The sequence below is a fragment of the Siphateles boraxobius genome, unplaced genomic scaffold, assembly GCF_051911475.1.
Source record: "Siphateles boraxobius isolate OS27281-9 unplaced genomic scaffold, OSU_SipBor_1 63, whole genome shotgun sequence".
Classification (NCBI taxonomy): Eukaryota; Metazoa; Chordata; class Actinopteri; order Cypriniformes; family Leuciscidae; genus Siphateles; species Siphateles boraxobius.
In genome coordinates, this window is record NW_027509190.1 from 3,087,677 (window position 1) to 3,159,007 (window position 71,331).

Consider the following 71,331-nt stretch of genomic DNA (forward strand, 5'->3'; position numbering starts at 1 on the left):
TCGATGTAACTGGACACGAACTGCAGCAGGAGGAATTAATCCTCTGGAGACTTTGAGGTAGAGGCCCTCTGACACACGTCGGAAACAAAAACTTAAAGGACTTCACAGATTTTTTTATTTGATTTATTCTTTGATTTTTTCTCTAAATCGGTCTCCTTTCAGCATAGGCGCTGCCTTAACAAGCAAAAAGGCTCAGCTAATTTGAGGCATATGCACAACTGGGGGCTCAGCAAGTCCTCACCAAGGTGGTAGAGCCCAGCGAGCCATTTCACCACTTTAAAAAAACCTTGTTTATTAGTGTAGCCTGCCTTCCAGAGGATACATATTCACACACTTTGTAATTCATTCACTGGGCTATCATGCATTCAAACTAATCAAGAGTTGTAAACTTTGATGGGTTGCTGTTGTGTATTTTCATTTAGCTGTTCTCATGATTGCTGCATTTATAGACAACTGTGCCTAGGGTCTTGAAGTTCAATCACACCACATGTATGTTTTTCCACATTTTTTTCCACTTGGCATATGTAACTCTTTAGGTATTTACAGCACCGCTGGTCACTGTATGATAAAAATGTGAAAACATCATAAGTAGAAGTTTATTTTAGCTCAAGTTTGCTCTGTGTGAATGTATTGTTCTGTTTCAGTGGTGTTCTGTGACTCAACCTTGAAGGGAAAAGATATTGCCTTTGTGGTCAAACCCTGTTCCCCAACGGCATCTGCTGAAGAAAGGGAGTGGACACACTTGTCGATGGCCCCAGAGTACAGGCATAAAAAAAAGAGTTGGCAGGAAAACTTAGAGTGCGCTATAGACATTGGAGATATTGCCTTTGTGGTCAAACCCTGTTCCTCAACGGCATCTGCTGAAGAAAGGGAGTGGACACACTCGTCGATGGCCCCAGAGTACAAGCATAAAAAAAAGAGTTGGCAGGAAAACTGAGAGTGCGCAATCAGTTTAGGAATAGGACATCTTAGAGCTTTAGGGTTCATAAATGGCCAATTCCACCATGATGTATGAGAGCATCTACTGAAAGAATGGGGTGGGCAGACTTATGGATGGTACCAAAATACAAGCTCTGAATGGGCTGTGTCCTCCAGGTTTTCGAGAAAAAATCGAGTTGGCACGAAAACGGAAAGTGCTTAGCCGTTTGCGCCACCGTTGCATGCACTCGATGTAACTGGACACGAACTGCAGCAGGAGGAATTAATCCTCTGGAGACTTTGAGGTAGAGGCCCTCTGACACACGTCGGAAACAAAACCTTAAAGGACTTCACAGATTTTTTTATTTGATTTATTCTTTGATTTTTTCTCTAAATCGGTCTCCTTTCAGCATAGGCGCTGCCTTAACAAGCAAAAAGGCTCCGATAATTTGAGGCATATGCATACCTGGGGGCCCAGCAAGTCCTCACCAAGGTGGTAGAGCCCAGCGAGCCATTTCACCACTTTAAAAAAAACTTGTTTATTAGTGTAGCCTGCCTTCCAGAGGATACATATTCACACACTTTGTAATTCATTCACTGGGCTATCATGCATTCAAACTAATCAAGAGTTGTAAACTTTGATGGGTTGCTGTTGTGTATTTTCATTTAGCTGTTCTCATGATTGCTGCATTTGTAGACAACTGTGCCTAGGGTCTTGAAGTTCAATCACACCACATGTATGTTTTTCCACATTTACACGTATTCCTACTTGGCATATGCAACTCTTTAGGTATTTACAGCACCGCTGGTCACTGTATGATAAAAATGTGAAAACATCATAACTAGAAGTTTATTTTAGCTCAAGTTTGCTCTGTGTGAATGTATTGTTCTGTTTCAGTGGTGTTCTGTGACTCACCTTGAAGGGAAAAGATATTGCCTTTGTGGTCAAACCCTGTTCCCCAACGGCATCTGCTGAAGAAAGTGAGTGGATACACTTGTCGATGGCCCCAGAGTACAAGCATAAAAAAAAGAATTGGCAGGAAAACTGAGAGTGCGCTATAGACATTGGAGATGCACCAGTTCTTGACACAAGAGAACAAGAATGAAAACAAAGAGTGGCAGGAGGGGATGAATCAAGTCCAGTGAAGCAGGCTTTGATCACAGCTGCAAAAATATGGAGCGCTTCACGGATTTGCGTGCAATGTTCTCTGGATGACGGCCAATCAGCAGCTCGGATTGTCGAGCCTTTGTCGAGCGTTTTCGGTTTTGGGCCAATCAGCAGCTCGGATTGTCGAGCGTTTGTCGAGCGTTTTCGGTTTTTAGCCAATCAGCAGCTCGTATTGTCGAGCGTTTGTCGAGCGTTTTGGGCCAATCAACGGTTAGTATACTCAAGCGTTTGTCGAGCGTTTTGGGCCAATCAGCGGTTAGTATAATCAAGCGTTTGTCATAGCAACCACCAAAGCAACTGACAACGAGTCAACGAGTGAGTCAGTGAGTAAAACAAAAATAAATAGAATATTACGAATGTACTGACATAACATTGTCTTCCCAGAGTACTTTTACAATGTACTGACATGGAATTTGTCGATGTATTATGCTGTCAATCGCTGGTTTTGATAACGTTATTTAAAGATACGTTAACGTACGTCAGGCGTCCGGTTAACACATTTAAACCATATTTACACTTTGAATTTCGACTCCAAACTGTAGTAACTACATCTACGTGGTCTAATGAAGATAACCAGGTAGTCTGATCAAAGATTAAATACATTTTGAGAGATCGCTAGCATGTAATGTAATGTAATGTAATCCATTGCATTGGAAATGAACGGGACAACATGTGACGATCTCTGAAAACAAAATTAAATGATGAAAAGACCATACAGTTAGTATCTTTAGACCCTTAAGATTATAATATCACCACGTGAAATCAAAATATAAAGTTTAAGTGTATTTTTTATGCATTAACAATATGCCTGTTTGTTTACCTGTCATTATTTACCTGTTGTGTCAAGTTATGTTCATTTTTTAACGTTAATATTTCAATAGTGAATGTGTAGTACTAGTATATCATTAATCTTATGTGTGATATTCCTGTTAATATGGCAATTAACATGTAGTTTAACCTGTAATGCTCCCTTAACGCTGTGCTATGTCATTGTAGAGATGGTTTTTGCAAAATTTAAATTGACGGCCTCGCAGCAGCTTGTCCTGCGGGCCTCTGATGAGGCGGCGGCCTTCATCGCCGCCAAGGGGCCACGCGGGACCGCCACTGCTGCGAGGGCCAAGAAGCCAGAGGAGGTGGAGAAGGAGGCCCAAGCCCACGTCGTCTCCAAGGGCGGTGACCCTGGTAACCCCATGCTGGTGCTGGGCTGCCACAGCATCCAGTTTGGCAAGTACCAGGGTCAAACTTTCCGTTGGCTCCTGGAGAACGACGTGGGCTACACCACGCAGTTGGTTGCCAGCCACCAGCGGGAGCGGGAGAAAAGTGCCTCCGACAGCCCCCTTATGGCCAACAAGGACGCACTCGCCCGGTACTCGTGCGCCCACCCTGCTTTTGCTGAGCAGCTGCGTTACCACCGGGTGCACGAGGAGGCCCGGGCTCGCGCCACTCAGCCCGGGTGTGAGGGCGAGGCGCTTGTTGGCTTTGGGGACTACAAGGAGGCCACCCTGAAGGACCTGTACGACTCCAAGGAGAAGCAGCACCAGAAGTAAGTCCTGTTGTGGTGAAGGGCAGTGAACTGTCGACAGGGTGCTGTGACTTGTTGATATGCGTGTTAATCTTTGATCATTGTCTTGCAGCTTTGTCAAGTGGCTACGGCGGAAGACACCGCAGCCTGGGACCTCGATGGACGCCGCCAGGAAGTACATCCTGGGCCGAGACAAGGAGCGGTCGGCAGAGGTGGCTGCTACCCCCCCACCTCCCACCAGCAGCAGCAGCAGCAGCAGCAGCAGCAGCAGCACCCCCACCACCAGCAGTGGCCCCAGCAAGGCCGCTGCTTCCACCGCGCTGCCGCCGCGCAAGCCGATCGCTCCCATGTTCTCGGCCCTACTGGGAAGGCGTCCAATGGCCCCAGGTGAGCTGCAGGCCAAGGTCAGGAAGCTGATGACCACACCAGCACGGCCTGCAGTTCCAGGTAGATCTCTTTCTTTCTCTTTAACACAACAGTGGTTCAGTGTACAGGATTAACTAACCATTGCCCTCCCACCCCACAGCGGTGTCTACATCCGTCAGAGACCAGTGCCCCTCGGTTCCGCCACCGCCCCCCCCCCACAGAGGTGACGGACGAGGATCTGGTCCAGATGGCCACTGACTTAGAAACGGGTAACTGGCACCACACTGGACACGTCACACTGTAACATTTGCCCTCAATATATATTCTTCTGGCGGTATTTTTGTATTAACTGTAATGGTTTCATTTACTGGTCTCTACAGCTGATGCTTGAAGACCAAAGGTAGGTTTGGCAGGTAATGTAGCCGTCTTTGTCGGTGGTAGATGTGTAGAACATAGTGGCAATGTAGATTTGCTTAACCACCTTCACATGTCTACTTCCCTTGGCCCTGCTGCATCTCTTGACATTCACCTTGTAGCACTAAACCATCTGCCCCATCACTGGCATGCTGTACGTCATCTAATTACTTGCATTCTGCACGTCATCTAATCACTGGCATGCTGCACGTGATTAACACTCAGACTCACTTAGTCTTGCCTGCCTGTGTGTTGCCCCATGACTATCATTGTGCTGATGCCATTTTGTTGTGTGTGAATGTGTCTGAAGCTCACGTACAGGTCCTTCAGACTCTCCCGCTGGTGGTGAGGCCTCCATGTCCACCTCCTCCGGCGTTGTCCTCCATCCCTCCCCCACCGCCACCACCTCGAGTTGCGGCTGCTCCACCTACGCTCGCGGTTCCGGCTCGGGCTCCGGCGTTGACCAGGGAGGAGCCCCGTCGCGTCTCCGTGGAGGAGACGCCATCTGGGGAGGCCACCCTGGCACCAGCGCCGGCGAAGAGGAAGAGGAAGGAGAGGAAAGTGGAGCAGCCCGCAACGCCCACTCCTGCTTCGGCTGAGGTACAAACACAAACACAGACACACACACACACACACACACACACCGTGCCCGTACTCATGGACGGCACAACTCAGTGAAGTTGACTGTCAAACTGCATGTAGCACCTCCTCTCAGCCTCCTTACAGTGTGTTTGTTTGTGTTGTTTTTTTCCCTCACAGTCCCGGTTGCCTGAGAGCTGGCGGACAGCTCTCACCGTGGAAGAGCAGGAGTGGATCGGCCGGGAGCTGTTCAAGACAGACAGCGAGGGGAGGACCAAACTCACCACAGACCTCAAGCTGTGGTGGGACCCCCCTCAGCCCCGGCCGAGTTACACTCAGCCACCCGCCTCACCAGCTGCCTTCTTCGCGTGTCGGCTGTTCCTCTGGACGCCCCTGCGTCTGTGGGGCGTCCGGCCGACATGCTGTAATAGGGCCCTCACCAAGTGTGGGCTCTACAGGACCATCCGGAGGGTCCTGGACATCGACGGCTGGTACTTGATGGCCACCGAGTACCTGGAGTGCCGTCGGTGTAAGAGGAAGGTAGCTGCCTGGTCGCAGGAGGTCGTGGGTCAGCTGGGAGAGGGGCATCGCGCCCTCTTCCCGGCAATCCTCACCTACAAGTAAGTAGCTGTCTGAACACTGTCACAGTATGTCTGTTTGTGGCGCCCTCTTCCCGGCAATCCTCACCTACAAGTAAGTAGCTGTCTGACCACTGTCACAGTGTGTCTGTGTGTTGCGCCCTCTTGCCGGCAATCCTCACCTACAAGTAAGTACCTGTCTGAACACTGTCACAGTGTGTCTGTGTGTGGCTCTTCTGTAACACATGATGTGCTCCTCTCTGTAGGCTCGCCTGCGACCGGCGGGTAATCATCCAGCTGCGTGAGCGTACTCGGGGGAACAGCGCCACGCAGCTGTACAAAAAACTCTGTGAGGCACACACAGAGGCCTGGATGCGGCGGTCCATACACTACCTCAGCGTCATGGAGCCCTTCACGTCGCGAGGTGTCGTGCGCATGTGCACCCCACCACCAAAACCGCCACCCGTGCCCCAGTACGCGTGGCTGTTAATGGTGTACTGCCACGACATCCTCTCCCGCCTGGAGGACGTGAAGGCCCGGGTCACCTCCGTCTTCGGAACGGTCTTGAAGATGGATTCGACCAAGAAGGTAAATGTGGTGCTATGTATGTATAAATATATATGTATATAAATGTGGTGCGGAGTATCACGCTCTGGCTATGTGCGTGCAGCCTTACTGAGATGCTTTATTCTTTCAAACAGGTGACCCGGAAGCTCGCCGGTGCTGCCGCCCAGACCGCAGCGTGGGCAACGAACGTCGGCAACGAGCACGGACAGGTGCTCATGTCCGTGCTCACGGACGCCGAGGGTGCCGGCCTGTTGTCCATGGCTGCGGGGTTAATGCGGCGGTATCGGGACGCTGGGGTGGAGCCGCCTCAGCTCCTCTACGTCGACCGGGACTGTTGTTCGTCCCACGGGGGATCCAAGACAGCTGACATGTTCGGGAAGTGGGACAAGCTGGTGGTCCGGCTGGACATCTGGCACCTGATGCGGCGGTTCGCGTCAGGTGCGTTGTGGCAAAAACAATAATTAAACAAACAGCATCACAGTAAGAGACATCATTGGGTCCATAACTTGATGTAACATGCATTTTTCCATAACAGGTGTCACCACCGAGAGCCACCAGCTGTATAAACCCTTCCTGCAGCAGCTGTCTTCGTGCATCTTCCTGTGGGACCCAGAGGACGCAGCCCGGTTGCTCAAGGCGAAGAAGAGGATGCTTGAGGCGCAGGGGATGACCTTCTCGTCCGACGCCGGAGTGTGGAGGCACGTCAGCCGCAAGAATATGGCTCTCCATTGCCGTCGCCGCACGCGTGGAGCGGCGGAGACGGAGCGGCTGATCGGTGACCTCCTGGAAACCTTCGGCGGTGCCAACGGACGAGACACCATGGGGATTTCCCTGCTGGACCAAGACCGCATCCAGAAGATCTGGACGGAGCAGCGGCGCCACCTCCATTGCATCCAGGACCCGCCGGGCGTGGAGCTGTACACTGAGACCGGCAGGGTGACCAAGGGGGGGATCAGCCTGCCGGTGTACCGTTGTGCACGAGGCTCCACGTCCCTGGAGTCGTTCCACCTGCATCTCAACCGCTTCATTCCAGGTATGTTTCACATGCTTCACTGTCATGTCAATCTTTCACTGTCATCGACTCGCTGTCATTCACATTGTGTGCACTGAATAAACTGCTAAACAGATCTGTGTTCCTCCTCAGGAGAAAGTGCCAATCCCTGGCACTTCCAGGCATTTCTCCTGGAGGGGTTGACGCGGTGGAACGCCGACAGGGCGGCGTCCGTGGCACAGGAGGGACGGCCGCTGCTCCGCTCCTACAATGGCCCCCTGCAGCACTCCCTTGACCAGCTCAGCCAAAGGGTGCTTGGCACGAGTGTGGTCAAGGATTACACCAAGCCCAGGGAGTACACGGGTAAGAACACTCAAGCCACCGCGCTTACACGTGTCCACACTGAATGATATTTGTACCAGACTGACTGATGCGATTTGTGTTGTTGTACTTCAGGGGAACTCATCGGCATCGAGTACCTGTACTCCCAGACGGGCAGAGTGCTGCAGGACGTCAGCTTGGACCCTGACATTCCGGACGCGGGGGGGGACGTTCCCCAACTCGTCGAGGATGACGAGCTCGCCGACGGCCCGCAGGAGGTGGAGGACCTCACCCTGCACGTGCCTGGCGAGTTCCCAGCTCCTCAGACGGACCCGCGGTCAGGGCGACCGGCTGACGCACCCGCGCCCGAGCCATCCAGTCCGACCGGTGCCCCCGAGCCCGCACCCCACTCCCCCGGCCGGTCCTCGCCAGAGCCTCAGCAGGCTGCTGAGGTAAGCACGCCACCTCTTTGTGGTCTGCGACTGCAGTGCATCTCGCATCACCAAAAACTGCGCTCGCTCTGTTCCATCCACCTGACTTATTGTTTTCCATCTCTTCTTGTGTGTCTGCAGGACTACAGAGGACCGGATGACCAGCCGGGGTACCTGGCCGTGGTCCAGTTGGCCACGGCCTTGGTGGGGTTGCGTCACGACCCGGCCTTGTCAGAGGGGAGGGTAGACGAGCTTATCAGGCTCTACGAGGCCCTGTCACCGTACGACAGGGCCCGAGTAGTTTACCCTCCCCGCTACAGGGACAGGCCAGCTCAGGGGCGCTTCATGGCAGCCAAGCCAAGCCGCACCAGTATACCTGGTGTGGAAAGCTTGAGACGGTAAGGCTACGCTTCCATCATACATTTCCCTGGTGTACAAACAAGCTGCTTTATGTAATGTTGCCCATTATCATGCTCATATCTGTCATTGTTTTTGTCCATTGTCCACAGCTGCCTGGTCGGAGAGACCTCTGGACCTGCCAGCAGTCCCAGCGCAAGCCGGCTGGTAGAGGCAGTATGCACCCAGCTCTGCCGCTTGATCCCCTCGGGCAGCCGTGCGCGCGGTGCCCGGAGGTCGCGGTGGGACAGCATACTGCTTCGGTACCAGCACATCCGGGACCTTGTGCTGGGCCACCAGAGGCTGATGGCTCGGGCGCCCATACAGCTCTTTGAGCTGAACGCCAGGACCCTCTCGCTGTGGTATGTTTGATGCTTTTGATGTTATGGTAATGACATGCTTGAATGGCATGCTCTCAAAATTGTACATGTAACTAAAACACTACGTTGAAATCCGTTTTCAGGTTCACCAGGATGCAGCGGGAGAAGGAGAGGACTGTGCTAGCTTCAGGCGTTGCAGCAGAGGGACGACCACCAGCGGCAGCGGCAGCGGGTTCGGCGCCGTGCCCAGCAACAGCGGTGGATCGTTCTCCGGCAGCAGCAACAGGCCAGGCGAGGACAGCAGCGCCAAGGGCGGCGGGACCTCTGGCAGCAGCACCGGCCGTGGCAGCACCGGTGCCTGTTCTGCCAGCGCCAGTGCGCCCACTGGCGCCTTTACCGCCTGCCCCCTCAGCTGTTGTCCTGGCCATACCACCGGCTGCTGCAGCTGCAACAGGACCTTTTCCGGCAACACAGCCTCTCTTTCTGGACCTCTCACTGCCCCAGCAGAGTGTGAGGGTGCTCCCCATCCCAACGCTCCCTCGGACAACGCCAGCCCCACACGTCCTCCCTCTGCCGCTGGCCGCCGCACATCACGCCGGCCCTCGGCTGCCTGCACCACCTCCTGCTCCTCCTCCTCAGCCTCGCTCTGCGTACAAAACTGAATGGCTGAGGAGGAAGAGGGCTGAGCAGAGGGCAGCGGCAGGAACAGTCGTCGCTGCCCGGGCCGGCGTGCCACAAGAACAAAAGTGCAGGAGATGCGGCCAGCCAAAGCGGAGGGAGACCGGACACACCCGCTACGGCAATGTACATTTTTGCTCTGCCGCCGCAGCGGGTAAGAGTGTGGAGGACTGGCTGAGGGAGATGAAGGACCAGGGTCGAGCCCCGGACTGATTTCGCATTCTCGCTGGGGCAGGTGTATATAGTTGTTTCAGTGTTTGTTTGTTTGTTTTTTAAAGACATTGACTTTACCCTCCACAAGGACCGGGACCTTGCCGCGGTGTGGAGGCTTCCTACAAACACCGGTCCACACCTGCCACAACTTTTCTACAGCAAAAAAAACATTGTGTATCCCATTCACACCTGTATAACATTGCCATGCCTTTGTACTATTCTGATTCTTTGCACTGACAAGTTATATAGGCCTATACTGTGTGTGTATGCTGCCTATCATATGGCTTAAGAAAAAGAAAAGAAAACATTGTCTGTCCCATTCACACCTGTATAACACATTCACACCTGTATAACACATTGTCATGCATTTGTGCTGTTCTGATTTTATGCGCTGACAAGTTATATAGGCATTTTGGACATGTGGGTATGGTCAATAATGTGGTCACTGTCTTTGGAGTTACGTCCAGTTGCCACTGGCTCTGTTGCCGCCGCGTTGGTACTTCACACTGTATGCTGCTGCATTATTTATCCATGCATGTCTGTAATGAGCCCTTATACTATGCGTCTGTCTGCTGTGATTGATGTGGTTTAAAATAAGAGGAATGAAGCCTTGTGCCACTGTTCTGCATCAATACCACTGTTCTGCATCTCGCCCCAGAACATTTATGCCATGTGTCTGCTCTGATGCTCTATTTTTTTTATTATTATGATCATCATCATCATCATCATCATCATCATCATCATCAAAATCATCATGTTTTATTGTATTGTAGTTTGAAATAAATAATCTATTTCACACTGTAGTCTACTGCTGCTGTGTTTGGTGTTTTCTGCATCTATACATCATCATCATCATCAACAACAACTACAACAACAACAATAATACACGGCATGTAACTTTTATTTATACATTGAAATAAAATTATTGACATAATATAAATGTAATATAATGTTTAACATAACAAATTTTTATATATATGCAGAAAAAGGTGAAACAATATAAATACAATATATCTATGCAGAAAAGGGTGAAACAATATAAAAAGTGGAAACAATATGAATACAGTATATTATTTAACATAAACAATATAAATACAATATAATGTTTAACACAACAGATTTTAATATCTATGCAGAAAAAGGTGAAACAAATAATGCACGGCATGTTACTTTTATGTATACACATGAAATAGGCATAATAAGAATATAATAGTGTGTAATATAATGTTTAATATTTGTGCTTCGGTCGGGATTCGATCCTACGCTTTGATGGTGTCTCGTTTGTACCGCGTTTGTGCGACTGGGCATGCGCGAAGGCACTAATGCGCATGCGCGAAAACAGAGAAGAACGATGGCGAAGCTTTGCGCAGGGGCCATGCTAATCTTCTCTGTATCGATCCAATTTTAGTATATGTGCTGCCTTAGCAAGCACAGGTTTGGTGCCCAGCTCAAGGCATATCTACACCTTGGGTTCCAGCGAGCTATCACCAAGGTGGTAGGGCCCAGCGAGTCATCTCGCCTCTGCATACCTTTGCTTGACACAATGATTGATGCAAAAGCTCAATGAGTTTAGGAATAGGACATCTTAGAGCTTTAGGGTTCACAAATGGCCAATTCCACCATGATGTATGAGAGCATCTACTGAAAGAATGGGGTGGGCAGACTTATGGATGGTACCAAAATACAAGCTCTGAATGGGCTGTGTCCTCCAGATTTTCGAGAAAAAATCGAGTTGGCAGAAAAACGGAAAGTGCTTAGCCGTTTGCGCCACCGTTGCATGCACTTCGATGTAACTGGACACGAACTGCAGCAGGAGGAATTAATCCTCTGGAGACTTTGAGGTAGAGGCCCTCTGACACAACGTCGGAAACAAAAACTTAAAGGACTTCACAGATTTTTTTATTTGATTTATTCTTTGATTTTTTCTCTAAATCGGTCTCCTTTCAGCATAGGCGCTGCCTTAACAAGCAAAAAGGCTCAGCTAATTTGAGGCATATGCACACCTGGGGGCCCAGCAAGTCCTCACCAATGTGGTAGAGCCCAGCGAGCCATTTCACCACTTTAAAAAAAACTTGTTTATTAGTGTAGCCTGCCTTCCAGAGGATACATATTCACACACTTTGTAATTCATTCACTGGGCTATCATGCATTCAAACTAATCAAGAGTTGTAAACTTTGATGGGTTGCTGTTGTGTATTTTCATTTAGCTGTTCTCATGATTGCTGCATTTATAGACAACTGTGCCTAGGGTCTTGAAGTTCAATCACACCACATGTATGTTTTTCCACATTTACACGTATTCCTACTTGGCATATGTAACTCTTTAGGTATTTACAGCACCGCTGGTCACTGTATGATAAAAATGTGAAAACATCATAACTAGAAGTTTATTTTAGCTCAAGTTTGCTCTGTGTGAATGTATTGTTCTGTTTCAGTGGTGTTCTGTGACTCACCTTGAAGGGAAAAGATATTGCCTTTGTGGTCAAACCCTGTTCCCCAACGGCATCTGCTGAAGAAAGTGAGTGGATACACTTGTCGATGGCCCCAGAGTACAAGCATAAAAAAAAGAATTGGCAGGAAAACTGAGAGTGCGCTATAGACATTGGAGATGCACCAGTTCTTGACACAAGAGAACAAGAATGAAAACAAAGAGTGGCAGGAGGGGATGAATCAAGTCCAGTGAAGCAGGCTTTGATCACAGCTGCAAAAATATGGAGCGCTTCACGGATTTGCGTGTCATCCTTTCGCAGGGGCCATGCTAATCTTCTCTGTATCGATCCAATTTTAGTATATGTGCTGCCTTAGCAAACACAGGTTTGGTGCCCAGCTCAAGGCATATATGCACCTTGGATTCCAGCGAGCTATCACCAAGGTGGTAGGGCCCAGCGAGTCATCTCGCCTCTGCATACCTTTGCTTGACACAATGATTGATGCAAAAGCTCAATGAGTTTAGGAATAGGACATCTTAGAGCTTTAGGGTTCACAAATGGCCAATTCCACCATGATGTATGAGAGCATCTACTGAAAGAATGGGGTGGGCAGACTTATGGATGGTACCAAAATACAAGCTCTGAATGGGCTGTGTCCTCCAGATTTTCGAGAAAAAATCGAGTTGGCAGAAAAACGGAAAGTGCTTAGCCGTTTGCGCCACCGTTGCATGCACTTCGATGTAACTGGACACGAACTGCAGCAGGAGGAATTAATCCTCTGGAGACTTTGAGGTAGAGGCCCTCTGACACACGTCGGAAACAAAAACTTAAAGGACTTCACAGATTTTTTTATTTGATTTATTCTTTGATTTTTTCTCTAAATCGGTCTCCTTTCAGCATAGGCGCTGCCTTAACAAGCAAAAAGGCTCAGCTAATTTGAGGCATATGCACACCTGGGGGCCCAGCAAGTCCTCACCAAGGTGGTAGAGCCCAGCGAGCCATTTCACCACTTTAAAAAAAACTTGTTTATTAGTGTAGCCTGCCTTCCAGAGGATACATATTCACACACTTTGTAATTCATTCACTGGGCTATCATGCATTCAAACTAATCAAGAGTTGTAAACTTTGATGGGTTGCTGTTGTGTATTTTCATTTAGCTGTTCTCATGATTGCTGCATTTATAGACAACTGTGCCTAGGGTCTTGAAGTTCAATCACACCACATGTATGTTTTTCCACATTTTTTTCCACTTGGCATATGTAACTCTTTAGGTATTTACAGCACCGCTGGTCACTGTATGATAAAAATGTGAAAACATCATAAGTAGAAGTTTATTTTAGCTCAAGTTTGCTCTGTGTGAATGTATTGTTCTGTTTCAGTGGTGTTCTGTGACTCAACCTTGAAGGGAAAAGATATTGCCTTTGTGGTCAAACCCTGTTCCCCAACGGCATCTGCTGAAGAAAGGGAGTGGACACACTTGTCGATGGCCCCAGAGTACAAGCATAAAAAAAAGAGTTGGCAGGAAAACTTAGAGTGCGCTATAGACATTGGAGATATTGCCTTTGTGGTCAAACCCTGTTCCTCAACGGCATCTGCTGAAGAAAGGGAGTGGACACACTCGTCGATGGCCCCAGAGTACAAGCATAAAAAAAAGAGTTGGCAGGAAAACTGAGAGTGCGCAATCAGTTTAGGAATAGGACATCTTAGAGCTTTAGGGTTCATAAATTGCCAATTCCACCATGATGTATGAGAGCATCTACTGAAAGAATGGGGTGGGCAGAATTATGGATGGTACCAAAATACAAGCTCTGAATGGGCTGTGTCCTCCAGGTTTTCGAGAAAAAATCGAGTTGGCAGAAAAACGGAAAGTGCTTAGCCGTTTGCGCCACCGTTGCATGCACTCGATGTAACTGGACACGAACTGCAGCAGGAGGAATTAATCCTCTGGAGACTTTGAGGTAGAGGCCCTCTGACACACGTCGGAAACAAAACCTTAAAGGACTTCACAGATTTTTTTATTTGATTTATTCTTTGATTTTTTCTCTAAATCGGTCTCCTTTCAGCATATAGGCGCTGCCTTAACAAGCAAAAAGGCTCCGATAATTTGAGGCATATGCAGACCTGGGGGCCCAGCAAGTCCTCACCAAGGTGGTAGAGCCCAGCGAGCCATTTCACCACTTTAAAAAAAACTTGTTTATTAGTGTAGCCTGCCTTCCAGAGGATACATATTCACACACTTTGTAATTCATTCACTGGGCTATCATGCATTCAAACTAATCAAGAGTTGTAAACTTTGATGGGTACCTGTTGTGTATTTTCATTTAGCTGTTCTCATGATTGCTGCATTTATAGACAACTGTGCCTAGGGTCTTGAAGTTCAATCACACCACATGTATGTTTTTCCACATTTTTTTCCACTTGGCATATGTAACTCTTTAGGTATTTACAGCACCGCTGGTCACTGTATGATAAAAATGTGAAAACATCATAAGTAGAAGTTTATTTTAGCTCAAGTTTGCTCTGTGTGAATGTATTGTTCTGTTTCAGTGGTGTTCTGTGACTCAACCTTGAAGGGAAAAGATATTGCCTTTGTGGTCAAACCCTGTTCCCCAACGGCATCTGCTGAAGAAAGGGAGTGGACACACTTGTCGATGGCCCCAGAGTACAAGCATAAAAAAAAGAGTTGGCAGGAAAACTTAGAGTGCGCTATAGACATTGGAGATATTGCCTTTGTGGTCAAACCCTGTTCCTCAACGGCATCTGCTGAAGAAAGGGAGTGGACACACTCGTCGATGGCCCCAGAGTACAAGCATAAAAAAAAGAGTTGGCAGGAAAACTGAGAGTGCGCAATCAGTTTAGGAATAGGACATCTTAGAGCTTTAGGGTTCATAAATTGCCAATTCCACCATGATGTATGGGAGCATCTACTGAAAGAATGGGGTGGGCAGAATTATGGATGTACCAAAATACAAGCTCTGAATGGGCTGTGTCCTCCAGGTTTTCGAGAAAAAATCGAGTTGGCAGAAAAACGGAAAGTGCTTAGCCGTTTGCGCCACCGTTGCATGCACTCGATGTAACTGGACACGAACTGCAGCAGGAGGAATTAATCCTCTGGAGACTTTGAGGTAGAGGCCCTCTGACACACGTCGGAAACAAAACCTTAAAGGACTTCACAGATTTTTTTATTTGATTTATTCTTTGATTTTTTCTCTAAATCGGTCTCCTTTCAGCATAGGCGCTGCCTTAACAAGCAAAAAGGCTCCGATAATTTGAGGCATATGCAGACCTGGGGGCCCAGCAAGTCCTCACCAAGGTGGTAGAGCCCAGCGAGCCATTTCACCACTTTAAAAAAAACTTGTTTATTAGTGTAGCCTGCCTTCCAGAGGATACATATTCACACACTTTGTAATTCATTCACTGGGCTATCATGCATTCAAACTAATCAAGAGTTGTAAACTTTGATGGGTTGCTGTTGTGTATTTTCATTTAGCTGTTCTCATGATTGCTGCATTTATAGACAACTGTGCCTAGGGTCTTGAAGTTCAATCACACCACATGTATGTTTTTCCACATTTACACGTATTCCTACTTGGCATATGTAACTCTTTAGGTATTTACAGCACCGCTGGTCACTGTATGATAAAAATGTGAAAACATCATAACTAGAAGTTTATTTTAGCTCAAGTTTGCTCTGTGTGAATGTATTGTTCTGTTTCAGTGGTGTTCTGTGACTCACCTTGAAGGGAAAAGATATTGCCTTTGTGGTCAAACCCTGTTCCCCAACGGCATCTGCTGAAGAAAGTGAGTGGATACACTTGTCGATGGCCCCAGAGTACAAGCATAAAAAAAAGAATTGGCAGGAAAACTGAGAGTGCGCTATAGACATTGGAGATGCACCAGTTCTTGACACAAGAGAACAAGAATGAAAACAAAGAGTGGCAGGAGGGGATGAATCAAGTCCAGTGAAGCAGGCTTTGATCACAGCTGCAAAAATATGGAGCGCTTCACGGATTTGCGTGTCATCCTTTCGCAGGGGCCATGCTAATCTTCTCTGTATCGATCCAATTTTAGTATATGTGCTGCCTTAGCAAGCACAGGTTTGGTGCCCAGCTCAAGGCATATATGCACCTTGGGTTCCAGCGAGCTATCACCAAGGTGGTAGGGCCCAGCGAGTCATCTCGCCTCTGCATACCTTTGCTTGACACAATGATTGATGCAAAAGCTCAATGAGTTTAGGAATAGGACATCTTAGAGCTTTAGGGTTCACAAATGGCCAATTCCACCATGATGTATGAGAGCATCTACTGAAAGAATGGGGTGGGCAGACTTATGGATGGTACCAAAATACAAGCTCTGAATGGGCTGTGTCCTCCAGATTTTCGAGAAAAAATCGAGTTGGCAGAAAAACGGAAAGTGCTTAGCCGTTTGCGCCACCGTTGCATGCACTTCGATGTAACTGGATACGAACTGCAGCAGGAGGAATTAATCCTCTGGAGACTTTGAGGTAGAGGCCCTCTGACACACGTCGGAAACAAAAACTTAAAGGACTTCACAGATTTTTTTATTTGATTTATTCTTTGATTTTTTCTCTAAATCGGTCTCCTTTCAGCATAGGCGCTGCCTTAACAAGCAAAAAGGCTCAGCTAATTTGAGGCATATGCACACCTGGGGGCCCAGCAAGTCCTCACCAAGGTGGTAGAGCCCAGCGAGCCATTTCACCACTTTAAAAAAAACTTGTTTATTAGTGTAGCCTGCCTTCCAGAGGATACATATTCACACACTTTGTAATTCATTCACTGGGCTATCATGCATTCAAACTAATCAAGAGTTGTAAACTTTGATGGGTTGCTGTTGTGTATTTTCATTTAGCTGTTCTCATGATTGCTGCATTTATAGACAACTGTGCCTAGGGTCTTGAAGTTCAATCACACCACATGTATGTTTTTCCACATTTACACGTATTCCTACTTGGCATATGTAACTCTTTAGGTATTTACAGCACCGCTGGTCACTGTATGATAAAAATGTGAAAACATCATAACTAGAAGTTTATTTTAGCTCAAGTTTGCTCTGTGTGAATGTATTGTTCTGTTTCAGTGGTGTTCTGTGACTCACCTTGAAGGGAAAAGATATTGCCTTTGTGGTCAAACCCTGTTCCCCAACGGCATCTGCTGAAGAAAGTGAGTGGATACACTTGTCGATGGCCCCAGAGTACAAGCATAAAAAAAAGAATTGGCAGGAAAACTGAGAGTGCGCTATAGACATTGGAGATGCACCAGTTCTTGACACAAGAGAACAAGAATGAAAACAAAGAGTGGCAGGAGGGGATGAATCAAGTCCAGTGAAGCAGGCTTTGATCACAGCTGCAAAAATATGGAGCGCTTCACGGATTTGCGTGTCATCCTTTCGCAGGGGCCATGCTAATCTTCTCTGTATCGATCCAATTTTAGTATATGTGCTGCCTTAGCAAGCACAGGTTTGGTGCCCAGCTCAAGGCATATATGGACCTTGGGTTCCAGCGAGCTATCACCAAGGTGGTAGGGCCCAGCGAGTCATCTCGCCTCTGCATACCTTTGCTTGACACAATGATTGATGCAAAAGCTCAATGAGTTTAGGAATAGGACATCTTAGAGCTTTAGGGTTCACAAATGGCCAATTCCACCATGATGTATGAGAGCATCTACTGAAAGAATGGGGTGGGCAGACTTATGGATGGTACCAAAATACAAGCTCTGAATGGGCTGTGTCCTCCAGATTTTCGAGAAAAAATCGAGTTGGCAGAAAAACGGAAAGTGCTTAGCCGTTTGCGCCACCGTTGCATGCACTCGATGTAACTGGACACGAACTGCAGCAGGAGGAATTAATCCTCTGGAGACTTTGAGGTAGAGGCCCTCTGACACACGTCGGAAACAAAAACTTAAAGGACTTCACAGATTTTTTTATTTGATTTATTCTTTGATTTTTTCTCTAAATCGGTCTCCTTTCAGCATAGGCGCTGCCTTAACAAGCAAAAAGGCTCAGCTAATTTGAGGCATATGCACAACTGGGGGCTCAGCAAGTCCTCACCAAGGTGGTAGAGCCCAGCGAGCCATTTCACCACTTTAAAAAAACCTTGTTTATTAGTGTAGCCTGCCTTCCAGAGGATACATATTCACACACTTTGTAATTCATTCACTGGGCTATCATGCATTCAAACTAATCAAGAGTTGTAAACTTTGATGGGTTGCTGTTGTGTATTTTCATTTAGCTGTTCTCATGATTGCTGCATTTATAGACAACTGTGCCTAGGGTCTTGAAGTTCAATCACACCACATGTATGTTTTTCCACATTTTTTTCCACTTGGCATATGTAACTCTTTAGGTATTTACAGCACCGCTGGTCACTGTATGATAAAAATGTGAAAACATCATAAGTAGAAGTTTATTTTAGCTCAAGTTTGCTCTGTGTGAATGTATTGTTCTGTTTCAGTGGTGTTCTGTGACTCAACCTTGAAGGGAAAAGATATTGCCTTTGTGGTCAAACCCTGTTCCCCAACGGCATCTGCTGAAGAAAGGGAGTGGACACACTTGTCGATGGCCCCAGAGTACAGGCATAAAAAAAAGAGTTGGCAGGAAAACTTAGAGTGCGCTATAGACATTGGAGATATTGCCTTTGTGGTCAAACCCTGTTCCTCAACGGCATCTGCTGAAGAAAGGGAGTGGACACACTCGTCGATGGCCCCAGAGTACAAGCATAAAAAAAAGAGTTGGCAGGAAAACTGAGAGTGCGCAATCAGTTTAGGAATAGGACATCTTAGAGCTTTAGGGTTCATAAATGGCCAATTCCACCATGATGTATGAGAGCATCTACTGAAAGAATGGGGTGGGCAGACTTATGGATGGTACCAAAATACAAGCTCTGAATGGGCTGTGTCCTCCAGGTTTTCGAGAAAAAATCGAGTTGGCACGAAAACGGAAAGTGCTTAGCCGTTTGCGCCACCGTTGCATGCACTCGATGTAACTGGACACGAACTGCAGCAGGAGGAATTAATCCTCTGGAGACTTTGAGGTAGAGGCCCTCTGACACACGTCGGAAACAAAACCTTAAAGGACTTCACAGATTTTTTTATTTGATTTATTCTTTGATTTTTTCTCTAAATCGGTCTCCTTTCAGCATAGGCGCTGCCTTAACAAGCAAAAAGGCTCAGCTAATTTGAGGCATATGCACACCTGGGGGCCCAGCAAGTCCTCACCAAGGTGGTAGAGCCCAGCGAGCCATTTCACCACTTTAAAAAAAACCTTGTTTATTAGTGTAGCCTGCCTTCCAGAGGATACATATTCACACACTTTGTAATTCATTCACTGGGCTATCATGCATTCAAACTAATCAAGAGTTGTAAACTTTGATGGGTTGCTGTTGTGTATTTTCATTTAGCTGTTCTCATGATTGCTGCATTTATAGACAACTGTGCCTAGGGTCTTGAAGTTCAATCACACCACATGTATGTTTTTCCACATTTTTTTCCACTTGGCATATGTAACTCTTTAGGTATTTACAGCACCGCTGGTCACTGTATGATAAAAATGTGAAAACATCATAAGTAGAAGTTTATTTTAGCTCAAGTTTGCTCTGTGTGAATGTATTGTTCTGTTTCAGTGGTGTTCTGTGACTCAACCTTGAAGGGAAAAGATATTGCCTTTGTGGTCAAACCCTGTTCCCCAACGGCATCTGCTGAAGAAAGGGAGTGGACACACTTGTCGATGGCCCCAGAGTACAGGCATAAAAAAAAGAGTTGGCAGGAAAACTTAGAGTGCGCTATAGACATTGGAGATATTGCCTTTGTGGTCAAACCCTGTTCCTCAACGGCATCTGCTGAAGAAAGGGAGTGGACACACTCGTCGATGGCCCCAGAGTACAAGCATAAAAAAAAGAGTTGGCAGGAAAACTGAGAGTGCGCAATCAGTTTAGGAATAGGACATCTTAGAGCTTTAGGGTTCATAAATGGCCAATTCCACCATGATGTATGAGAGCATCTACTGAAAGAATGGGGTGGGCAGACTTATGGATGGTACCAAAATACAAGCTCTGAATGGGCTGTGTCCTCCAGGTTTTCGAGAAAAAATCGAGTTGGCACGAAAACGGAAAGTGCTTAGCCGTTTGCGCCACCGTTGCATGCACTCGATGTAACTGGACACGAACTGCAGCAGGAGGAATTAATCCTCTGGAGACTTTGAGGTAGAGGCCCTCTGACACACGTCGGAAACAAAACCTTAAAGGACTTCACAGATTTTTTTATTTGATTTATTCTTTGATTTTTTCTCTAAATCGGTCTCCTTTCAGCATAGGCGCTGCCTTAACAAGCAAAAAGGCTCCGTTAATTTGAGGCATATGCATACCTGGGGGCCCAGCAAGTCCTCACCAAGGTGGTAGAGCCCAGCGAGCCATTTCACCACTTTAAAAAAAACTTGTTTATTAGTGTAGCCTGCCTTCCAGAGGATACATATTCACACACTTTGTAATTCATTCACTGGGCTATCATGCATTCAAACTAATCAAGAGTTGTAAACTTTGATGGGTTGCTGTTGTGTATTTTCATTTAGCTGTTCTCATGATTGCTGCATTTATAGACAACTGTGCCTAGGGTCTTGAAGTTCAATCACACCACATGTATGTTTTTCCACATTTACACGTATTCCTACTTGGCATATGCAACTCTTTAGGTATTTACAGCACCGCTGGTCACTGTATGATAAAAATGTGAAAACATCATAACTAGAAGTTTATTTTAGCTCAAGTTTGCTCTGTGTGAATGTATTGTTCTGTTTCAGTGGTGTTCTGTGACTCACCTTGAAGGGAAAAGATATTGCCTTTGTGGTCAAACCCTGTTCCCCAACGGCATCTGCTGAAGAAAGTGAGTGGATACACTTGTCGATGGCCCCAGAGTACAAGCATAAAAAAAAGAATTGGCAGGAAAACTGAGAGTGCGCTATAGACATTGGAGATGCACCAGTTCTTGACACAAGAGAACAAGAATGAAAACAAAGAGTGGCAGGAGGGGATGAATCAAGTCCAGTGAAGCAGGCTTTGATCACAGCTGCAAAAATATGGAGCGCTTCACGGATTTGCGTGTCATCCTTTCGCAGGGGCCATGCTAATCTTCTCTGTATCGATCCAATTTTAGTATATGTGCTGCCTTAGCAAGCACAGGTTTGGTGCCCAGCTCAAGGCATATATACACCTTGGGTTCCAGCGAGCTATCACCAAGGTGGTAGGGCCCAGTGAGTCATCTCGCCTCTGCATACCTTTGCTTGACACAATGATTGATGCAAAAGCTCAATGAGTTTAGGAATAGGACATCTTAGAGCTTTAGGGTTCACAAATGGCCAATTCCACCATGATGTATGAGAGCATCTACTGAAAGAATGGGGTGAGCAGACTTATGGATAGTTCCAAAATACAAGCTCTGAATGGGCTGTGTCCTCCAGATTTTCGAGAAAAAATCGAGTTGGCAGAAAAACGGAAAGTGCTTAGCCGTTTGCGCCACCGTTGCATGCACTCGATGTAACTGGACACGAACTGCAGCAGGAGGAATTAATCCTCTGGAGACTTTGAGGTAGAGGCCCTCTGAGACACGTCGGAAACAAAAACTTAAAGGACTTCACAGATTTTTTTATTTGATTTATTCTTTGATTTTTTCTCTAAATCGGTCTCCTTTCAGCATAGGCGCTGCCTTAACAAGCAAAAAGGCTCAGCTAATTTGAGGCATATGCACACCTGGGGGCCCAGCAAGTCCTCACCAAGGTGGTAGAGCCCAGCGAGCCATTTCACCACTTTAAAAAAAACTTGTTTATTAGTGTAGCCTGCCTTCCAGAGGATACATATTCACACACTTTGTAATTCATTCACTGGGCTATCATGCATTCAAACTAATCAAGAGTTGTAAACTTTGATGGGTTGCTGTTGTGTATTTTCATTTAGCTGTTCTCATGATTGCTGCATTTATAGACAACTGTGCCTAGGGTCTTGAAGTTCAATCACACCACATGTATGTTTTTCCACATTTACACGTATTCCTACTTGGCATATGCAACTCTTTAGGTATTTACAGCACCGCTGGTCACTGTATGATAAAAATGTGAAAACATCATAACTAGAAGTTTATTTTAGGTCAAGTTTGCTCTGTGTGAATGTATTGTTCTGTTTCAGTGGTGTTCTGTGACTCACCTTGAAGGGAAAAGATATTGCCTTTGTGGTCAAACCCTGTTCCCCAACGGCATCTGCTGAAGAAAGTGAGTGGATACACTTGTCGATGGCCCCAGAGTACAAGCATAAAAAAAAGAATTGGCAGGAAAACTGAGAGTGCGCTATAGACATTGGAGATGCACCAGTTCTTGACACAAGAGAACAAGAATGAAAACAAAGAGTGGCAGGAGGGGATGAATCAAGTCCAGTGAAGCAGGCTTTGATCACAGCTGCAAAAATATGGAGCGCTTCACGGATTTGCGTGTCATCCTTTCGCAGGGGCCATGCTAATCTTCTCTGTATCGATCCAATTTTAGTATATGTGCTGCCTTAGCAAGCACAGGTTTGGTGCCCAGCTCAAGGCATATATGGACCTTGGGTTCCAGCGAGCTATCACCAAGGTGGTAGGGCCCAGCGAGTCATCTCGCCTCTGCATACCTTTGCTTGACACAATGATTGATGCAAAAGCTCAATGAGTTTAGGAATAGGACATCTTAGAGCTTTAGGGTTCACAAATGGCCAATTCCACCATGATGTATGAGAGCATCTACTGAAAGAATGGGGTGGGCAGACTTATGGATGGTACCAAAATACAAGCTCTGAATGGGCTGTGTCCTCCAGATTTTCGAGAAAAAATCGAGTTGGCAGAAAAACGGAAAGTGCTTAGCCGTTTGCGCCACCGTTGCATGCACTCGATGTAACTGGACACGAACTGCAGCAGGAGGAATTAATCCTCTGGAGACTTTGAGGTAGAGGCCCTCTGACACACGTCGGAAACAAAAACTTAAAGGACTTCACAGATTTTTTTATTTGATTTATTCTTTGATTTTTTCTCTAAATCGGTCTCCTTTCAGCATAGGCGCTGCCTTAACAAGCAAAAAGGCTCAGCTAATTTGAGGCATATGCACAACTGGGGGCTCAGCAAGTCCTCACCAAGGTGGTAGAGCCCAGCGAGCCATTTCACCACTTTAAAAAAACCTTGTTTATTAGTGTAGCCTGCCTTCCAGAGGATACATATTCACACACTTTGTAATTCATTCACTGGGCTATCATGCATTCAAACTAATCAAGAGTTGTAAACTTTGATGGGTTGCTGTTGTGTATTTTCATTTAGCTGTTCTCATGATTGCTGCATTTATAGACAACTGTGCCTAGGGTCTTGAAGTTCAATCACACCACATGTATGTTTTTCCACATTTTTTTCCACTTGGCATATGTAACTCTTTAGGTATTTACAGCACCGCTGGTCACTGTATGATAAAAATGTGAAAACATCATAAGTAGAAGTTTATTTTAGCTCAAGTTTGCTCTGTGTGAATGTATTGTTCTGTTTCAGTGGTGTTCTGTGACTCAACCTTGAAGGGAAAAGATATTGCCTTTGTGGTCAAACCCTGTTCCCCAACGGCATCTGCTGAAGAAAGGGAGTGGACACACTTGTCGATGGCCCCAGAGTACAGGCATAAAAAAAAGAGTTGGCAGGAAAACTTAGAGTGCGCTATAGACATTGGAGATATTGCCTTTGTGGTCAAACCCTGTTCCTCAACGGCATCTGCTGAAGAAAGGGAGTGGACACACTCGTCGATGGCCCCAGAGTACAAGCATAAAAAAAAGAGTTGGCAGGAAAACTGAGAGTGCGCAATCAGTTTAGGAATAGGACATCTTAGAGCTTTAGGGTTCATAAATGGCCAATTCCACCATGATGTATGAGAGCATCTACTGAAAGAATGGGGTGGGCAGACTTATGGATGGTACCAAAATACAAGCTCTGAATGGGCTGTGTCCTCCAGGTTTTCGAGAAAAAATCGAGTTGGCACGAAAACGGAAAGTGCTTAGCCGTTTGCGCCACCGTTGCATGCACTCGATGTAACTGGACACGAACTGCAGCAGGAGGAATTAATCCTCTGGAGACTTTGAGGTAGAGGCCCTCTGACACACGTCGGAAACAAAACCTTAAAGGACTTCACAGATTTTTTTATTTGATTTATTCTTTGATTTTTTCTCTAAATCGGTCTCCTTTCAGCATAGGCGCTGCCTTAACAAGCAAAAAGGCTCCGATAATTTGAGGCATATGCATACCTGGGGGCCCAGCAAGTCCTCACCAAGGTGGTAGAGCCCAGCGAGCCATTTCACCACTTTAAAAAAAACTTGTTTATTAGTGTAGCCTGCCTTCCAGAGGATACATATTCACACACTTTGTAATTCATTCACTGGGCTATCATGCATTCAAACTAATCAAGAGTTGTAAACTTTGATGGGTTGCTGTTGTGTATTTTCATTTAGCTGTTCTCATGATTGCTGCATTTGTAGACAACTGTGCCTAGGGTCTTGAAGTTCAATCACACCACATGTATGTTTTTCCACATTTACACGTATTCCTACTTGGCATATGCAACTCTTTAGGTATTTACAGCACCGCTGGTCACTGTATGATAAAAATGTGAAAACATCATAACTAGAAGTTTATTTTAGCTCAAGTTTGCTCTGTGTGAATGTATTGTTCTGTTTCAGTGGTGTTCTGTGACTCACCTTGAAGGGAAAAGATATTGCCTTTGTGGTCAAACCCTGTTCCCCAACGGCATCTGCTGAAGAAAGTGAGTGGATACACTTGTCGATGGCCCCAGAGTACAAGCATAAAAAAAAGAATTGGCAGGAAAACTGAGAGTGCGCTATAGACATTGGAGATGCACCAGTTCTTGACACAAGAGAACAAGAATGAAAACAAAGAGTGGCAGGAGGGGATGAATCAAGTCCAGTGAAGCAGGCTTTGATCACAGCTGCAAAAATATGGAGCGCTTCACGGATTTGCGTGCAATGTTCTCTGGATGACGGCCAATCAGCAGCTCGGATTGTCGAGCCTTTGTCGAGCGTTTTCGGTTTTGGGCCAATCAGCAGCTCGGATTGTCGAGCGTTTGTCGAGCGTTTTCGGTTTTTAGCCAATCAGCAGCTCGTATTGTCGAGCGTTTGTCGAGCGTTTTGGGCCAATCAACGGTTAGTATACTCAAGCGTTTGTCGAGCGTTTTGGGCCAATCAGCGGTTAGTATAATCAAGCGTTTGTCATAGCAACCACCAAAGCAACTGACAACGAGTCAACGAGTGAGTCAGTGAGTAAAACAAAAATAAATAGAATATTACGAATGTACTGACATAACATTGTCTTCCCAGAGTACTTTTACAATGTACTGACATGGAATTTGTTGATGTATTATGCTGTCAATCGCTGGTTTTGATAACGTTATTTAAAGATACGTTAACGTACGTCAGGCGTCCGGTTAACACATTTAAACCATATTTACACTTTGAATTTCGACTCCAAACTGTAGTAACTACATCTACGTGGTCTAATGAAGATAACCAGGTAGTCTGATCAAAGATTAAATACATTTTGAGAGATCGCTAGCATGTAATGTAATGTAATGTAATCCATTGCATTGGAAATGAACGGGACAACATGTGACGATCTCTGAAAACAAAATTAAATGATGAAAAGACCATACAGTTAGTATCTTTAGACCCTTAAGATTATAATATCACCACGTGAAATCAAAATATAAAGTTTAAGTGTATTTTTTATGCATTAACAATATGCCTGTTTGTTTACCTGTCATTATTTACCTGTTGTGTCAAGTTATGTTCATTTTTTAACGTTAATATTTCAATAGTGAATGTGTAGTACTAGTATATCATTAATCTTATGTGTGATATTCCTGTTAATATGGCAATTAACATGTAGTTTAACCTGTAATGCTCCCTTAACGCTGTGCTATGTCATTGTAGAGATGGTTTTTGCAAAATTTAAATTGACGGCCTCGCAGCAGCTTGTCCTGCGGGCCTCTGATGAGGCGGCGGCCTTCATCGCCGCCAAGGGGCCACGCGGGACCGCCACTGCTGCGAGGGCCAAGAAGCCAGAGGAGGTGGAGAAGGAGGCCCAAGCCCACGTCGTCTCCAAGGGCGGTGACCCTGGTAACCCCATGCTGGTGCTGGGCTGCCACAGCATCCAGTTTGGCAAGTACCAGGGTCAAACTTTCCGTTGGCTCCTGGAGAACGACGTGGGCTACACCACGCAGTTGGTTGCCAGCCACCAGCGGGAGCGGGAGAAAAGTGCCTCCGACAGCCCCCTTATGGCCAACAAGGACGCACTCGCCCGGTACTCGTGCGCCCACCCTGCTTTTGCTGAGCAGCTGCGTTACCACCGGGTGCACGAGGAGGCCCGGGCTCGCGCCACTCAGCCCGGGTGTGAGGGCGAGGCGCTTGTTGGCTTTGGGGACTACAAGGAGGCCACCCTGAAGGACCTGTACGACTCCAAGGAGAAGCAGCACCAGAAGTAAGTCCTGTTGTGGTGAAGGGCAGTGAACTGTCGACAGGGTGCTGTGACTTGTTGATATGCGTGTTAATCTTTGATCATTGTCTTGCAGCTTTGTCAAGTGGCTACGGCGGAAGACACCGCAGCCTGGGACCTCGATGGACGCCGCCAGGAAGTACATCCTGGGCCGAGACAAGGAGCGGTCGGCAGAGGTGGCTGCTACCCCCCCACCTCCCACCAGCAGCAGCAGCAGCAGCAGCAGCAGCAGCAGCAGCACCCCCACCACCAGCAGTGGCCCCAGCAAGGCCGCTGCTTCCACCGCGCTGCCGCCGCGCAAGCCGATCGCTCCCATGTTCTCGGCCCTACTGGGAAGGCGTCCAATGGCCCCAGGTGAGCTGCAGGCCAAGGTCAGGAAGCTGATGACCACACCAGCACGGCCTGCAGTTCCAGGTAGATCTCTTTCTTTCTCTTTAACACAACAGTGGTTCAGTGTACAGGATTAACTAACCATTGCCCTCCCACCCCACAGCGGTGTCTACATCCGTCAGAGACCAGTGCCCCTCGGTTCCGCCACCGCCCCCCCCCACAGAGGTGACGGACGAGGATCTGGTCCAGATGGCCACTGACTTAGAAACGGGTAACTGGCACCACACTGGACACGTCACACTGTAACATTTGCCCTCAATATATATTCTTCTGGCGGTATTTTTGTATTAACTGTAATGGTTTCATTTACTGGTCTCTACAGCTGATGCTTGAAGACCAAAGGTAGGTTTGGCAGGTAATGTAGCCGTCTTTGTCGGTGGTAGATGTGTAGAACATAGTGGCAATGTAGATTTGCTTAACCACCTTCACATGTCTACTTCCCTTGGCCCTGCTGCATCTCTTGACATTCACCTTGTAGCACTAAACCATCTGCCCCATCACTGGCATGCTGTACGTCATCTAATTACTTGCATTCTGCACGTCATCTAATCACTGGCATGCTGCACGTCATTAACACTCAGACTCACTTAGTCTTGCCTGCCTGTGTGTTGCCCCATGACTATCATTGTGCTGATGCCATTTTGTTGTGTGTGAATGTGTCTGAAGCTCACGTACAGGTCCTTCAGACTCTCCCGCTGGTGGTGAGGCCTCCATGTCCACCTCCTCCGGCGTTGTCCTCCATCCCTCCCCCACCGCCACCACCTCGAGTTGCGGCTGCTCCACCTACGCTCGCAGTTCCGGCTCGGGCTCCGGCGTTGACCAGGGAGGAGCCCCGTCGCGTCTCCGTGGAGGAGACGCCATCTGGGGAGGCCACCCTGGCACCAGCGCCGGCGAAGAGGAAGAGGAAGGAGAGGAAAGTGGAGCAGCCCGCAACGCCCACTCCTGCTTCGGCTGAGGTACAAACACAAACACAGACACACACACACACACACACACACACCGTGCCCGTACTCATGGACGGCACAACTCAGTGAAGTTGACTGTCAAACTGCATGTAGCACCTCCTCTCAGCCTCCTTACAGTGTGTTTGTTTGTGTTGTTTTTTTCCCTCACAGTCCCGGTTGCCTGAGAGCTGGCGGACAGCTCTCACCGTGGAAGAGCAGGAGTGGATCGGCCGGGAGCTGTTCAAGACAGACAGCGAGGGGAGGACCAAACTCACCACAGACCTCAAGCTGTGGTGGGACCCCCCTCAGCCCCGGCCGAGTTACACTCAGCCACCCGCCTCACCAGCTGCCTTCTTCGCGTGTCGGCTGTTCCTCTGGACGCCCCTGCGTCTGTGGGGCGTCCGGCCGACATGCTGTAATAGGGCCCTCACCAAGTGTGGGCTCTACAGGACCATCCGGAGGGTCCTGGACATCGACGGCTGGTACTTGATGGCCACCGAGTACCTGGAGTGCCGTCGGTGTAAGAGGAAGGTAGCTGCCTGGTCGCAGGAGGTCGTGGGTCAGCTGGGAGAGGGGCATCGCGCCCTCTTCCCGGCAATCCTCACCTACAAGTAAGTAGCTGTCTGAACACTGTCACAGTATGTCTGTTTGTGGCGCCCTCTTCCCGGCAATCCTCACCTACAAGTAAGTAGCTGTCTGACCACTGTCACAGTGTGTCTGTGTGTTGCGCCCTCTTGCCGGCAATCCTCACCTACAAGTAAGTACCTGTCTGAACACTGTCACAGTGTGTCTGTGTGTGGCTCTTCTGTAACACATGATGTGCTCCTCTCTGTAGGCTCGCCTGCGACCGGCGGGTAATCATCCAGCTGCGTGAGCGTACTCGGGGGAACAGCGCCACGCAGCTGTACAAAAAACTCTGTGAGGCACACACAGAGGCCTGGATGCGGCGGTCCATACACTACCTCAGCGTCATGGAGCCCTTCACGTCGCGAGGTGTCGTGCGCATGTGCACCCCACCACCAAAACCGCCACCCGTGCCCCAGTACGCGTGGCTGTTAATGGTGTACTGCCACGACATCCTCTCCCGCCTGGAGGACGTGAAGGCCCGGGTCACCTCCGTCTTCGGAACGGTCTTGAAGATGGATTCGACCAAGAAGGTAAATGTGGTGCTATGTATGTATAAATATATATGTATATAAATGTGGTGCGGAGTATCACGCTCTGGCTATGTGCGTGCAGCCTTACTGAGATGCTTTATTCTTTCAAACAGGTGACCCGGAAGCTCGCCGGTGCTGCCGCCCAGACCGCAGCGTGGGCAACGAACGTCGGCAACGAGCACGGACAGGTGCTCATGTCCGTGCTCACGGACGCCGAGGGTGCCGGCCTGTTGTCCATGGCTGCGGGGTTAATGCGGCGGTATCGGGACGCTGGGGTGGAGCCGCCTCAGCTCCTCTACGTCGACCGGGACTGTTGTTCGTCCCACGGGGGATCCAAGACAGCTGACATGTTCGGGAAGTGGGACAAGCTGGTGGTCCGGCTGGACATCTGGCACCTGATGCGGCGGTTCGCGTCAGGTGCGTTGTGGCAAAAACAATAATTAAACAAACAGCATCACAGTAAGAGACATCATTGGGTCCATAACTTGATGTAACATGCATTTTTCCATAACAGGTGTCACCACCGAGAGCCACCAGCTGTATAAACCCTTCCTGCAGCAGCTGTCTTCGTGCATCTTCCTGTGGGACCCAGAGGACGCAGCCCGGTTGCTCAAGGCGAAGAAGAGGATGCTTGAGGCGCAGGGGATGACCTTCTCGTCCGACGCCGGAGTGTGGAGGCACGTCAGCCGCAAGAATATGGCTCTCCATTGCCGTCGCCGCACGCGTGGAGCGGCGGAGACGGAGCGGCTGATCGGTGACCTCCTGGAAACCTTCGGCGGTGCCAACGGACGAGACACCATGGGGATTTCCCTGCTGGACCAAGACCGCATCCAGAAGATCTGGACGGAGCAGCGGCGCCACCTCCATTGCATCCAGGACCCGCCGGGCGTGGAGCTGTACACTGAGACCGGCAGGGTGACCAAGGGGGGGATCAGCCTGCCGGTGTACCGTTGTGCACGAGGCTCCACGTCCCTGGAGTCGTTCCACCTGCATCTCAACCGCTTCATTCCAGGTATGTTTCACATGCTTCACTGTCATGTCAATCTTTCACTGTCATCGACTCGCTGTCATTCACATTGTGTGCACTGAATAAACTGCTAAACAGATCTGTGTTCCTCCTCAGGAGAAAGTGCCAATCCCTGGCACTTCCAGGCATTTCTCCTGGAGGGGTTGACGCGGTGGAACGCCGACAGGGCGGCGTCCGTGGCACAGGAGGGACGGCCGCTGCTCCGCTCCTACAATGGCCCCCTGCAGCACTCCCTTGACCAGCTCAGCCAAAGGGTGCTTGGCACGAGTGTGGTCAAGGATTACACCAAGCCCAGGGAGTACACGGGTAAGAACACTCAAGCCACCGCGCTTACACGTGTCCACACTGAATGATATTTGTACCAGACTGACTGATGCGATTTGTGTTGTTGTACTTCAGGGGAACTCATCGGCATCGAGTACCTGTACTCCCAGACGGGCAGAGTGCTGCAGGACGTCAGCTTGGACCCTGACATTCCGGACGCGGGGGGGGACGTTCCCCAACTCGTCGAGGATGACGAGCTCGCCGACGGCCCGCAGGAGGTGGAGGACCTCACCCTGCACGTGCCTGGCGAGTTCCCAGCTCCTCAGACGGACCCGCGGTCAGGGCGACCGGCTGACGCACCCGCGCCCGAGCCATCCAGTCCGACCGGTGCCCCCGAGCCCGCACCCCACTCCCCCGGCCGGTCCTCGCCAGAGCCTCAGCAGGCTGCTGAGGTAAGCACGCCACCTCTTTGTGGTCTGCGACTGCAGTGCATCTCGCATCACCAAAAACTGCGCTCGCTCTGTTCCATCCACCTGACTTATTGTTTTCCATCTCTTCTTGTGTGTCTGCAGGACTACAGAGGACCGGATGACCAGCCGGGGTACCTGGCCGTGGTCCAGTTGGCCACGGCCTTGGTGGGGTTGCGTCACGACCCGGCCTTGTCAGAGGGGAGGGTAGACGAGCTTATCAGGCTCTACGAGGCCCTGTCACCGTACGACAGGGCCCGAGTAGTTTACCCTCCCCGCTACAGGGACAGGCCAGCTCAGGGGCGCTTCATGGCAGCCAAGCCAAGCCGCACCAGTATACCTGGTGTGGAAAGCTTGAGACGGTAAGGCTACGCTTCCATCATACATTTCCCTGGTGTACAAACAAGCTGCTTTATGTAATGTTGCCCATTATCATGCTCATATCTGTCATTGTTTTTGTCCATTGTCCACAGCTGCCTGGTCGGAGAGACCTCTGGACCTGCCAGCAGTCCCAGCGCAAGCCGGCTGGTAGAGGCAGTATGCACCCAGCTCTGCCGCTTGATCCCCTCGGGCAGCCGTGCGCGCGGTGCCCGGAGGTCGCGGTGGGACAGCATACTGCTTCGGTACCAGCACATCCGGGACCTTGTGCTGGGCCACCAGAGGCTGATGGCTCGGGCGCCCATACAGCTCTTTGAGCTGAACGCCAGGACCCTCTCGCTGTGGTATGTTTGATGCTTTTGATGTTATGGTAATGACATGCTTGAATGGCATGCTCTCAAAATTGTACATGTAACTAAAACACTACGTTGAAATCCGTTTTCAGGTTCACCAGGATGCAGCGGGAGAAGGAGAGGACTGTGCTAGCTTCAGGCGTTGCAGCAGAGGGACGACCACCAGCGGCAGCGGCAGCGGGTTCGGCGCCGTGCCCAGCAACAGCGGTGGATCGTTCTCCGGCAGCAGCAACAGGCCAGGCGAGGACAGCAGCGCCAAGGGCGGCGGGACCTCTGGCAGCAGCACCGGCCGTGGCAGCACCGGTGCCTGTTCTGCCAGCGCCAGTGCGCCCACTGGCGCCTTTACCGCCTGCCCCCTCAGCTGTTGTCCTGGCCATACCACCGGCTGCTGCAGCTGCAACAGGACCTTTTCCGGCAACACAGCCTCTCTTTCTGGACCTCTCACTGCCCCAGCAGAGTGTGAGGGTGCTCCCCATCCCAACGCTCCCTCGGACAACGCCAGCCCCACACGTCCTCCCTCTGCCGCTGGCCGCCGCACATCACGCCGGCCCTCGGCTGCCTGCACCACCTCCTGCTCCTCCTCCTCAGCCTCGCTCTGCGTACAAAACTGAATGGCTGAGGAGGAAGAGGGCTGAGCAGAGGGCAGCGGCAGGAACAGTCGTCGCTGCCCGGGCCGGCGTGCCACAAGAACAAAAGTGCAGGAGATGCGGCCAGCCAAAGCGGAGGGAGACCGGACACACCCGCTACGGCAATGTACATTTTTGCTCTGCCGCCGCAGCGGGTAAGAGTGTGGAGGACTGGCTGAGGGAGATGAAGGACCAGGGTCGAGCCCCGGACTGATTTCGCATTCTCGCTGGGGCAGGTGTATATAGTTGTTTCAGTGTTTGTTTGTTTGTTTTTTAAAGACATTGACTTTACCCTCCACAATGACCGGGACCTTGCCGCGGTGTGGAGGCTTCCTACAAACACCGGTCCACACCTGCCACAACTTTTCTACAGCAAAAAAAACATTGTGTATCCCATTCACACCTGTATAACATTGCCATGCCTTTGTACTATTCTGATTCTTTGCACTGACAAGTTATATAGGCCTATACTGTGTGTGTATGCTGCCTATCATATGGCTTAAGAAAAAGAAAAGAAAACATTGTCTGTCCCATTCACACCTGTATAACACATTCACACCTGTATAACACATTGTCATGCATTTGTGCTGTTCTGATTTTATGCGCTGACAAGTTATATAGGCATTTTGGACATGTGGGTATGGTCAATAATGTGGTCACTGTCTTTGGAGTTACGTCCAGTTGCCACTGGCTCTGTTGCCGCCGCGTTGGTACTTCACACTGTATGCTGCTGCATTATTTATCCATGCATGTCTGTAATGAGCCCTTATACTATGCGTCTGTCTGCTGTGATTGATGTGGTTTAAAATAAGAGGAATGAAGCCTTGTGCCACTGTTCTGCATCAATACCACTGTTCTGCATCTCGCCCCAGAACATTTATGCCATGTGTCTGCTCTGATGCTCTATTTTTTTTATTATTATGATCATCATCATCATCATCATCATCATCAAAATCATCATGTTTTATTGTATTGTAGTTTGAAATAAATAATCTATTTCACACTGTAGTCTACTGCTGCTGTGTTTGGTGTTTTCTGCATCTATACATCATCATCATCATCAACAACAACTACAACAACAACAATAATACACGGCATGTAACTTTTATTTATACATTGAAATAAAATTATTGACATAATATAAATGTAATATAATGTTTAACATAACAAATTTTTATATATATGCAGAAAAAGGTGAAACAATATAAATACAATATATCTATGCAGAAAAGGGTGAAACAATATAAAAAGTGGAAACAATATGAATACAGTATATTATTTAACATAAACAATATAAATACAATATAATGTTTAACACAACAGATTTTAATATCTATGCAGAAAAAGGTGAAACAAATAATGCACGGCATGTTACTTTTATGTATACACATGAAATAGGCATAATAAGAATATAATAGTGTGTAATATAATGTTTAATATTTGTGCTTCGGTCGGGATTCGATCCTACGCTTTGATGGTGTCTCGTTTGTACCGCGTTTGTGCGACTGGGCATGCGCGAAGGCACTAATGCGCATGCGCGAAAACAGAGAAGAACGATGGCGAAGCTTTTCGCAGGGGCCATGCTAATCTTCTCTGTATCGATCCAATTTTAGTATATGTGCTGCCTTAGCAAGCACAGGTTTGGTGCCCAGCTCAAGGCATATATACACCTTGGGTTCCAGCGAGCTATCACCAAGGTGGTAGGGCCCAGTGAGTCATCTCGCCTCTGCATACCTTTGCTTGACACAATGATTGATGCAAAAGCTCAATGAGTTTAGGAATAGGACATCTTAGAGCTTTAGGGTTCACAAATGGCCAATTCCACCATGATGTATGAGAGCATCTACTGAAAGAATGGGGTGAGCAGACTTATGGATGGTACCAAAATACAAGCTCTGAATGGGCTGTGTCCTCCAGATTTTCGAGAAAAAATCGAGTTGGCAGAAAAACGGAAAGTGCTTAGCCGTTTGCGCCACCGTTGCATGCACTCGATGTAACTGGACACGAACTGCAGCAGGAGGAATTAATCCTCTGGAGACTTTGAGGTAGAGGCCCTCTGAGACACGTCGGAAACAAAAACTTAAAGGACTTCACAGATTTTTTTATTTGATTTATTCTTTGATTTTTTCTCTAAATCGGTCTCCTTTCAGCATAGGCGCTGCCTTAACAAGCAAAAAGGCTCAGCTAATTTGAGGCATATGCACACCTGGGGGCCCAGCAAGTCCTCACCAAGGTGGTAGAGCCCAGCGAGCCATTTCACCACTTTAAAAAAAACCTTGTTTATTAGTGTAGCCTGCCTTCCAGAGGATACATATTCACACACTTTGTAATTCATTCACTGGGCTATCATGCATTCAAACTAATCAAGAGTTGTAAACTTTGATGGGTTGCTGTTGTGTATTTTCATTTAGCTGTTCTCATGATTGCTGCATTTATAGACAACTGTGCCTAGGGTCTTGAAGTTCAATCACACCACATGTATGTTTTTCCACATTTTTTTCCACTTGGCATATGTAACTCTTTAGGTATTTACAGCACCGCTGGTCACTGTATGATAAAAATGTGAAAACATCATAAGTAGAAGTTTATTTTAGCTCAAGTTTGCTCTGTGTGAATGTATTGTTCTGTTTCAGTGGTGTTCTGTGACTCAACCTTGAAGGGAAAAGATATTGCCTTTGTGGTCAAACCCTGTTCCCCAACGGCATCTGCTGAAGAAAGGGAGTGGACACACTTGTCGATGGCCCCAGAGTACAGGCATAAAAAAAAAGAGTTGGCAGGAAAACTTAGAGTGCGCTATAGACATTGGAGATATTGCCTTTGTGGTCAAACCCTGTTCCTCAACGGCATCTGCTGAAGAAAGGGAGTGGACACACTCGTCGATGGCCCCAGAGTACAAGCATAAAAAAAAGAGTTGGCAGGAAAACTGAGAGTGCGCAATCAGTTTAGGAATAGGACATCTTAGAGCTTTAGGGTTCATAAATGGCCAATTCCACCATGATGTATGAGAGCATCTACTGAAAGAATGGGGTGGGCAGACTTATGGATGGTACCAAAATACAAGCTCTGAATGGGCTGTGTCCTCCAGGTTTTCGAGAAAAAATCGAGTTGGCACGAAAACGGAAAGTGCTTAGCCGTTTGCGCCACCGTTGCATGCACTCGATGTAACTGGACACGAACTGCAGCAGGAGGAATTAATCCTCTGGAGACTTTGAGGTAGAGGCCCTCTGACACACGTCGGAAACAAAACCTTAAAGGACTTCACAGATTTTTTTATTTGATTTATTCTTTGATTTTTTCTCTAAATCGGTCTCCTTTCAGCATAGGCGCTGCCTTAACAAGCAAAAAGGCTCCGATAATTTGAGGCATATGCATACCTGGGGGCCCAGCAAGTCCTCACCAAGGTGGTAGAGCCCAGCGAGCCATTTCACCACTTTAAAAAAAACTTGTTTATTAGTGTAGCCTGCCTTCCAGAGGATACATATTCACACACTTTGTAATTCATTCACTGGGCTATCATGCATTCAAACTAATCAAGAGTTGTAAACTTTGATGGGTTGCTGTTGTGTATTTTCATTTAGCTGTTCTCATGATTGCTGCATTTATAGACAACTGTGCCTAGGGTCTTGAAGTTCAATCACACCACATGTATGTTTTTCCACATTTACACGTATTCCTACTTGGCATATGCAACTCTTTAGGTATTTACAGCACCGCTGGTCACTGTATGATAAAAATGTGAAAACATCATAACTAGAAGTTTATTTTAGCTCAAGTTTGCTCTGTGTGAATGTATTGTTCTGTTTCAGTGGTGTTCTGTGACTCACCTTGAAGGGAAAAGATATTGCCTTTGTGGTCAAACCCTGTTCCCCAACGGCATCTGCTGAAGAAAGTGAGTGGATACACTTGTCGATGGCCCCAGAGTACAAGCATAAAAAAAAGAATTGGCAGGAAAACTGAGAGTGCGCTATAGACATTGGAGATGCACCAGTTCTTGACACAAGAGAACAAGAATGAAAACAAAGAGTGGCAGGAGGGGATGAATCAAGTCCAGTGAAGCAGGCTTTGATCACAGCTGCAAAAATATGGAGCGCTTCACGGATTTGCGTGCAATGTTCTCTGGATGACGGCCAATCAGCAGCTCGGATTGTCGAGCCTTTGTCGAGCGTTTTCGGTTTTGGGCCAATCAGCAGCTCGGATTGTCGAGCGTTTGTCGAGCGTTTTCGGTTTTTAGCCAATCAGCAGCTCGTATTGTCGAGCGTTTGTCGAGCGTTTTGGGCCAATCAACGGTTAGTATACTCAAGCGTTTGTCGAGCGTTTTGGGCCAATCAGCGGTTAGTATAATCAAGCGTTTGTCATAGCAACCACCAAAGCAACTGACAACGAGTCAACGAGTGAGTCAGTGAGTAAAACAAAAATAAATAGAATATTACGAATGTACTGACATAACATTGTCTTCCCAGAGTACTTTTACAATGTACTGACATGGAATTTGTCGATGTATTATGCTGTCAATCGCTGGTTTTGATAACGTTATTTAAAGATACGTTAACGTACGTCAGGCGTCCGGTTAACACATTTAAACCATATTTACACTTTGAATTTCGACTCCAAACTGTAGTAACTACATCTACGTGGTCTAATGAAGATAACCAGGTAGTCTGATCAAAGATTAAATACATTTTGAGAGATCGCTAGCATGTAATGTAATGTAATGTAATCCATTGCATTGGAAATGAACGGGACAACATGTGACGATCTCTGAAAACAAAATTAAATGATGAAAAGACCATACAGTTAGTATCTTTAGACCCTTAAGATTATAATATCACCACGTGAAATCAAAATATAAAGTTTAAGTGTATTTTTTATGCATTAACAATATGCCTGTTTGTTTACCTGTCATTATTTACCTGTTGTGTCAAGTTATGTTCATTTTTTAACGTTAATATTTCAATAGTGAATGTGTAGTACTAGTATATCATTAATCTTATGTGTGATATTCCTGTTAATATGGCAATTAACATGTAGTTTAACCTGTAATGCTCCCTTAACGCTGTGCTATGTCATTGTAGAGATGGTTTTTGCAAAATTTAAATTGACGGCCTCGCAGCAGCTTGTCCTGCGGGCCTCTGATGAGGCGGCGGCCTTCATCGCCGCCAAGGGGCCACGCGGGACCGCCACTGCTGCGAGGGCCAAGAAGCCAGAGGAGGTGGAGAAGGAGGCCCAAGCCCACGTCGTCTCCAAGGGCGGTGACCCTGGTAACCCCATGCTGGTGCTGGGCTGCCACAGCATCCAGTTTGGCAAGTACCAGGGTCAAACTTTCCGTTGGCTCCTGGAGAACGACGTGGGCTACACCACGCAGTTGGTTGCCAGCCACCAGCGGGAGCGGGAGAAAAGTGCCTCCGACAGCCCCCTTATGGCCAACAAGGACGCACTCGCCCGGTACTCGTGCGCCCACCCTGCTTTTGCTGAGCAGCTGCGTTACCACCGGGTGCACGAGGAGGCCCGGGCTCGCGCCACTCAGCCCGGGTGTGAGGGCGAGGCGCTTGTTGGCTTTGGGGACTACAAGGAGGCCACCCTGAAGGACCTGTACGACTCCAAGGAGAAGCAGCACCAGAAGTAAGTCCTGTTGTGGTGAAGGGCAGTGAACTGTCGACAGGGTGCTGTGACTTGTTGATATGCGTGTTAATCTTTGATCATTGTCTTGCAGCTTTGTCAAGTGGCTACGGCGGAAGACACCGCAGCCTGGGACCTCGATGGACGCCGCCAGGAAGTACATCCTGGGCCGAGACAAGGAGCGGTCGGCAGAGGTGGCTGCTACCCCCCCACCTCCCACCAGCAGCAGCAGCAGCAGCAGCAGCAGCAGCAGCAGCACCCCCACCACCAGCAGTGGCCCCAGCAAGGCCGCTGCTTCCACCGCGCTGCCGCCGCGCAAGCCGATCGCTCCCATGTTCTCGGCCCTACTGGGAAGGCGTCCAATGGCCCCAGGTGAGCTGCAGGCCAAGGTCAGGAAGCTGATGACCACACCAGCACGGCCTGCAGTTCCAGGTAGATCTCTTTCTTTCTCTTTAACACAACAGTGGTTCAGTGTACAGGATTAACTAACCATTGCCCTCCCACCCCACAGCGGTGTCTACATCCGTCAGAGACCAGTGCCCCTCGGTTCCGCCACCGCCCCCCCCCACAGAGGTGACGGACGAGGATCTGGTCCAGATGGCCACTGACTTAGAAACGGGTAACTGGCACCACACTGGACACGTCACACTGTAACATTTGCCCTCAATATATATTCTTCTGGCGGTATTTTTGTATTAACTGTAATGGTTTCATTTACTGGTCTCTACAGCTGATGCTTGAAGACCAAAGGTAGGTTTGGCAGGTAATGTAGCCGTCTTTGTCGGTGGTAGATGTGTAGAACATAGTGGCAATGTAGATTTGCTTAACCACCTTCACATGTCTACTTCCCTTGGCCCTGCTGCATCTCTTGACATTCACCTTGTAGCACTAAACCATCTGCCCCATCACTGGCATGCTGTACGTCATCTAATTACTTGCATTCTGCACGTCATCTAATCACTGGCATGCTGCACGTCATTAACACTCAGACTCACTTAGTCTTGCCTGCCTGTGTGTTGCCCCATGACTATCATTGTGCTGATGCCATTTTGTTGTGTGTGAATGTGTCTGAAGCTCACGTACAGGTCCTTCAGACTCTCCCGCTGGTGGTGAGGCCTCCATGTCCACCTCCTCCGGCGTTGTCCTCCATCCCTCCCCCACCGCCACCACCTCGAGTTGCGGCTGCTCCACCTACGCTCGCGGTTCCGGCTCGGGCTCCGGCGTTGACCAGGGAGGAGCCCCGTCGCGTCTCCGTGGAGGAGACGCCATCTGGGGAGGCCACCCTGGCACCAGCGCCGGCGAAGAGGAAGAGGAAGGAGAGGAAAGTGGAGCAGCCCGCAACGCCCACTCCTGCTTCGGCTGAGGTACAAACACAAACACAGACACACACACACACACACACACACACCGTGCCCGTACTCATGGACGGCACAACTCAGTGAAGTTGACTGTCAAACTGCATGTAGCACCTCCTCTCAGCCTCCTTACAGTGTGTTTGTTTGTGTTGTTTTTTTCCCTCACAGTCCCGGTTGCCTGAGAGCTGGCGGACAGCTCTCACCGTGGAAGAGCAGGAGTGGATCGGCCGGGAGCTGTTCAAGACAGACAGCGAGGGGAGGACCAAACTCACCACAGACCTCAAGCTGTGGTGGGACCCCCCTCAGCCCCGGCCGAGTTACACTCAGCCACCCGCCTCACCAGCTGCCTTCTTCGCGTGTCGGCTGTTCCTCTGGACGCCCCTGCGTCTGTGGGGCGTCCGGCCGACATGCTGTAATAGGGCCCTCACCAAGTGTGGGCTCTACAGGACCATCCGGAGGGTCCTGGACATCGACGGCTGGTACTTGATGGCCACCGAGTACCTGGAGTGCCGTCGGTGTAAGAGGAAGGTAGCTGCCTGGTCGCAGGAGGTCGTGGGTCAGCTGGGAGAGGGGCATCGCGCCCTCTTCCCGGCAATCCTCACCTACAAGTAAGTAGCTGTCTGAACACTGTCACAGTATGTCTGTTTGTGGCGCCCTCTTCCCGGCAATCCTCACCTACAAGTAAGTAGCTGTCTGACCACTGTCACAGTGTGTCTGTGTGTTGCGCCCTCTTGCCGGCAATCCTCACCTACAAGTAAGTACCTGTCTGAACACTGTCACAGTGTGTCTGTGTGTGGCTCTTCTGTAACACATGATGTGCTCCTCTCTGTAGGCTCGCCTGCGACCGGCGGGTAATCATCCAGCTGCGTGAGCGTACTCGGGGGAACAGCGCCACGCAGCTGTACAAAAAACTCTGTGAGGCACACACAGAGGCCTGGATGCGGCGGTCCATACACTACCTCAGCGTCATGGAGCCCTTCACGTCGCGAGGTGTCGTGCGCATGTGCACCCCACCACCAAAACCGCCACCCGTGCCCCAGTACGCGTGGCTGTTAATGGTGTACTGCCACGACATCCTCTCCCGCCTGGAGGACGTGAAGGCCCGGGTCACCTCCGTCTTCGGAACGGTCTTGAAGATGGATTCGACCAAGAAGGTAAATGTGGTGCTATGTATGTATAAATATATATGTATATAAATGTGGTGCGGAGTATCACGCTCTGGCTATGTGCGTGCAGCCTTACTGAGATGCTTTATTCTTTCAAACAGGTGACCCGGAAGCTCGCCGGTGCTGCCGCCCAGACCGCAGCGTGGGCAACGAACGTCGGCAACGAGCACGGACAGGTGCTCATGTCCGTGCTCACGGACGCCGAGGGTGCCGGCCTGTTGTCCATGGCTGCGGGGTTAATGCGGCGGTATCGGGACGCTGGGGTGGAGCCGCCTCAGCTCCTCTACGTCGACCGGGACTGTTGTTCGTCCCACGGGGGATCCAAGACAGCTGACATGTTCGGGAAGTGGGACAAGCTGGTGGTCCGGCTGGACATCTGGCACCTGATGCGGCGGTTCGCGTCAGGTGCGTTGTGGCAAAAACAATAATTAAACAAACAGCATCACAGTAAGAGACATCATTGGGTCCATAACTTGATGTAACATGCATTTTTCCATAACAGGTGTCACCACCGAGAGCCACCAGCTGTATAAACCCTTCCTGCAGCAGCTGTCTTCGTGCATCTTCCTGTGGGACCCAGAGGACGCAGCCCGGTTGCTCAAGGCGAAGAAGAGGATGCTTGAGGCGCAGGGGATGACCTTCTCGTCCGACGCCGGAGTGTGGAGGCACGTCAGCCGCAAGAATATGGCTCTCCATTGCCGTCGCCGCACGCGTGGAGCGGCGGAGACGGAGCGGCTGATCGGTGACCTCCTGGAAACCTTCGGCGGTGCCAACGGACGAGACACCATGGGGATTTCCCTGCTGGACCAAGACCGCATCCAGAAGATCTGGACGGAGCAGCGGCGCCACCTCCATTGCATCCAGGACCCGCCGGGCGTGGAGCTGTACACTGAGACCGGCAGGGTGACCAAGGGGGGGATCAGCCTGCCGGTGTACCGTTGTGCACGAGGCTCCACGTCCCTGGAGTCGTTCCACCTGCATCTCAACCGCTTCATTCCAGGTATGTTTCACATGCTTCACTGTCATGTCAATCTTTCACTGTCATCGACTCGCTGTCATTCACATTGTGTGCACTGAATAAACTGCTAAACAGATCTGTGTTCCTCCTCAGGAGAAAGTGCCAATCCCTGGCACTTCCAGGCATTTCTCCTGGAGGGGTTGACGCGGTGGAACGCCGACAGGGCGGCGTCCGTGGCACAGGAGGGACGGCCGCTGCTCCGCTCCTACAATGGCCCCCTGCAGCACTCCCTTGACCAGCTCAGCCAAAGGGTGCTTGGCACGAGTGTGGTCAAGGATTACACCAAGCCCAGGGAGTACACGGGTAAGAACACTCAAGCCACCGCGCTTACACGTGTCCACACTGAATGATATTTGTACCAGACTGACTGATGCGATTTGTGTTGTTGTACTTCAGGGGAACTCATCGGCATCGAGTACCTGTACTCCCAGACGGGCAGAGTGCTGCAGGACGTCAGCTTGGACCCTGACATTCCGGACGCGGGGGGGGACGTTCCCCAACTCGTCGAGGATGACGAGCTCGCCGACGGCCCGCAGGAGGTGGAGGACCTCACCCTGCACGTGCCTGGCGAGTTCCCAGCTCCTCAGACGGACCCGCGGTCAGGGCGACCGGCTGACGCACCCGCGCCCGAGCCATCCAGTCCGACCGGTGCCCCCGAGCCCGCACCCCACTCCCCCGGCCGGTCCTCGCCAGAGCCTCAGCAGGCTGCTGAGGTAAGCACGCCACCTCTTTGTGGTCTGCGACTGCAGTGCATCTCGCATCACCAAAAACTGCGCTCGCTCTGTTCCATCCACCTGACTTATTGTTTTCCATCTCTTCTTGTGTGTCTGCAGGACTACAGAGGACCGGATGACCAGCCGGGGTACCTGGCCGTGGTCCAGTTGGCCACGGCCTTGGTGGGGTTGCGTCACGACCCGGCCTTGTCAGAGGGGAGGGTAGACGAGCTTATCAGGCTCTACGAGGCCCTGTCACCGTACGACAGGGCCCGAGTAGTTTACCCTCCCCGCTACAGGGACAGGCCAGCTCAGGGGCGCTTCATGGCAGCCAAGCCAAGCCGCACCAGTATACCTGGTGTGGAAAGCTTGAGACGGTAAGGCTACGCTTCCATCATACATTTCCCTGGTGTACAAACAAGCTGCTTTATGTAATGTTGCCCATTATCATGCTCATATCTGTCATTGTTTTTGTCCATTGTCCACAGCTGCCTGGTCGGAGAGACCTCTGGACCTGCCAGCAGTCCCAGCGCAAGCCGGCTGGTAGAGGCAGTATGCACCCAGCTCTGCCGCTTGATCCCCTCGGGCAGCCGTGCGCGCGGTGCCCGGAGGTCGCGGTGGGACAGCATACTGCTTCGGTACCAGCACATCCGGGACCTTGTGCTGGGCCACCAGAGGCTGATGGCTCGGGCGCCCATACAGCTCTTTGAGCTGAACGCCAGGACCCTCTCGCTGTGGTATGTTTGATGCTTTTGATGTTATGGTAATGACATGCTTGAATGGCATGCTCTCAAAATTGTACATGTAACTAAAACACTACGTTGAAATCCGTTTTCAGGTTCACCAGGATGCAGCGGGAGAAGGAGAGGACTGTGCTAGCTTCAGGCGTTGCAGCAGAGGGACGACCACCAGCGGCAGCGGCAGCGGGTTCGGCGCCGTGCCCAGCAACAGCGGTGGATCGTTCTCCGGCAGCAGCAACAGGCCAGGCGAGGACAGCAGCGCCAAGGGCGGCGGGACCTCTGGCAGCAGCACCGGCCGTGGCAGCACCGGTGCCTGTTCTGCCAGCGCCAGTGCGCCCACTGGCGCCTTTACCGCCTGCCCCCTCAGCTGTTGTCCTGGCCATACCACCGGCTGCTGCAGCTGCAACAGGACCTTTTCCGGCAACACAGCCTCTCTTTCTGGACCTCTCACTGCCCCAGCAGAGTGTGAGGGTGCTCCCCATCCCAACGCTCCCTCGGACAACGCCAGCCCCACACGTCCTCCCTCTGCCGCTGGCCGCCGCACATCACGCCGGCCCTCGGCTGCCTGCACCACCTCCTGCTCCTCCTCCTCAGCCTCGCTCTGCGTACAAAACTGAATGGCTGAGGAGGAAGAGGGCTGAGCAGAGGGCAGCGGCAGGAACAGTCGTCGCTGCCCGGGCCGGCGTGCCACAAGAACAAAAGTGCAGGAGATGCGGCCAGCCAAAGCGGAGGGAGACCGGACACACCCGCTACGGCAATGTACATTTTTGCTCTGCCGCCGCAGCGGGTAAGAGTGTGGAGGACTGGCTGAGGGAGATGAAGGACCAGGGTCGAGCCCCGGACTGATTTCGCATTCTCGCTGGGGCAGGTGTATATAGTTGTTTCAGTGTTTGTTTGTTTGTTTTTTAAAGACATTGACTTTACCCTCCACAAGGACCGGGACCTTGCCGCGGTGTGGAGGCTTCCTACAAACACCGGTCCACACCTGCCACAACTTTTCTACAGCAAAAAAAACATTGTGTATCCCATTCACACCTGTATAACATTGCCATGCCTTTGTACTATTCTGATTCTTTGCACTGACAAGTTATATAGGCCTATACTGTGTGTGTATGCTGCCTATCATATGGCTTAAGAAAAAGAAAAGAAAACATTGTCTGTCCCATTCACACCTGTATAACACATTCACACCTGTATAACACATTGTCATGCATTTGTGCTGTTCTGATTTTATGCGCTGACAAGTTATATAGGCATTTTGGACATGTGGGTATGGTCAATAATGTGGTCACTGTCTTTGGAGTTACGTCCAGTTGCCACTGGCTCTGTTGCCGCCGCGTTGGTACTTCACACTGTATGCTGCTGCATTATTTATCCATGCATGTCTGTAATGAGCCCTTATACTATGCGTCTGTCTGCTGTGATTGATGTGGTTTAAAATAAGAGGAATGAAGCCTTGTGCCACTGTTCTGCATCAATACCACTGTTCTGCATCTCGCCCCAGAACATTTATGCCATGTGTCTGCTCTGATGCTCTATTTTTTTTATTATTATGATCATCATCATCATCATCATCATCATCATCATCAAAATCATCATGTTTTATTGTATTGTAGTTTGAAATAAATAATCTATTTCACACTGTAGTCTACTGCTGCTGTGTTTGGTGTTTTCTGCATCTATACATCATCATCATCATCATCAACAACAACTACAACAACAACAATAATACACGGCATGTAACTTTTATTTATACATTGAAATAAAATTATTGACATAATATAAATGTAATATAATGTTTAACATAACAAATTTTTATATATATGCAGAAAAAGGTGAAACAATATAAATACAATATATCTATGCAGAAAAGGGTGAAACAATATAAAAAGTGGAAACAATATGAATACAGTATATTATTTAACATAAACAATATAAATACAATATAATGTTTAACACAACAGATTTTAATATCTATGCAGAAAAAGGTGAAACAAATAATGCACGGCATGTTACTTTTATGTATACACATGAAATAGGCATAATAAGAATATAATAGTGTGTAATATAATGTTTAATATTTGTGCTTCGGTCGGGATTCGATCCTACGCTTTGATGGTGTCTCGTTTGTACCGCGTTTGTGCGACTGGGCATGCGCGAAGGCACTAATGCGCATGCGCGAAAACAGAGAAGAACGATGGCGAAGCTTTTCGCAGGGGCCATGCTAATCTTCTCTGTATCGATCCAATTTTAGTATATGTGCTGCCTTAGCAAGCACAGGTTTGGTGCCCAGCTCAAGGCATATATACACCTTGGGTTCCAGCGAGCTATCACCAAGGTGGTAGGGCCCAGTGAGTCATCTCGCCTCTGCATACCTTTGCTTGACACAATGATTGATGCAAAAGCTCAATGAGTTTAGGAATAGGACATCTTAGAGCTTTAGGGTTCACAAATGGCCAATTCCACCATGATGTATGAGAGCATCTACTGAAAGAATGGGGTGAGCAGACTTATGGATGGTACCAAAATACAAGCTCTGAATGGGCTGTGTCCTCCAGATTTTCGAGAAAAAATCGAGTTGGCAGAAAAACGGAAAGTGCTTAGCCGTTTGCGCCACCGTTGCATGCACTCGATGTAACTGGACACGAACTGCAGCAGGAGGAATTAATCCTCTGGAGACTTTGAGGTAGAGGCCCTCTGAGACACGTCGGAAACAAAAACTTAAAGGACTTCACAGATTTTTTTATTTGATTTATTCTTTGATTTTTTCTCTAAATCGGTCTCCTTTCAGCATAGGCGCTGCCTTAACAAGCAAAAAGGCTCAGCTAATTTGAGGCATATGCACACCTGGGGGCCCAGCAAGTCCTCACCAAGGTGGTAGAGCCCAGCGAGCCATTTCACCACTTTAAAAAAAACCTTGTTTATTAGTGTAGCCTGCCTTCCAGAGGATACATATTCACACACTTTGTAATTCATTCACTGGGCTATCATGCATTCAAACTAATCAAGAGTTGTAAACTTTGATGGGTTGCTGTTGTGTATTTTCATTTAGCTGTTCTCATGATTGCTGCATTTATAGACAACTGTGCCTAGGGTCTTGAAGTTCAATCACACCACATGTATGTTTTTCCACATTTTTTTCCACTTGGCATATGTAACTCTTTAGGTATTTACAGCACCGCTGGTCACTGTATGATAAAAATGTGAAAACATCATAAGTAGAAGTTTATTTTAGCTCAAGTTTGCTCTGTGTGAATGTATTGTTCTGTTTCAGTGGTGTTCTGTGACTCAACCTTGAAGGGAAAAGATATTGCCTTTGTGGTCAAACCCTGTTCCTCAACGGCATCTGCTGAAGAAAGGGAGTGGACACACTCGTCGATGGCCCCAGAGTACAAGCATAAAAAAAAGAGTTGGCAGGAAAACTGAGAGTGCGCAATCAGTTTAGGAATAGGACATCTTAGAGCTTTAGGGTTCATAAATTGCCAATTCCACCATGATGTATGAGAGCATCTACTGAAAGAATGGGGTGGGCAGAATTATGGATGGTACCAAAATACAAGCTCTGAATGGGCTGTGTCCTCCAGGTTTTCGAGAAAAAATCGAGTTGGCAGAAAAACGGAAAGTGCTTAGCCGTTTGCGCCACCGTTGCATGCACTCGATGTAACTGGACACGAACTGCAGCAGGAGGAATTAATCCTCTGGAGACTTTGAGGTAGAGGCCCTCTGACACACGTCGGAAACAAAACCTTAAAGGACTTCACAGATTTTTTTATTTGATTTATTCTTTGATTTTTTCTCTAAATCGGTCTCCTTTCAGCATAGGCGCTGCCTTAACAAGCAAAAAGGCTCCGATAATTTGAGGCATATGCAGACCTGGGGGCCCAGCAAGTCCTCACCAAGGTGGTAGAGCCCAGCGAGCCATTTCACCACTTTAAAAAAAACTTGTTTATTAGTGTAGCCTGCCTTCCAGAGGATACATATTCACACACTTTGTAATTCATTCACTGGGCTATCATGCATTCAAACTAATCAAGAGTTGTAAACTTTGATGGGTACCTGTTGTGTATTTTCATTTAGCTGTTCTCATGATTGCTGCATTTATAGACAACTGTGCCTAGGGTCTTGAAGTTCAATCACACCACATGTATGTTTTTCCACATTTACACGTATTCCTACTTGGCATATGTAACTCTTTAGGTATTTACAGCACCGCTGGTCACTGTATGATAAAAATGTGAAAACATCATAACTAGAAGTTTATTTTAGCTCAAGTTTGCTCTGTGTGAATGTATTGTTCTGTTTCAGTGGTGTTCTGTGACTCACCTTGAAGGGAAAAGATATTGCCTTTGTGGTCAAACCCTGTTCCCCAACGGCATCTGCTGAAGAAAGTGAGTGGATACACTTGTCGATGGCCCCAGAGTACAAGCATAAAAAAAAGAATTGGCAGGAAAACTGAGAGTGCGCTATAGACATTGGAGATGCACCAGTTCTTGACACAAGAGAACAAGAATGAAAACAAAGAGTGGCAGGAGGGGATGAATCAAGTCCAGTGAAGCAGGCTTTGATCACAGCTGCAAAAATATGGAGCGCTTCACGGATTTGCGTGTCATCCTTTCGCAGGGGCCATGCTAATCTTCTCTGTATCGATCCAATTTTAGTATATGTGCTGCCTTAGCAAGCACAGGTTTGGTGCCCAGCTCAAGGCATATATGCACCTTAGGTTCCAGCGAGCTATCACCAAGGTGGTAGGGCCCAGCGAGTCATCTCGCCTCTGCATACCTTTGCTTGACACAATGATTGATGCAAAAGCTCAATGAGTTTAGGAATAGGACATCTTAGAGCTTTAGGGTTCACAAATGGCCAATTCCACCATGATGTATGAGAGCATCTACTGAAAGAATGGGGTGAGCAGACTTATGGATGGTACCAAAATACAAGCTCTGAATGGGCTGTGTCCTCCAGATTTTCGAGAAAAAATCGAGTTGGCAGAAAAACGGAAAGTGCTTAGCCGTTTGCGCCACCGTTGCATGCACTCGATGTAACTGGACACGAACTGCAGCAGGAGGAATTAATCCTCTGGAGACTTTGAGGTAGAGGCCCTCTGAGACACGTCGGAAACAAAAACTTAAAGGACTTCACAGATTTTTTTATTTGATTTATTCTTTGATTTTTTCTCTAAATCGGTCTCCTTTCAGCATAGGCGCTGCCTTAACAAGCAAAAAGGCTCAGCTAATTTGAGGCATATGCACACCTGGGGGCCCAGCAAGTCCTCACCAAGGTGGTAGAGCCCAGCGAGCCATTTCACCACTTTAAAAAAACCTTGTTTATTAGTGTAGCCTGCCTTCCAGAGGATACATATTCACACACTTTGTAATTCATTCACTGGGCTATCATGCATTCAAACTAATCAAGAGTTGTAAACTTTGATGGGTTGCTGTTGTGTATTTTCATTTAGCTGTTCTCATGATTGCTGCATTTATAGACAACTGTGCCTAGGGTCTTGAAGTTCAATCACACCACATGTATGTTTTTCCACATTTTTTTCCACTTGGCATATGTAACTCTTTAGGTATTTACAGCACCGCTGGTCACTGTATGATAAAAATGTGAAAACATCATAAGTAGAAGTTTATTTTAGCTCAAGTTTGCTCTGTGTGAATGTATTGTTCTGTTTCAGTGGTGTTCTGTGACTCAACCTTGAAGGGAAAAGATATTGCCTTTGTGGTCAAACCCTGTTCCCCAACGGCATCTGCTGAAGAAAGGGAGTGGACACACTTGTCGATGGCCCCAGAGTACAAGCATAAAAAAAAGAGTTGGCAGGAAAACTTAGAGTGCGCTATAGACATTGGAGATATTGCCTTTGTGGTCAAACCCTGTTCCTCAACGGCATCTGCTGAAGAAAGGGAGTGGACACACTCGTCGATGGCCCCAGAGTACAAGCATAAAAAAAAGAGTTGGCAGGAAAACTGAGAGTGCGCAATCAGTTTAGGAATAGGACATCTTAGAGCTTTAGGGTTCATAAATTGCCAATTCCACCATGATGTATGGGAGCATCTACTGAAAGAATGGGGTGGGCAGAATTATGGATGTACCAAAATACAAGCTCTGAATGGGCTGTGTCCTCCAGGTTTTCGAGAAAAAATCGAGTTGGCAGAAAAACGGAAAGTGCTTAGCCGTTTGCGCCACCGTTGCATGCACTCGATGTAACTGGACACGAACTGCAGCAGGAGGAATTAATCCTCTGGAGACTTTGAGGTAGAGGCCCTCTGACACACGTCGGAAACAAAACCTTAAAGGACTTCACAGATTTTTTTATTTGATTTATTCTTTGATTTTTTCTCTAAATCGGTCTCCTTTCAGCATAGGCGCTGCCTTAACAAGCAAAAAGGCTCCGATAATTTGAGGCATATGCAGACTTGGGGGCCCAGCAAGTCCTCACCAAGGTGGTAGAGCCCAGCGAGCCATTTCACCACTTTAAAAAAAACTTGTTTATTAGTGTAGCCTGCCTTCCAGAGGATACATATTCACACACTTTGTAATTCATTCACTGGGCTATCATGCATTCAAACTAATCAAGAGTTGTAAACTTTGATGGGTTGCTGTTGTGTATTTTCATTTAGCTGTTCTCATGATTGCTGCATTTATAGACAACTGTGCCTAGGGTCTTGAAGTTCAATCACACCACATGTATGTTTTTCCACATTTACACGTATTCCTACTTGGCATATGTAACTCTTTAGGTATTTACAGCACCGCTGGTCACTGTATGATAAAAATGTGAAAACATCATAACTAGAAGTTTATTTTAGCTCAAGTTTGCTCTGTGTGAATGTATTGTTCTGTTTCAGTGGTGTTCTGTGACTCACCTTGAAGGGAAAAGATATTGCCTTTGTGGTCAAACCCTGTTCCCCAACGGCATCTGCTGAAGAAAGTGAGTGGATACACTTGTCGATGGCCCCAGAGTACAAGCATAAAAAAAAGAATTGGCAGGAAAACTGAGAGTGCGCTATAGACATTGGAGATGCACCAGTTCTTGACACAAGAGAACAAGAATGAAAACAAAGAGTGGCAGGAGGGGATGAATCAAGTCCAGTGAAGCAGGCTTTGATCACAGCTGCAAAAATATGGAGCGCTTCACGGATTTGCGTGTCATCCTTTCGCAGGGGCCATGCTAATCTTCTCTGTATCGATCCAATTTTAGTATATGTGCTGCCTTAGCAAGCACAGGTTTGGTGCCCAGCTCAAGGCATATATGCACCTTGGGTTCCAGCGAGCTATCACCAAGGTGGTAGGGCCCAGCGAGTCATCTCGCCTCTGCATACCTTTGCTTGACACAATGATTGATGCAAAAGCTCAATGAGTTTAGGAATAGGACATCTTAGAGCTTTAGGGTTCACAAATGGCCAATTCCACCATGATGTATGAGAGCATCTACTGAAAGAATGGGGTGGGCAGACTTATGGATGGTACCAAAATACAAGCTCTGAATGGGCTGTGTCCTCCAGATTTTCGAGAAAAAATCGAGTTGGCAGAAAAACGGAAAGTGCTTAGCCGTTTGCGCCACCGTTGCATGCACTTCGATGTAACTGGACACGAACTGCAGCAGGAGGAATTAATCCTCTGGAGACTTTGAGGTAGAGGCCCTCTGACACACGTCGGAAACAAAAACTTAAAGGACTTCACAGATTTTTTTATTTGATTTATTCTTTGATTTTTTCTCTAAATCGGTCTCCTTTCAGCATAGGCGCTGCCTTAACAAGCAAAAAGGCTCAGCTAATTTGAGGCATATGCACACCTGGGGGCCCAGCAAGTCCTCACCAAGGTGGTAGAGCCCAGCGAGCCATTTCACCACTTTAAAAAAAACTTGTTTATTAGTGTAGCCTGCCTTCCAGAGGATACATATTCACACACTTTGTAATTCATTCACTGGGCTATCATGCATTCAAACTAATCAAGAGTTGTAAACTTTGATGGGTTGCTGTTGTGTATTTTCATTTAGCTGTTCTCATGATTGCTGCATTTATAGACAACTGTGCCTAGGGTCTTGAAGTTCAATCACACCACATGTATGTTTTTCCACATTTACACGTATTCCTACTTGGCATATGTAACTCTTTAGGTATTTACAGCACCGCTGGTCACTGTATGATAAAAATGTGAAAACATCATAACTAGAAGTTTATTTTAGCTCAAGTTTGCTCTGTGTGAATGTATTGTTCTGTTTCAGTGGTGTTCTGTGACTCACCTTGAAGGGAAAAGATATTGCCTTTGTGGTCAAACCCTGTTCCCCAACGGCATCTGCTGAAGAAAGTGAGTGGATACACTTGTCGATGGCCCCAGAGTACAAGCATAAAAAAAAGAATTGGCAGGAAAACTGAGAGTGCGCTATAGACATTGGAGATGCACCAGTTCTTGACACAAGAGAACAAGAATGAAAACAAAGAGTGGCAGGAGGGGATGAATCAAGTCCAGTGAAGCAGGCTTTGATCACAGCTGCAAAAATATGGAGCGCTTCACGGATTTGCGTGTCATCCTTTCGCAGGGGCCATGCTAATCTTCTCTGTATCGATCCAATTTTAGTATATGTGCTGCCTTAGCAAACACAGGTTTGGTGCCCAGCTCAAGGCATATATGCACCTTGGATTCCAGCGAGCTATCACCAAGGTGGTAGGGCCCAGCGAGTCATCTCGCCTCTGCACACCTTTGCTTGACACAATGATTGATGCAAAAGCTCAATGAGTTTAGGAATAGGACATCTTAGAGCTTTAGGGTTCACAAATGGCCAATTCCACCATGATGTATGAGAGCATCTACTGAAAGAATGGGGTGGGCAGACTTATGGATGGTACCAAAATACAAGCTCTGAATGGGCTGTGTCCTCCAGATTTTCGAGAAAAAATCGAGTTGGCAGAAAAACGGAAAGTGCTTAGCCGTTTGCGCCACCGTTGCATGCACTTCGATGTAACTGGACACGAACTGCAGCAGGAGGAATTAATCCTCTGGAGACTTTGAGGTAGAGGCCCTCTGACACACGTCGGAAACAAAAACTTAAAGGACTTCACAGATTTTTTTATTTGATTTATTCTTTGATTTTTTCTCTAAATCGGTCTCCTTTCAGCATAGGCGCTGCCTTAACAAGCAAAAAGGCTCAGCTAATTTGAGGCATATGCACACCTGGGGGCCCAGCAAGTCCTCACCAAGGTGGTAGAGCCCAGCGAGCCATTTCACCACTTTAAAAAAAACTTGTTTATTAGTGTAGCCTGCCTTCCAGAGGATACATATTCACACACTTTGTAATTCATTCACTGGGCTATCATGCATTCAAACTAATCAAGAGTTGTAAACTTTGATGGGTTGCTGTTGTGTATTTTCATTTAGCTGTTCTCATGATTGCTGCATTTATAGACAACTGTGCCTAGGGTCTTGAAGTTCAATCACACCACATGTATGTTTTTCCACATTTTTTTCCACTTGGCATATGTAACTCTTTAGGTATTTACAGCACCGCTGGTCACTGTATGATACAAATGTGAAAACATCATAAGTAGAAGTTTATTTTAGCTCAAGTTTGCTCTGTGTGAATGTATTGTTCTGTTTCAGTGGTGTTCTGTGACTCAACCTTGAAGGGAAAAGATATTGCCTTTGTGGTCAAACCCTGTTCCCCAACGGCATCTGCTGAAGAAAGGGAGTGGACACACTTGTCGATGGCCCCAGAGTACAAGCATAAAAAAAAGAGTTGGCAGGAAAACTTAGAGTGCGCTATAGACATTGGAGATATTGCCTTTGTGGTCAAACCCTGTTCCTCAACGGCATCTGCTGAAGAAAGGGAGTGGACACACTCGTCGATGGCCCCAGAGTACAAGCATAAAAAAAAGAGTTGGCAGGAAAACTGAGAGTGCGCAATCAGTTTAGGAATAGGACATCTTAGAGCTTTAGGGTTCATAAATTGCCAATTCCACCATGATGTATGAGAGCATCTACTGAAAGAATGGGGTGGGCAGAATTATGGATGGTACCAAAATACAAGCTCTGAATGGGCTGTGTCCTCCAGGTTTTCGAGAAAAAATCGAGTTGGCAGAAAAACGGAAAGTGCTTAGCCGTTTGCGCCACCGTTGCATGCACTCGATGTAACTGGACACGAACTGCAGCAGGAGGAATTAATCCTCTGGAGACTTTGAGGTAGAGGCCCTCTGACACACGTCGGAAACAAAACCTTAAAGGACTTCACAGATTTTTTTATTTGATTTATTCTTTGATTTTTTCTCTAAATCGGTCTCCTTTCAGCATATAGGCGCTGCCTTAACAAGCAAAAAGGCTCCGATAATTTGAGGCATATGCAGACCTGGGGGCCCAGCAAGTCCTCACCAAGGTGGTAGAGCCCAGCGAGCCATTTCACCACTTTAAAAAAAACTTGTTTATTAGTGTAGCCTGCCTTCCAGAGGATACATATTCACACACTTTGTAATTCATTCACTGGGCTATCATGCATTCAAACTAATCAAGAGTTGTAAACTTTGATGGGTACCTGTTGTGTATTTTCATTTAGCTGTTCTCATGATTGCTGCATTTATAGACAACTGTGCCTAGGGTCTTGAAGTTCAATCACACCACATGTATGTTTTTCCACATTTACACGTATTCCTACTTGGCATATGTAACTCTTTAGGTATTTACAGCACCGCTGGTCACTGTATGATAAAAATGTGAAAACATCATAACTAGAAGTTTATTTTAGCTCAAGTTTGCTCTGTGTGAATGTATTGTTCTGTTTCAGTGGTGTTCTGTGACTCACCTTGAAGGGAAAAGATATTGCCTTTGTGGTCAAACCCTGTTCCCCAACGGCATCTGCTGAAGAAAGTGAGTGGATACACTTGTCGATGGCCCCAGAGTACAAGCATAAAAAAAAGAATTGGCAGGAAAACTGAGAGTGCGCTGTAGACATTGGAGATGCACCAGTTCTTGACACAAGAGAACAAGAATGAAAACAAAGAGTGGCAGGAGGGGATGAATCAAGTCCAGTGAAGCAGGCTTTGATCACAGCTGCAAAAATATGGAGCGCTTCACGGATTTGCGTGTCATCCTTTCGCTCTGTGCCCAGCAATGTTCTCTGGATGACGGCCAATCAGCAGCTCGGATTGTCGAGCCTTTGTCGAGCGTTTTCGGTTTTGGGCCAATCAGCAGCTCGGATTGTCGAGCGTTTGTCGAGCGTTTTCGGTTTTTAGCCAATCAGCAGCTCGTATTGTCGAGCGTTTGTCGAGCGTTTTGGGCCAATCAACGGTTAGTATACTCAAGCGTTTGTCGAGCGTTTTGGGCCAATCAGCGGTTAGTATAATCCAGCGTTTGTCATAGCAACCACCAAAGCAACTGACAACGAGTCAACGAGTGAGTCAGTGAGTAAAACAAAAATAAATAGAATATTACGAATGTACTGACATAACATTGTCTTCCCAGAGTACTTTTACAATGTACTGACATGGAATTTGTCGATGTATTATGCTGTCAATCGCTGGTTTTGATAACGTTATTTAAAGATACGTTAACGTACGTCAGGCGTCCGGTTAACACATTTAAACCATATTTACACTTTGAATTTCGACTCCAAACTGTAGTAACTACATCTACGTGGTCTAATGAAGATAACCAGGTAGTCTGATCAAAGATTAAATACATTTTGAGAGATCGCTAGCATGTAATGTAATGTAATGTAATCCATTGCATTGGAAATGAACGGGACAACATGTGACGATCTCTGAAAACAAAATTAAATGATGAAAAGACCATACAGTTAGTATCTTTAGACCCTTAAGATTATAATATCACCACGTGAAATCAAAATATAAAGTTTAAGTGTATTTTTTATGCATTAACAATATGCCTGTTTGTTTACCTGTCATTATTTACCTGTTGTGTCAAGTTATGTTCATTTTTTAACGTTAATATTTCAATAGTGAATGTGTAGTACTAGTATATCATTAATCTTATGTGTGATATTCCTGTTAATATGGCAATTAACATGTAGTTTAACCTGTAATGCTCCCTTAACGCTGTGCTATGTCATTGTAGAGATGGTTTTTGCAAAATTTAAATTGACGGCCTCGCAGCAGCTTGTCCTGCGGGCCTCTGATGAGGCGGCGGCCTTCATCGCCGCCAAGGGGCCACGCGGGACCGCCACTGCTGCGAGGGCCAAGAAGCCAGAGGAGGTGGAGAAGGAGGCCCAAGCCCACGTCGTCTCCAAGGGCGGTGACCCTGGTAACCCCATGCTGGTGCTGGGCTGCCACAGCATCCAGTTTGGCAAGTACCAGGGTCAAACTTTCCGTTGGCTCCTGGAGAACGACGTGGGCTACACCACGCAGTTGGTTGCCAGCCACCAGCGGGAGCGGGAGAAAAGTGCCTCCGACAGCCCCCTTATGGCCAACAAGGACGCACTCGCCCGGTACTCGTGCGCCCACCCTGCTTTTGCTGAGCAGCTGCGTTACCACCGGGTGCACGAGGAGGCCCGGGCTCGCGCCACTCAGCCCGGGTGTGAGGGCGAGGCGCTTGTTGGCTTTGGGGACTACAAGGAGGCCACCCTGAAGGACCTGTACGACTCCAAGGAGAAGCAGCACCAGAAGTAAGTCCTGTTGTGGTGAAGGGCAGTGAACTGTCGACAGGGTGCTGTGACTTGTTGATATGCGTGTTAATCTTTGATCATTGTCTTGCAGCTTTGTCAAGTGGCTACGGCGGAAGACACCGCAGCCTGGGACCTCGATGGACGCCGCCAGGAAGTACATCCTGGGCCGAGACAAGGAGCGGTCGGCAGAGGTGGCTGCTACCCCCCCACCTCCCACCAGCAGCAGCAGCAGCAGCAGCAGCAGCAGCAGCAGCAGCAGCACCCCCACCACCAGCAGTGGCCCCAGCAAGGCCGCTGCTTCCACCGCGCTGCCGCCGCGCAAGCCGATCGCTCCCATGTTCTCGGCCCTACTGGGAAGGCGTCCAATGGCCCCAGGTGAGCTGCAGGCCAAGGTCAGGAAGCTGATGACCACACCAGCACGGCCTGCAGTTCCAGGTAGATCTCTTTCTTTCTCTTTAACACAACAGTGGTTCAGTGTACAGGATTAACTAACCATTGCCCTCCCACCCCACAGCGGTGTCTACATCCGTCAGAGACCAGTGCCCCTCGGTTCCGCCACCGCCCCCCCCCACAGAGGTGACGGACGAGGATCTGGTCCAGATGGCCACTGACTTAGAAACGGGTAACTGGCACCACACTGGACACGTCACACTGTAACATTTGCCCTCAATATATATTCTTCTGGCGGTATTTTTGTATTAACTGTAATGGTTTCATTTACTGGTCTCTACAGCTGATGCTTGAAGACCAAAGGTAGGTTTGGCAGGTAATGTAGCCGTCTTTGTCGGTGGTAGATGTGTAGAACGTAGTGGCAATGTAGATTTGCTTAACCACCTTCACATGTCTACTTCCCTTGGCCCTGCTGCATCTCTTGACATTCACCTTGTAGCACTAAACCATCTGCCCCATCACTGGCATGCTGTACGTCATCTAATTACTTGCATTCTGCACGTCATCTAATCACTGGCATGCTGCACGTCATTAACACTCAGACTCACTTAGTCTTGCCTGCCTGTGTGTTGCCCCATGACTATCATTGTGCTGATGCCATTTTGTTGTGTGTGAATGTGTCTGAAGCTCACGTACAGGTCCTTCAGACTCTCCCGCTGGTGGTGAGGCCTCCATGTCCACCTCCTCCGGCGTTGTCCTCCATCCCTCCCCCACCGCCACCACCTCGAGTTGCGGCTGCTCCACCTACGCTCGCGGTTCCGGCTCGGGCTCCGGCGTTGACCAGGGAGGAGCCCCGTCGCGTCTCCGTGGAGGAGACGCCATCTGGGGAGGCCACCCTGGCACCAGCGCCGGCGAAGAGGAAGAGGAAGGAGAGGAAAGTGGAGCAGCCCGCAACGCCCACTCCTGCTTCGGCTGAGGTACAAACACAAACACAGACACACACACACACACACACACACACCGTGCCCGTACTCATGGACGGCACAACTCAGTGAAGTTGACTGTCAAACTGCATGTAGCACCTCCTCTCAGCCTCCTTACAGTGTGTTTGTTTGTGTTGTTTTTTTCCCTCACAGTCCCGGTTGCCTGAGAGCTGGCGGACAGCTCTCACCGTGGAAGAGCAGGAGTGGATCGGCCGGGAGCTGTTCAAGACAGACAGCGAGGGGAGGACCAAACTCACCACAGACCTCAAGCTGTGGTGGGACCCCCCTCAGCCCCGGCCGAGTTACACTCAGCCACCCGCCTCACCAGCTGCCTTCTTCGCGTGTCGGCTGTTCCTCTGGACGCCCCTGCGTCTGTGGGGCGTCCGGCCGACATGCTGTAATAGGGCCCTCACCAAGTGTGGGCTCTACAGGACCATCCGGAGGGTCCTGGACATCGACGGCTGGTACTTGATGGCCACCGAGTACCTGGAGTGCCGTCGGTGTAAGAGGAAGGTAGCTGCCTGGTCGCAGGAGGTCGTGGGTCAGCTGGGAGAGGGGCATCGCGCCCTCTTCCCGGCAATCCTCACCTACAAGTAAGTAGCTGTCTGAACACTGTCACAGTATGTCTGTTTGTGGCGCCCTCTTCCCGGCAATCCTCACCTACAAGTAAGTAGCTGTCTGACCACTGTCACAGTGTGTCTGTGTGTTGCGCCCTCTTGCCGGCAATCCTCACCTACAAGTAAGTACCTGTCTGAACACTGTCACAGTGTGTCTGTGTGTGGCTCTTCTGTAACACATGATGTGCTCCTCTCTGTAGGCTCGCCTGCGACCGGCGGGTAATCATCCAGCTGCGTGAGCGTACTCGGGGGAACAGCGCCACGCAGCTGTACAAAAAACTCTGTGAGGCACACACAGAGGCCTGGATGCGGCGGTCCATACACTACCTCAGCGTCATGGAGCCCTTCACGTCGCGAGGTGTCGTGCGCATGTGCACCCCACCACCAAAACCGCCACCCGTGCCCCAGTACGCGTGGCTGTTAATGGTGTACTGCCACGACATCCTCTCCCGCCTGGAGGACGTGAAGGCCCGGGTCACCTCCGTCTTCGGAACGGTCTTGAAGATGGATTCGACCAAGAAGGTAAATGTGGTGCTATGTATGTATAAATATATATGTATATAAATGTGGTGCGGAGTATCACGCTCTGGCTATGTGCGTGCAGCCTTACTGAGATGCTTTATTCTTTCAAACAGGTGACCCGGAAGCTCGCCGGTGCTGCCGCCCAGACCGCAGCGTGGGCAACGAACGTCGGCAACGAGCACGGACAGGTGCTCATGTCCGTGCTCACGGACGCCGAGGGTGCCGGCCTGTTGTCCATGGCTGCGGGGTTAATGCGGCGGTATCGGGACGCTGGGGTGGAGCCGCCTCAGCTCCTCTACGTCGACCGGGACTGTTGTTCGTCCCACGGGGGATCCAAGACAGCTGACATGTTCGGGAAGTGGGACAAGCTGGTGGTCCGGCTGGACATCTGGCACCTGATGCGGCGGTTCGCGTCAGGTGCGTTGTGGCAAAAACAATAATTAAACAAACAGCATCACAGTAAGAGACATCATTGGGTCCATAACTTGATGTAACATGCATTTTTCCATAACAGGTGTCACCACCGAGAGCCACCAGCTGTATAAACCCTTCCTGCAGCAGCTGTCTTCGTGCATCTTCCTGTGGGACCCAGAGGACGCAGCCCGGTTGCTCAAGGCGAAGAAGAGGATGCTTGAGGCGCAGGGGATGACCTTCTCGTCCGACGCCGGAGTGTGGAGGCACGTCAGCCGCAAGAATATGGCTCTCCATTGCCGTCGCCGCACGCGTGGAGCGGCGGAGACGGAGCGGCTGATCGGTGACCTCCTGGAAACCTTCGGCGGTGCCAACGGACGAGACACCATGGGGATTTCCCTGCTGGACCAAGACCGCATCCAGAAGATCTGGACGGAGCAGCGGCGCCACCTCCATTGCATCCAGGACCCGCCGGGCGTGGAGCTGTACACTGAGACCGGCAGGGTGACCAAGGGGGGGATCAGCCTGCCGGTGTACCGTTGTGCACGAGGCTCCACGTCCCTGGAGTCGTTCCACCTGCATCTCAACCGCTTCATTCCAGGTATGTTTCACATGCTTCACTGTCATGTCAATCTTTCACTGTCATCGACTCGCTGTCATTCACATTGTGTGCACTGAATAAACTGCTAAACAGATCTGTGTTCCTCCTCAGGAGAAAGTGCCAATCCCTGGCACTTCCAGGCATTTCTCCTGGAGGGGTTGACGCGGTGGAACGCCGACAGGGCGGCGTCCGTGGCACAGGAGGGACGGCCGCTGCTCCGCTCCTACAATGGCCCCCTGCAGCACTCCCTTGACCAGCTCAGCCAAAGGGTGCTTGGCACGAGTGTGGTCAAGGATTACACCAAGCCCAGGGAGTACACGGGTAAGAACACTCAAGCCACCGCGCTTACACGTGTCCACACTGAATGATATTTGTACCAGACTGACTGATGCGATTTGTGTTGTTGTACTTCAGGGGAACTCATCGGCATCGAGTACCTGTACTCCCAGACGGGCAGAGTGCTGCAGGACGTCAGCTTGGACCCTGACATTCCGGACGCGGGGGGGGACGTTCCCCAACTCGTCGAGGATGACGAGCTCGCCGACGGCCCGCAGGAGGTGGAGGACCTCACCCTGCACGTGCCTGGCGAGTTCCCAGCTCCTCAGACGGACCCGCGGTCAGGGCGACCGGCTGACGCACCCGCGCCCGAGCCATCCAGTCCGACCGGTGCCCCCGAGCCCGCACCCCACTCCCCCGGCCGGTCCTCGCCAGAGCCTCAGCAGGCTGCTGAGGTAAGCACGCCACCTCTTTGTGGTCTGCGACTGCAGTGCATCTCGCATCACCAAAAACTGCGCTCGCTCTGTTCCATCCACCTGACTTATTGTTTTCCATCTCTTCTTGTGTGTCTGCAGGACTACAGAGGACCGGATGACCAGCCGGGGTACCTGGCCGTGGTCCAGTTGGCCACGGCCTTGGTGGGGTTGCGTCACGACCCGGCCTTGTCAGAGGGGAGGGTAGACGAGCTTATCAGGCTCTACGAGGCCCTGTCACCGTACGACAGGGCCCGAGTAGTTTACCCTCCCCGCTACAGGGACAGGCCAGCTCAGGGGCGCTTCATGGCAGCCAAGCCAAGCCGCACCAGAATACCTGGTGTGGAAAGCTTGAGACGGTAAGGCTACGCTTCCATCATACATTTCCCTGGTGTACAAACAAGCTGCTTTATGTAATGTTGCCCATTATCATGCTCATATCTGTCATTGTTTTTGTCCATTGTCCACAGCTGCCTGGTCGGAGAGACCTCTGGACCTGCCAGCAGTCCCAGCGCAAGCCGACTGGTAGAGGCAGTATGCACCCAGCTCTGCCGCTTGATCCCCTCGGGCAGCCGTGCGCGCGGTGCCCGGAGGTCGCGGTGGGACAGCATACTGCTTCGGTACCAGCACATCCGGGACCTTGTGCTGGGCCACCAGAGGCTGATGGCTCGGGCGCCCATACAGCTCTTTGAGCTGAACGCCAGGACCCTCTCGCTGTGGTATGTTTGATGCTTTTGATGTTATGGTAATGACATGCTTGAATGGCATGCTCTCAAAATTGTACATGTAACTAAAACACTACGTTGAAATCCGTTTTCAGGTTCACCAGGATGCAGCGGGAGAAGGAGAGGACTGTGCTAGCTTCAGGCGTTGCAGCAGAGGGACGACCACCAGCGGCAGCGGCAGCGGGTTCGGCGCCGTGCCCAGCAACAGCGGTGGATCGTTCTCCGGCAGCAGCAACAGGCCAGGCGAGGACAGCAGCGCCAAGGGCGGCGGGACCTCTGGCAGCAGCACCGGCCGTGGCAGCACCGGTGCCTGTTCTGCCAGCGCCAGTGCGCCCACTGGCGCCTTTACCGCCTGCCCCCTCAGCTGTTGTCCTGGCCATACCACCGGCTGCTGCAGCTGCAACAGGACCTTTTCCGGCAACACAGCCTCTCTTTCTGGACCTCTCACTGCCCCAGCAGAGTGTGAGGGTGCTCCCCATCCCAACGCTCCCTCGGACAACGCCAGCCCCACACGTCCTCCCTCTGCCGCTGGCCGCCGCACATCACGCCGGCCCTCGGCTGCCTGCACCACCTCCTGCTCCTCCTCCTCAGCCTCGCTCTGCGTACAAAACTGAATGGCTGAGGAGGAAGAGGGCTGAGCAGAGGGCAGCGGCAGGAACAGTCGTCGCTGCCCGGGCCGGCGTGCCACAAGAACAAAAGTGCAGGAGATGCGGCCAGCCAAAGCGGAGGGAGACCGGACACACCCGCTACGGCAATGTACATTTTTGCTCTGCCGCCGCAGCGGGTAAGAGTGTGGAGGACTGGCTGAGGGAGATGAAGGACCAGGGTCGAGCCCCGGACTGATTTCGCATTCTCGCTGGGGCAGGTGTATATAGTTGTTTCAGTGTTTGTTTGTTTGTTTTTTAAAGACATTGACTTTACCCTCCACAAGGACCGGGACCTTGCCGCGGTGTGGAGGCTTCCTACAAACACCGGTCCACACCTGCCACAACTTTTCTACAGCAAAAAAAACATTGTGTATCCCATTCACACCTGTATAACATTGCCATGCCTTTGTACTATTCTGATTCTTTGCACTGACAAGTTATATAGGCCTATACTGTGTGTGTATGCTGCCTATCATATGGCTTAAGAAAAAGAAAAGAAAACATTGTCTGTCCCATTCACACCTGTATAACACATTCACACCTGTATAACACATTGTCATGCATTTGTGCTGTTCTGATTTTATGCGCTGACAAGTTATATAGGCATTTTGGACATGTGGGTATGGTCAATAATGTGGTCACTGTCTTTGGAGTTACGTCCAGTTGCCACTGGCTCTGTTGCCGCCGCGTTGGTACTTCACACTGTATGCTGCTGCATTATTTATCCATGCATGTCTGTAATGAGCCCTTATACTATGCGTCTGTCTGCTGTGATTGATGTGGTTTAAAATAAGAGGAATGAAGCCTTGTGCCACTGTTCTGCATCAATACCACTGTTCTGCATCTCGCCCCAGAACATTTATGCCATGTGTCTGCTCTGATGCTCTATTTTTTTTATTATTATGATCATCATCATCATCATCATCATCATCATCATCAAAATCATCATGTTTTATTGTATTGTAGTTTGAAATAAATAATCTATTTCACACTGTAGTCTACTGCTGCTGTGTTTGGTGTTTTCTGCATCTATACATCATCATCATCATCATCATCAACAACAACTACAACAACAACAATAATACACGGCATGTAACTTTTATTTATACATTGAAATAAAATTATTGACATAATATAAATGTAATATAATGTTTAACATAACAAATTTTTATATATATGCAGAAAAAGGTGAAACAATATAAATACAATATATCTATGCAGAAAAGGGTGAAACAATATAAAAAGTGGAAACAATATGAATACAGTATATTATTTAACATAAACAATATAAATACAATATAATGTTTAACACAACAGATTTTAATATCTATGCAGAAAAAGGTGAAACAAATAATGCACGGCATGTTACTTTTATGTATACACATGAAATAGGCATAATAAGAATATAATAGTGTGTAATATAATGTTTAATATTTGTGCTTCGGTCGGGATTCGATCCTACGCTTTGATGGTGTCTCGTTTGTACCGCGTTTGTGCGACTGGGCATGCGCGAAGGCACTAATGCGCATGCGCGAAAACAGAGAAGAACGATGGCGAAGCTTTGCGCAGGGGCCATGCTAATCTTCTCTGTATCGATCCAATTTTATTATATGTGCTGCCTTAGCAAGCACAGGTTTGGTGCCCAGCTCAAGGCATATATGCACCTTGGGTTCCAGCGAGCTATCACCAAGGTGGTAGGGCCCAGCGAGTCATCTCGCCTCTGCATAACTTTGCTTGACACAATGATTGATGCAAAAGCTCAATGAGTTTAGGAATAGGACATCTTAGAGCTTTAGGGTTCACAAATGGCCAATTCCACCATGATGTATGAGAGCATCTACTGAAAGAATGGGGTGGGCAGACTTATGGATGGTACCAAAATACAAGCTCTGAATGGGCTGTGTCCTCCAGATTTTCGAGAAAAAATCGAGTTGGCAGAAAAACGGAAAGTGCTTAGCCGTTTGCGCCACCGTTGCATGCACTCGATGTAACTGGACACGAACTGCAGCAGGAGGAATTAATCCTCTGGAGACTTTGAGGTAGAGGCCCTCTGACACACGTCGGAAACAAAAACTTAAAGGACTTCACAGATTTTTTTATTTGATTTATTCTTTGATTTTGTCTCTAAATCGGTCTCCTTTCAGCATAGGCGCTGCCTTAACAAGCAAAAAGGCTCAGCTAATTTGAGGCATATGCACACCTGGGGGCCCAGCAAGTCCTCACCAAGGTGGTAGAGCCCAGCGAGCCATTTCACCACTTTAAAAAAAACTTGTTTATTAGTGTAGCCTGCCTTCCAGAGGATACATATTCACACACTTTGTAATTCATTCACTGGGCTATCATGCATTCAAACTAATCAAGAGTTGTAAACTTTGATGGGTTGCTGTTGTGTATTTTCATTTAGCTGTTCTCATGATTGCTGCATTTATAGACAACTGTGCCTAGGGTCTTGAAGTTCAATCACACCACATGTATGTTTTTCCACATTTTTTTCCACTTGGCATATGTAACTCTTTAGGTATTTACAGCACCGCTGGTCACTGTATGATAAAAATGTGAAAACATCATAAGTAGAAGTTTATTTTAGCTCAAGTTTGCTCTGTGTGAATGTATTGTTCTGTTTCAGTGGTGTTCTGTGACTCAACCTTGAAGGGAAAAGATATTGCCTTTGTGGTCAAACCCTGTTCCCCAACGGCATCTGCTGAAGAAAGGGAGTGGACACACTTGTCGATGGCCCCAGAGTACAAGCATAAAAAAAAGAGTTGGCAGGAAAACTTAGAGTGCGCTATAGACATTGGAGATATTGCCTTTGTGGTCAAACCCTGTTCCTCAACGGCATCTGCTGAAGAAAGGGAGTGGACACACTCGTCGATGGCCCCAGAGTACAGGCATAAAAAAAAGAGTTGGCAGGAAAACTGAGAGTGCGCAATCAGTTTAGGAATAGAACATCTTAGAGCTTTAGGGTTCATAAATGGCCAATTCCACCATGATGTATGAGAGCATCTACTGAAAGAATGGGGTGGGCAGACTTATGGATGGTACCAAAATACAAGCTCTGAATGGGCTGTGTCCTCCAGGTTTTCGAGAAAAAATCGAGTTGGCAGAAAAACGGAAAGTGCTTAGCCGTTTGCGCCACCGTTGCATGCACTCGATGTAACTGGACACGAACTGCAGCAGGAGGAATTAATCCTCTGGAGACTTTGAGGTAGAGGCCCTCTGACACACGTCGGAAACAAAACCTTAAAGGACTTCACAGATTTTTTTATTTGATTTATTCTTTGATTTTTTCTCTAAATCGGTCTCCTTTCAGCATAGGCGCTGCCTTAACAAGCAAAAAGGCTCCGATAATTTGAGGCATATGCATACCTGGGGGCCCAGCAAGTCCTCACCAAGGTGGTAGAGCCCAGCGAGCCATTTCACCACTTTAAAAAAAACTTGTTTATTAGTGTAGCCTGCCTTCCAGAGGATACATATTCACACACTTTGTAATTCATTCACTGGGCTATCATGCATTCAAACTAATCAAGAGTTGTAAACTTTGATGGGTTGCTGTTGTGTATTTTCATTTAGCTGTTCTCATGATTGCTGCATTTATAGACAACTGTGCCTAGGGTCTTGAAGTTCAATCACACCACATGTATGTTTTTCCACATTTACACGTATTCCTACTTGGCATATGCAACTCTTTAGGTATTTACAGCACCGCTGGTCACTGTATGATAAAAATGTGAAAACATCATAACTAGAAGTTTATTTTAGCTCAAGTTTGCTCTGTGTGAATGTATTGTTCTGTTTCAGTGGTGTTCTGTGACTCACCTTGAAGGGAAAAGATATTGCCTTTGTGGTCAAACCCTGTTCCCCAACGGCATCTGCTGAAGAAAGTGAGTGGATACACTTGTCGATGGCCCCAGAGTACAAGCATAAAAAAAAGAATTGGCAGGAAAACTGAGAGTGCGCTATAGACATTGGAGATGCACCAGTTCTTGACACAAGAGAACAAGAATGAAAACAAAGAGTGGCAGGAGGGGATGAATCAAGTCCAGTGAAGCAGGCTTTGATCACAGCTGCAAAAATATGGAGCGCTTCACGGATTTGCGTGTCATCCTTGCGCTCTGTGCCCAGCAATGTTCTCTGGATGACGGCCAATCAGCAGCTCGGATTGTCGAGCCTTTGTCGAGCGTTTTCGGTTTTGGGCCAATCAGCAGCTCGGATTGTCGAGCGTTTGTCGAGCGTTTTCGGTTTTGAGCCAATCAGCAGCTCGTATTGTCGAGCGTTTGGGGCCAATCAACGGTTAGTATACTCAAGCGTTTGTCGAGCGTTTTGGGCCAATCAACGGGTAGTATAATCAAGCGTTTGTCACTCATGGCAACCAACAAACCTGACACCGAGAGAGAGTCTGACTGACTGAGTGAGTGAGTAAAACAAAAATAAATAGAATATTACGAATGTACTGACATAACATTGTCTTCCCAGAGTACTTTTACAATGTACTGACATGGAATTTGTCGATGTATTATGCTGTCAATCGCTGGTTTTGATAACGTTATTTAAAGATACGTTAACGTACGTCAGGCGTCCGGTTAACACATTTAAACCATATTTACACTTTGAATTTCGACTCCAAACTGTAGTAACTACATCTACGTGGTCTAATGAAGATAACCAGGTAGTCTGATCAAAGATTAAATACATTTTGAGAGATCGCTAGCATGTAATGTAATGTAATCCATTGCATTGGAAATGAACGGGACAACATGTGACGATCTCTGAAAACAAAATTAAATGATGAAAAGACCATACAGTTAGTATCTTTAGACCCTTAAGATTATAATATAACCACGTGAAATCAAAATATAAAGTTTAAGTGTATGTTTTATGCATTAACAATATGCCTGTTTGTTTACCTGTCATTATTTACCTGTTGTGTCAAGTTATGTTCATTTTTTAACGTTAATATTTCAATAGTGAATGTGTAGTACTAGTATATCATTAATCTTATGTGTGATATTCCTGTTAATATGGCAATTAACATGTAGTTTAACCTGTAATGCTCCCTTAACGCTGTGCTATGTCATTGTAGAGATGGTTTTTGCAAATTTTAAAGTGACGGCCTCGCAGCAGCTTGTCCTGCGAGCCTCTGATGAGGCGGCGGCCTTCATTGCCGCCAAGGGGCCACGCGGGACCGCCGCTGCTGCGAGGGCCAAGAAGCCAGAGGAGGTGGAGAAGGAGGCCCAAGCCCACGTCGTCTCCAAGGGCGGTGACCCTGGTAACCCCATGCTGGTGCTGGGCTACCACAGCATCCAGTTTGGCAAGTACCAGGGTCAAACTTTCCGTTGGCTCCTGGAGAACGACGTGGGCTACACCACGCAGTTGGTTGCCAGCCACCAGCGGGAGCGGGAGAAAAGTGCCTCCGACAGCCCCCTTATGGCCAACAAGGACGCACTCGCCCGGTACTCGTGCGCCCACCCTGCTTTTGCTGAGCAGCTGCGTTACCACTGGGTGCACGAGGAGGCCCGGGCTCGCGCCACTCAGCCCGGGTGTGAGGGCGAGGCGCTTGTTGGCTTTGGGGAATACAAGGAGGCCACCCTGAAGGACCTGTACGACTCCAAGGAGAAGCAGCACCAGAAGTAAGTCCTGTTGTGGTGAAGGGCAGTGAACTGTCGACAGGGTGCTGTGACTTGTTGATATGCGTGTTAATCTTTGATCATTGTCTTGCAGCTTTGTCAAGTGGCTACGGCGTAAGACACCGCAGCCTGGGACCTCGATGGACGCCGCCAGGAAGTACATGCTGGGCCAAGACAAGGAGCGGTCGGCAGAGGTGGCTGCTACCCCCCCCACCTCCCACCAGCAGCAGCAGCAGCAGCACCCCCACCACCAGCAGTGGCCCCAGCAAGGCCACTGCTTCCACCGCGCTGCCGCCGCGCAAGCCGATCGCTCCCATGTTCTCGGCCCTACTGGGAAGGCGTCCAATGGCCCCAGGTGAGCTGCAGGCCAAGGTCAGGAAGCTGATGACCACACCAGCACGGCCTGCAGTTCCAGGTAGATCTCTTTCTTTCTCTTTAACACAACAGTGGTTCAGTGTACAGGATTAACTAACCATTGCCCTCCCACCCCACAGCGGTGTCTACATCCGTCAGAGACCAGTGCCCCTCGGTTCCGCCGCCGCCCCCCCCCCACAGAGGTGACGGGCGAGGATCTGCTCCAGATGGCCCCTGACTTAGAAACGGGTAACTGGCACCACACTGGACACGTCACACTGTAACATTTGCCCTCAATATATATTCTTCTGGCGGTATTTTTGTATTAACTGTAATGGTTTCATTTACTGGTCTCTACAGCTGATGCTTGAAGACCAAAGGTAGGTTTGGCAGGTAATGTAGCCGTCTTTGTCGTGGTAGATGTGTAGAACGTAGTGGCAATGTAGATTTGCTTAACCACCTTCACATGTCTACTTCCCTTGGCCCTGCTGCATCTCTTGACATTCACCTTGTAGCACTAAACCATCTGCCCCATCACTGGCATGCTGTACGTCATCTAATTACTTGCATTCTGCACGTCATCTAATCACTGGCATGCTGCACGTCATTAACACTCAGACTCACTTAGTCTTGCCTGCCTGTGTGTTGCCCCATGACTATCATTGTGCTGATGCCATTTTGTTGTGTGTGAATGTGTCTGAAGCTCACGTACAGGTCCTTCAGACTCTCCCGCTGGTGGTGAGGCCTCCATCTCCACCTCCTCCGGCGTTGTCCTCCATCCCTCCCCCACCGCCACCACCTCGAGTTGCGGCTGCTCCACCTACGCTCGCGGCTCCGGCTCGGGCTCCGGCGTTGACCAGGGAGGAGCCCCGTCGCGTCTCCGTGGAGGAGACGCCATCTGGGGAGGCCACCCTGGCACCAGCGCCGGCGAAGAGGAAGAGGAAGGAGAGGAAAGTGGAGCAGCCCGCAACGCCCACTCCTGCTTCGGCTGAGGTACAAACACAGACACACACACACACACCGTGCCCGTACTCATGGACGGCACAACTCAGTGAAGTTGACTGTCAAACTGCATGTAGCACCTCCTCTCAGCCTCCTTACAGTGTGTTTGTTTGTGTTGTTTTTTTCCCTCACAGTCCCGGTTGCCTGAGAGCTGGCGGACAGCTCTCACCGTGGAAGAGCAGGAGTGGATCGGCCGGGAGCTGTTCAAGACAGACAGCGAGGGGAGGACCAAACTCACCACAGACCTCAAGCTGTGGTGGGACCCCCCTCAGCCCCGGCCGAGTTAGACTCAGCCACCCGCCTCACCAGCTGCCTTCTTCGCGTGTCGGCTGTTCCTCTGGACGCACCTGCGTCTGTGGGGCGTCCGGCCGACATGCTGTAATAGGGCCCTCACCAAGTGTGGGCTCTACAGGACCATCCGGAGGGTCCTGGACATCGACGGCTGGTACTTGATGGCCACCGAGTCCCTGGAGTGCCGTCGGTGTAAGAGGAAGGTAGCTGCCTGGTCGCAGGAGGTCGTGGGTCAGCTGGGAGAGGGGCATCGCGCCCTCTTCCCGGCAATCCTCACCTACAAGTAAGTAGCTGTCTGAACACTGTCACAGTATGTCTGTTTGTGGCGCCCTCTTCCCGGCAATCCTCACCTACAAGTAAGTAGCTGTCTGACCACTGTCACAGTGTGTCTGTGTGTTGCGCCCTCTTGCCGGCAATCCTCACCTACAAGAAAGGACCTGTCTGAACACTGTCACAGTGTGTCTGTGTGTGGCTCTTCTGTAACACATGATGTGCTCCTCTCTGTAGGCTCGCCTGCGACCGGCGGGTAATCATCCAGCTGCGTGAGCGTACTCGGGAACAGCGCCACGCAGCTGTACAAAAAACTCTGTGAGGCACACACAGAGGCCTGGATGCGGCGGTCCATACACTACCTCAGCGTCATGGAGCCCTTCACGTCGCGAGGTGTCGTGCGCATGTGCACCCCGCCACCAAAACCGCCACCCGTGCCCCAGTACGCGTGGCTGTTAATGGTGTACTGCCACGACATCCTCTCCCGCCTGGAGGACGTGAAGGGCCGGGTCACCTCCGTCTTCGGAACGGTCTTGAAGATGGATTCGACCAAGAAGGTAAATGTGGTGCTATGTATGTATAAATATATATGTATATAAATGTGGTGCGGAGTATCACGCTCTGGCTATGTGCGTGCAGCCTTACTGAGATGCTTTATTCTTTCAAACAGGTGACCCGGAAGCTCGCCGGTGCTGCCGCCCAGACCGCAGCGTGGGCAACGAACGTCGGCAACGAGCACGGACAGGTGCTCATGTCCGTGCTCACGGACGCCGAGGGTGCCGGCCTGTTGTCCATGGCTGCGGGGTTAATGCGGCGGTATCGGGACGCTGGGGTGGAGCCGCCTCAGCTCCTCTACGTCGACCGGGACTGTTGTTCGTCCCACGGGGGATCCAAGACAGCTGACATGTTCGGGAAGTGGGACAAGCTGGTGGTCCGGCTGGACATCTGGCACCTGATGCGGCGGTTCGCGTCAGGTGCGTTGTGGCAAAAACAATATTTAAACAAACAGCATCACAGTAAGAGACATCATGGTTCCATAACTTGATGTAACATGCATTTTTCCATAACAGGTGTCACCACCGAGAGCCACCAGCTGTATAAACCCTTCCTGCAGCAGCTGTCTTCGTGCATCTTCCTGTGGGACCCAGAGGACGCAGCCCGGTTGCTCAAGGCGAAGAAGAGGATGCTTGAGGCGCAGGGGATGACCTTCTCGTCCGACGCCGGAGTGTGGAGGCACGTCAGCCGCAAGAATATGGCTCTCCATTGCCGTCGCCGCACGCGTGGAGCGGCGGAGACGGAGCGGCTGATCGGTGACCTCCTGGAAACCTTCGGCGGTGCCAACGGACGAGACACCATGGGGATTTCCCTGCTGGACCAAGACCGCATCCAGAAGATCTGGACGGAGCAGCGGCGCCACCTCCATTGCATCCAGGACCCGCCGGGCGTGGAGCTGTACACTGAGACCGGCAGGGTGACCAAGGGGGGGATCAGCCTGCCGGTGTACCGTTGTGCACGAGGCTCCACGTCCCTGGAGTCGTTCCACCTGCATCTCAACCGCTTCATTCCAGGTATGTTTCACATGCTTCACTGTCATGTCAATCTTTCACTGTCATCGACTCGCTGTCATTCACATTGTGTGCACTGAATAAACTGCTAAACAGATCTGTGTTCCTCCTCAGGAGAAAGTGGCAATCCCTGGCACTTGCAGGCATTTCTCCTGGAGGGGTTGACGCGGTGGAATGCGGACAGGGCGGCGTCCGTGGCACAGGAGGGACGGCCGCTGCTCCGCTCCTACAATGGCCCCCTGCAGCACTCCCTTGACCAGCTCAGCCAAAGGGTGCTTGGCACGAGTGTGGTCAAGGATTACACCAAGCCCAGGGAGTACACGGGTAAGAACACTCAAGCCACCGTGCTTACACGTGTCCACACTGAATGATATTTGTACCAGACTGACTGATGCGATTTGTGTTGTTGTACTTCAGGGGAACTCATCGGCATCGAGTACCTGTACTCCCAGACGGGCAGAGTGCTGCAGGACGTCAGCTTGGACCCTGACATTCCGGACGCGGGGGGGGACGTTCCCCAACTCGTCGAGGATGATGAGCTCGCCGACGGCCCGCAGGAGGTGGAGGACCTCACCCTGCACGTGCCTGTCGAGTTCCCAGCTCCTCAGACGGACCCGCGGTCAGGGCGACCGGCTGACGCACCCGCGCCCGAGCCATCCAGTCCGACCGGTGCCCCCGAGCCCGCACCCCACTCCCCTGGCCGGTCCTCGCCAGAGCATCAGCAGGCTGCTGAGGTAAGCACGCCACCTCTTTGGGTCTGCGACTGCAGTGCATCTCGCATCACCAAAAACTGCGCTCGCTCTGTTCCATCCAACTGACTTATTGTTTTCCATCTCTTCTTGTGTGTCTGCAGGACTACAGAGGACCGGATGACCAGCCGGGGTACCTGGCCGTGGTCCAGTTGGCCACGGCCTTGGTGGGGTTGCGTCACGACCCGGCCTTGTCCGAGGGGAGGGTAGACGAGCTTATCAGGCTCTACGAGGCCCTGTCACCGTACGACAGGGCCCGAGTAGTTTACCCTCCCCGCTACAGGGACAGGCCAGCTCAGGGGCGCTTCATGGCAGCCAAGCCAAGCCGCACCAGTATACCTGGTGTGGAAAGCTTGAGACGGTAAGGCTACGCTTCCATCATACATTTCCCTGTTGTACAAACAAGCTGCTTTATGTAATGTTGCCCATTATCATGCTCATATCTGTCATTGTTTTTGTCCATTGTCCACAGCTGCCTGGTCGGAGAGACCTCTGGACCTGCCAGCAGTCCCAGCGCAAGCCGGCTGGTAGAGGCAGTATGCACCCAGCTCTGCCGCT

At 49.1% G+C, this 71,331-nt stretch overlaps 8 non-coding genes and 4 pseudogenes across 8 annotated transcripts; all 12 read right to left on the minus strand.

The window, feature by feature from the left end:
• Positions 1-10,796: 10,796 nt before the first annotated feature.
• LOC143719464 (U6 spliceosomal RNA) lies at positions 10,797-10,894 on the minus strand (annotated as a pseudogene).
• A 1,273-nt stretch (positions 10,895-12,167) lies between these two features.
• LOC143719453 (U6 spliceosomal RNA) lies at positions 12,168-12,274 on the minus strand. The gene has a single exon (XR_013196530.1). It is a non-coding gene; the product is annotated as a U6 spliceosomal RNA (small nuclear RNA).
• A 3,605-nt stretch (positions 12,275-15,879) lies between these two features.
• LOC143719447 (U6 spliceosomal RNA) lies at positions 15,880-15,986 on the minus strand. Its single transcript, XR_013196524.1, has one exon. It is a non-coding gene; the product is annotated as a U6 spliceosomal RNA (small nuclear RNA).
• A 1,272-nt stretch (positions 15,987-17,258) lies between these two features.
• On the minus strand, positions 17,259-17,365 carry LOC143719448 (U6 spliceosomal RNA). Its single transcript, XR_013196525.1, has one exon. It is a non-coding gene; the product is annotated as a U6 spliceosomal RNA (small nuclear RNA).
• A 3,604-nt stretch (positions 17,366-20,969) lies between these two features.
• LOC143719449 (U6 spliceosomal RNA) lies at positions 20,970-21,076 on the minus strand. The gene has a single exon (XR_013196526.1). It is a non-coding gene; the product is annotated as a U6 spliceosomal RNA (small nuclear RNA).
• Positions 21,077-22,347: 1,271 nt separating this feature from the next.
• LOC143719450 (U6 spliceosomal RNA) lies at positions 22,348-22,454 on the minus strand. Its single transcript, XR_013196527.1, has one exon. It is a non-coding gene; the product is annotated as a U6 spliceosomal RNA (small nuclear RNA).
• An 11,140-nt stretch (positions 22,455-33,594) lies between these two features.
• On the minus strand, positions 33,595-33,692 carry LOC143719470 (U6 spliceosomal RNA; annotated as a pseudogene).
• An 11,151-nt stretch (positions 33,693-44,843) lies between these two features.
• Positions 44,844-44,941, minus strand: LOC143719471 (U6 spliceosomal RNA; annotated as a pseudogene).
• A 2,297-nt stretch (positions 44,942-47,238) lies between these two features.
• LOC143719451 (U6 spliceosomal RNA) lies at positions 47,239-47,345 on the minus strand. Its single transcript, XR_013196528.1, has one exon. It is a non-coding gene; the product is annotated as a U6 spliceosomal RNA (small nuclear RNA).
• Positions 47,346-49,781: 2,436 nt separating this feature from the next.
• On the minus strand, positions 49,782-49,888 carry LOC143719452 (U6 spliceosomal RNA). Its single transcript, XR_013196529.1, has one exon. It is a non-coding gene; the product is annotated as a U6 spliceosomal RNA (small nuclear RNA).
• A 1,272-nt stretch (positions 49,889-51,160) lies between these two features.
• LOC143719454 (U6 spliceosomal RNA) lies at positions 51,161-51,267 on the minus strand. Its single transcript, XR_013196531.1, has one exon. It is a non-coding gene; the product is annotated as a U6 spliceosomal RNA (small nuclear RNA).
• An 11,184-nt stretch (positions 51,268-62,451) lies between these two features.
• LOC143719460 (U6 spliceosomal RNA) lies at positions 62,452-62,549 on the minus strand (annotated as a pseudogene).
• Positions 62,550-71,331: the final 8,782 nt, after the last annotated feature.